The sequence below is a fragment of the Trachypithecus francoisi genome, unplaced genomic scaffold (assembly GCF_009764315.1).
Source record: "Trachypithecus francoisi isolate TF-2019V2 unplaced genomic scaffold, Tfra_2.0 Lachesis_group17, whole genome shotgun sequence".
Classification (NCBI taxonomy): Eukaryota; Metazoa; Chordata; class Mammalia; order Primates; family Cercopithecidae; genus Trachypithecus; species Trachypithecus francoisi.
Window position 1 is genome coordinate 48,576,591 of NW_022681462.1, and position 72,089 is coordinate 48,648,679.

Below are 72,089 nucleotides of genomic sequence, written 5' to 3' on the forward strand. Positions count from 1 at the left end.
AGTCAAGAAATTGAGTGTGTGATTTTGCAAGAAAAAGTGTGGTTTGCTCCAAATAACTAGAGCCGGTTAGCAGTGACAAGTTTATCATCCATTTGGCCCTGGCTAAAGGCACGACTTATGCAGTTACCACGTGACAACTTGCAGGCTTATTGCTACCACAGCACACTTCCCTCAACCCTCACTCATAGCAAGAACAAAGCATCAACACCTAAGGAAAATACACTTGCTATTGTTTTGGCATGGGAACCCCTTTTTTGTAACTCTTCTGCATGGTCAGCTTGTTTACGATGCCCCCAAAGAGCTGGCGAAGATCTGAGGATTGACTTTGGAGGGTCTTGGCAGTGCTACTATATCCTTATTATGAATAAAAATTTTAAACCCAAGCTGATAAACATATTTTTTTCACACTGAATTCATCAGGAATACATTAACATTTTCTAAAAGGTAAAGACAGAAAAAATGAAAGAATTGAAAGGAGAATATTAGGATGTATTTGGCCACTAGGATCTCTGTTTCCATCAGCTCCTGTGTATAAGCCAGAACTTCACCCCATATAACTAATGCACAGGGAATTAGCCTATGGAATAATGATCATTCCTGATGAACAGAATAAGAGCTTGTTCCCGTGTATGCGCAGAGCCATTCATCCTAAGAAAGAAATCTGGAGTGAAAGCGCACAGCATATTTTGCATAGGTTCTGTAAAAGGATCCAGGCAAAACAGGCTTTGCAACATTAGTTATGATCATATATGGAAAAAGCAGTTACTTTCTGGGGTGACATATGGCTGAATTGGTACAATGCCCAGGAATCTCAATGTCCCCCTTAGAAGGGTGAGCCCTGGCTTCATCCTTCACCCACATTGTCAGTGGGATAAACTGCACAGGCAGCTCGTGGACAGGTCACCGGTAAGGAAAATCACATCCACCTGTGCTGAGACCAGAGCTGCTGTTGGGCTCTGGCACTTGGCAAGCGCTAAGGTCCCCTTCTGTGATCAAAAGTTTTTCTAAAGCAAGAAAATTATGAATGGAGCCCAAGCCCATCTGCTTAAGATTCAAGCATGGTGACATTTCGTAGTAAACAACAACAGTGACAATGCTGACAAAAACACAACACGTTTATTGTAAGGGCGATTCCACCTTTAAATGTTGAAAATTTCACCTTGTTCTGATACTCTTCTGTAACCAGTAAACCTATTTCCAACATTCCTAACATGGCCAAGCCAATCAGTTGAGCCTTATTGTGGAAGAGATGGGGAAATATGATCACTTGAATGTGTGATATTCATTCATCCACTCATTCATTTTGCTGACCATTAATTAATTCAATTAACCCTCCTGAGTTCAGCTCTGTGCTAAGCATTAGGGACTCCAGATGATTCTTATCTTCAAGGCATCCAGCCTGGGGAGAAAAACAGACGTACAACTAAGCTGCAGAGGGACACATGCTTTAGTTATGGGGACACCTGGAAGGGAGTGAGAAACTCCTTACAGTTCACCTTGGGTAGCTGGGGAGGACTTGAAACTTCTAAGTGGCCCTGGGAGCCACTGGAGGTGGGAAGGGCCAGTGCCCGTAGGCCTGGGCCTGCCTGGCTGAGGATCCCAGCTGGGCTACTGCCTTGCTGTCTACAAATGATGGAGCCCTTCCAGCCTCAGCTTCCTCACAAGTAAAACGCAGACGGCAATGCCTCCTTCCAGTGATGTTGTGAGGATTCGATGGGAAGTTTCATGAAAGCACTTAGCAGGGTTTCTGGTGAGTGCTCGGAAGGTAGTAGTTTGGTGTTGCTGGGGGAAGGGAAGCCTGGGCTGAGAACAGGTGAGGTGGAAAGTCGCAAGTGGTCTTCAGTCGTCGGAAGGCACTGTTAGATTCACTGTTCACAAAGAACGTTTTGGGACATCTTGGTCTATGGATGAGAAGGAAGGACAGAAGCTGGTGAGTTGTGGGCCGCAGGAGCAGCAGGGAGGATACTGAGGCAGTCCACAGATGCAGCTGTGAGGGTGTCCTGGAGCTGCGGAGAGGGAGAGGAGTGGATTGGAGACGTGTTTGGAAAGTGTTAATAAGGTAGGCAGGACTTAGGGGAGAGAACAAGAGAGAGAGAAGGGGGCAGATTTTCATGAGAGGTGACAGCAACGGCAGTGACTGAGAGGAGCAGTAAAGCCAGGAGCAGGCTGAGGGAAGAGGGAGTGGCTTCTTTCAGAAGAGGCGCCGCCTCCCTAGCAGTGAGCAAATGTGTTTAGGAACATGTTCTTCCTCCCAGTCCAGAGACGGATTGTTGAGATGATTCCTGCTTTCCGGCTCCCCGACACCCGCTGTTCTTTAGATCCGCTCAGCGGCACTTTTTCCTGTGCCATGTGCCCAGATCTGAGCGAGGCTTGGGAAGATGCGAACGGGCTGTAAAATCTGTCCCCAGAACAGGAGAGTAAGAATGCGCGGTGTGGGGCTGAGCTGAGTCCAGGGAGTGCGAGAATTTAGCAGTTGTGTTGTGCCTGGGCGTTTCAGACTGTGCCACAGCCGGGCCTGCCTGTTCGGCAATGTGGCTGAGGAAGGGAGCCAGAGACGCTGCTGCAGGGCTGGCTGTGGGCAGTGGCAGGAAGCAGACAGAGGCTCTTTGGCCACTTCTCTCCCCTGGAGACCCTCCTCCCTCTACTGCCCACTGCTGTGGACAGTTGCATCCTGGGGCTCTCTGTGGCTCTTCCATTAGTACCCTGGGGCTGGCATAAGCGACACGTCCTCTACCTAGGGCATTCAGGTATTCATCGGTACTTGGTGAGCACCTCCTAGTGCCAAGCTCTGTCCTGGTCACAGGAGAGCACTCCTATCCATGTGTGGTCCCTGTCCTCACTGCGCTTTGGGCCGGAGAGGAGCTCACTGTCTGATCCTTTTCCTCAACTGTGGCTTAAGAGGTTTCATCTCTTGCTAGAGCCCTTCCAGGCAGGCAGCAGGTCCTGGTTTGTGAGCAAGGGGTTCCTCCTCCATTTTGGAGCCTCAGCTGCCCTGCCTCCCCAGTAATCTGGTATTCTGGTAGTGCCTCTCTGCGCCCTGGCTTTAAAGGCTAAGAGAAGTTGTATTCTGGAGACCAGCTCCAGGTTCTCCAGCAGAGAGCAAGCTCCAGGGACAGGCAAAGTGTGTGGCTTCAGAGAAGAGGGAGGATCTTGCCATCTCTTTTACAGGTTGGTGCGGCCTTTTTAGCAGCGTTAAACCCCTGACTGCTGTCATCAGTGGTGTGATTTTAGCAGATGCTCCCTCAGTACTTTACAATCAGCCTGCACTGAGCACTTTGTGTGGGGGCGGGGCCTGGTCTGGGGACCAAGTGCTTTACGTTATCTAAGCCTTACCCCTAGATCCTTGGAAGGCAGAGAGCATTTGGGAACATCTGTGCTATGAGCGTGGAAAACTGGGACTCAGGTAAAAAGGCTGGTTCCTGGTTGCACCGTTGTTCATGGGTGAGTGTGGTTTTCGAGCTCTAATATTTGGATTCTGAGTACAGAACATGTTATATTCTGGCCCATGCCCTCTTCCTGAGTTCTTGAGTTTTAATGATTTCATTTTCCACTCTTTTTAGGCACTTTGGTAAAGGAGTGTGAGTTTTGGGGAAGCTCAAGGAAGAGGTACCAGGTAGAGAGAGAGCCAGGGCTGAGTTCATGGGCTAAGTGGAAATGTCTAAATGGAAATGTCTCACAGTCAAGTAGGTTATGGCATGCATCAGGAGTATCTTTTCTCTATAACAGTGATAAGCAACATGCAGTCATTAAGCTTTAGGAATGGAAACATCGATCTAGTAAGCTCAGGAACAAAAACCTCAGTTCAGGTGGTGGAGCCCTCGTTCAAGTTTGAGCAGTCACTGTCTCTCCAGCTGCAGCTGACCCTGCCAGGCTGGGGCTGAGGAACCATCTACCAGCCCAGGACAGACAGAGGCTGACCCAGAGAGATGGCATCTGAGGCCATGTGCATGCAGCTGGTGTCCTGGATTGGGGTTGAGAGAGAGATATAGTCCTCTATCCTTTCCACACATATCCTCAGGAAAGGATCTAGCAGGATGTTCATTTTTCACTATTTTGTGAGTAGTTGGTGGAGGAGGCAATGCCACCGAGAAAGCATTTTGCTACCCTTCCTTCCTGTGTACTGAAGACATTCTGTATATGTGTATTTTACATATAACTCCTAAAAATATGTAGACCGTAAACATTTTTATTTGTCCTGAATTTTACTTTATGCAAAAAAGGCATCATACTTTAAATTCTTAGTGATGAGAGTGAGACACCTGAGATGGCTCTGGTGGAAGATGGTAGGTTGTACCGTACTTGGATTCCAGAAAGTGAGGCCTCCCTGTGTCTATGGGCTGGGAATTGGTGGGGGCTCATTCCACCGGCTGTTGGAGGTGTGTCCTGTGGCTCCTGTAAATTGGAGGTTTCTTGCCATCTCAGGGGCCTGAGCCTTATGTGGTGGAAAGACACCAGCAACAGGGAAGGGATGGTCAGTGGGGACAAGCTAGGTCAGCTTTGTCCTCAGTTCCATCCTCAAGATGGGCGGGGAACTTATTGCACCCAGTAAGTTCTCATCCAGATACTACCTTACCCCTGAGGTTCTATCCTTGGACATATTCTTTTTTTTTTATTTTTATTATTATTTTTTGAGACAGAGGTCTCACTCTGTTGCCCAGGCTGGAGGGCAGTGGCTGGATCTCAGCTCGCTGCAAGCTCCGCCTCCCAGGTTTATGCCATTCTCCTGCCTCAGCCTCCTGAGTAGCTGGGACTACAGGCGCCCGCCACCTCGCCCGGCTAGCTTTTTGTATTTTTTAGTGGAGACGGGGTTTCACTGTGTTAGCCAGGATGGTCTCGATCTGCTCTCGTGATCCACCCGTCTCGGCCTCCCAAAGTGCTGGGATTACAGGCTTGAGCCACCGCGCCCGGCCCTTTTATTTTAATTTAATTTTTATGAATGCATCTTAGTTGTATATATTTATGGGATACATGTGATATTTTGATACAAGCATACAATGTGTAATGATCAAATCATAGTAATTGGGATATCCATCACCTTAAACATTTATCATTTCCTTGTGTTAGGAACATTCAGTTCTACTCTTCTAGTTATTTCGAAATATGCAATAAATTATTGTTAACTATAGTCACCCTCCTGTGCTATGGAACACCCGATCTAATTTCTTCTATCTAATTGTGGTTTTGTACCCCTTAATCAACCCATTTTTAATCCCTCCTTCCTCTCTACCCTTCCCAGCCTCAGCCTCTGGTAGCTGTCATCTATCCTCTACCTCCATGAGGTCGCCTTTATAGCTCCCACACGTGAATGAGAACACGTGATAGCTTTCTTTCTTTTTTTTTATTTTTAATTTTTTTGAGATGGAGTCTTGCTCTGTCTCCCAGGCTGGAGTGAAGTGACGTCATCTCGGCTCACTGCAACCCCTGGGAATATTCTTGTCGTACAAACTCCTGCCACCTTCTGCCACAGCTGACACCTGTAGGATAATTATTCTAGCTTCAGAGGAAAGCGAAATGATGACCAGAGACACCCAGATATTGTTCTCATTGTGAGTGTGGCTTTCAGTCAGTTAACGACAGGGATGTTGAGGGGAAAGAGGAAGTGCATTCCAAAGGCGAGTCGGTGGTGGTGTTTGCTCATGAGGCCTGCACTGCTGCACTGGCCTTTTCTCCGGTCAGATTTTGAGGGGTTGCCACCTCACAGTTGGCCATGAGAGCCAGAACTTCCTGGAGCTGCATCCTTTCTGGCATGGAGACCCTGATGGGTCTGGCAGGCTTTCTCACAGCGGGAATGTCACCGAGGGGTCCTACTCATGGGGTCAGTTAGGGAAGTTCCTCTAGGTGGAACTCTGGGGTGTTTGATCCTCTATATGGACAGATACTGAGTCTAAGTTTAGCTGAAAGTCACTGCTCACATGGACACTGTAGCCTTCCTTAGGCCTGGGCTGTTGGGATTTGGCGTGAACTTGTCCATCACTTAAGATGAGATATGTGGTACTTCAGCCATTGAATTACTTATTTATACAACTTAACAGATTTCCCAGGTGTGGAGAAAAAATTTGCAACTTAGACCAAGGACTTGCAAACTTTATTAGTACCTCTGCAGGTTTTTTGTTTTTGTTTTGGAGATGGAGGCTCATTCTGTCACCCAGGCTGGAATGTAGTGGCACGATCTCAGCTTACGGCAACCTCTGCCTCAGCCTCCTGAATATCTGGGACCACAGGCTCCTGCCAACACATTTGGCTAATTTTTGTATTTTTAGTAGAGATGGTGTTTCACCATATTGGCCAGGCTGGTCTCGAACTCCTGACCTTGTGATCCGCCCGCCTTGGACCTCTGAAGGTTTTTAATCCCTTTGGGGGCAGGCATCATGATCTTCCATCTGTGAATTTCATGCAGCACCTACTAGTGACCAACACTTGCAGGAGGTTCCACCCTGATAGGCACTTTTCCACCCTCGTTAGCCTCACCACAAACCTAGGAGGGATGTACGGTTCTTACCATGTTTCTCCTGTAACTGAAAAATTGATTCTGAGCATGTGACTTGCTCAAGATCCCATGCTGGCAAGTGTCTTGGCTGGCCTCTGGCCTTGGTGCACTCAATCTACCCTTTAAACCACGTGGAAGTCCAGGCAGTCCTGGGGAGGGTTTATGGGATAAGATAACCTGGGAAATTTTCTCCTGGCTTTCATCTTAGACTCAATCTACACAAGTGGCACAGCTCTCCAGGGGAGGGTGGGCCAGTCCCTCTATGCAGCCTCTACAAATGTCCTTATAACCCTCATTGCCAAGAACTCTTTTTTTGATATTGAACTTAAATCCTCCTCACTCAAGGTTAAGCTACAAACTTCTCACTGCATACTAGATGGGGATGAAACTGGTTACAATGCTTTGTGTGTAAATCTACAGTTCTTTGAGTAGACACACACACACACACACACACACACACACTAAACAACCCAATTCCTCTACATGCTTTCCTTGCAATATAATAAAAAGCTCAGAGTTTTGACTTTAGGATTATTTTCTTTTGTTTGGAAAATATTCCCCCAATCAAATCTAACTTAACTTTCGATTTCTTAAAATTAATATTTTTCTAGCTGATACAATTTCTGTATGTATATTTTATGGCAGAAATAGTTAAATTACTGAGTTTTAGAAGTCCTGGCCTATAGACTCTTAAAATTATGAAGTAGATAAACTTCCTAAAGAAATACACACCACATGTAATAAATTCTTGGAAAGGAAGTGTCCATGAGCTTAAGAGTTAGGTGATACTGTCTCCCTGAATGGAAAGGCATTAAGAACTAGGATTTTAAATTTGGAACAATGTTTACATCATAGCAATTTGTACTACATAAGAGGAAAAGCTACAGCACTTGGCTCTATTCTATTTTTATTTCCATTATGGACTACTTTTGTGTGTTTCTATGAGATCCTATTCAGAAAGGAGCCAGAGCTGTGCAAGTCAAAAGATTTCCATTTGGCCAATATCTGAAGTAATGGGCATGGGTGCAGCAGGGTGAAGAGAGGGAGGTGGGTTGGGAGCAGAACCCCCTAGAACCATACAGAGCTGCCCTTGCCTCCTTTTAGCTGCCCTTGCTCCTGCCCCCGGCCCTGGCCTGCATGGTCACAACCTCCTGCAAAATGCAGAAATGTCAGGAAAATGAATGGAAATGCCCATGGTGGGTGGGGACTTCTAGGGGAGGCACTCATTTCTGATTTTGTTCTGCAAGAGAAGGTAAGAAAGCTAAAGCAAGGGAGAGGAGAAAGGGAGACGGGGAGAGAGAGGAATGGAGAGGAAGGAAAGGGGCAGGAGGCAGGGAGCAGCTGTCAGGAGGGAGAAGAAGCAGAAAACACCAGTTCTACCTCCAGGCTGCTAAAAACCTCCTCCGTAGACTCAGTCCCTGTAGGAGCTGGCAGTGTGGCCCCTACTCCTCCCAGTCCCCTTGCACCTGGTCTAGGCAGTGAGGTGGTACTGGGGAGCACAAATGGCCCCACTCCTCAGCTTCCTTTACATTCTCCACTCCCTCCCTCCATGCCCATCCTCAGGGCACCTAGTGAGGACCTCCTGAGCCTGCTCTCCAGTGGGAGCTGTGCCACGCTTGCCTCCCCCTCCAACCTCCGCAGGCCTCAGCAAGCCTTCTCACACAGCAGATGCCCTGGCTCACCTCTCCTCACTAGTTGCCTCTCCTGCCCCCGCTGCCTGGAACCCTGTGCTTTTGCAGCCCAGAAGTGTTGGCGGTTTCCCCAAAAAAACCAAGTAGTGCACATCTTGCTTCCTAAGTCTGGAATAACAAACACGACAATCACTACTCCACCTCACACCCGTGCCAGGCATGGGCTCAGCCCTTGACACGCACAGCCCTACCAGGTGGGCACCAGGATTGTCTCTGCTTTCCAGAGCTTACACTGAAGCTTGGAGAGACTAGCCGATTTAAGGGGAGGCTGGCTGGCCTGTGCAGGAAGGTGTAATAGACAAGGAAAGGGACACAGAAAAAGAATGAATATAAATCTAGCACCCACTAACTATCAGGCTATGCTACACGTGAGCGTTACTTCCGGATCTAAGATGCTGTGATTTGAATGCCAAGCAGTCATATTTTTTCTAGAACAGAGATTTTTGATCACTGTTTAGTCAGAAGAGAGACATTTCATCTTCCGCAGACTTTATTTTCTTGCTATTTAAGCCACGGCATTTTCTGGTTTGATAAAGTAAAGGGAGTCTCTCTCACCTGCCCCTTTTCCTGTTGTCAATCTTCTTTTTGGTTCCTTTGCTTGCAGCTGTTGTCTGCCTTTGAGTCACACAGAACCACTTGCAGGAAGAACTCTAGAGAATTTGGGAAGAAAGGGGGAGAGGACAGACAAAAGGTGCATTTTTTTTTTTCAAGAAGCAGGAAAATGTAAGGAAAATAGAAGGTGTTCTTAAGTGTGTCGGCTGCTGCCTGACACAGGTAACATTTCTTTAGATGGCTTCGCTTCCCCTCCCTCATGCCTAGCCAGTTCTTCATCATTTTTTAACATCTCTTTGGGGACAGAGACATGAAAGTGAACCGCAGGTCAAAGGCAAGAATTAGGGGTTCTGGGGCCCTTTGTCGGACGGCCTTGCTGCTCCTTTGTGCCCATGCCTTCCCGGGAGCTGGTACAGTGGCTCAGCGCTCCAGCCACATCAGCCTCTCCTGAATGACAGCATCACACCTTCCTCCATCCCATTTACATTTCAAACTGCCACCCGCCTGCTCTTGATTAATTATTTAGTAACCCTGGCCACTTGTGAGCCTTTCGGAGCTCACGTTTCACGTCAAAGGTCCAATCCTTTTTTATCCAAATCTTCTTTCCCTGAATCCATGTGTAGTTTTCTGCATGAAATGCTATAATATCCCTTTTGCAGCCTCAACACCCAAGGTATTGGCCTCCCTTCTTTGTGGTGGAAACTTCTGGACATTCAGCCACTGGGCATTCACAAGACTGGAGTCTACCTGCCTGGTTCCTTCCCTACCTACTTCTGACTTTGGTCAACTCTATTATTATTATTATTGTTATTATTATTACTATTATTTTTAAGACAGTCTCACTCTGTTGCCCAGGCTAGAGTGCAGTGATGTGATCATAGCTCACCACAGCCTTGAACTCCTAGGTTCACACGATCCTGCTGTCTCAGCCTCCTGAGTAGCTGGGACTACAGGTGCATACTACTGCACCCGGCTTAACTCTATTTTAAAATAAGTAGATAAAGGAGTCTGGAAGGCACAGCCACAGGCTCTCTTCTGTTTTTAATTATTGATGGAATCTGTGTGAAGAAGTGGGAGAGATGTGGGCTTTAGAATTCGGGAGCATTTCAGTGTGTCCCTGGCTCTGGCACTTCTTTGCTGTGTGAGATAATGGGTAAGTTACATACTCTGAACCTTACTTTCTTTACCTCTACAGCGGGTATGGGAATACAGAGGCAGCAGGGGTGTCAAGAGGGATTCATGAAGGAGTAGCAAGAACAATACATGCTGAGTTCTCACCGTGAGGATTTGATGACTCTCTCAAACAGTGCAAGTCAGATAATCCACACAGGATCAGTCCTCAAGAACAGTCAGGAAGGCCGGGCATGGTGGCTCACGCTTGTAATCCCAGCACTTTGGGAGTCTGAGGTGGGTGGCTCACTTGAGCCCAGGAGTTCGAGACCAGACTGGCCAACATGACAAAACCCCGTCTCTATGAAAAGTACAAAAATTAGCCGAGCATTGTGGTGGGCACCTGTATTCACAGCTACTCAGGAGACTGAGGCTGGAGAATCACTTGAACCCAGGAAACAGAGGTTGCAGTGAACTGAGATTGTGCCACTGCACTGCAGCCTGGGCGACAGAGTGAGGCCCTGTTGCAAACAAACAAACAAACAAACTAAAAAAACAGTTAGGTAGTTTATACCATGACACCTTTACCCTGTGTAAAATTCTTACAAATACTGATGTGAACTAGTATGAAAATTCCATGCTAAATAGTAACTTTTCAATTTGTATCTTCTCAGCTTTGGAATTCTATTTCTTACACTAATTAGTTGTGTGACTTTAGAAAACCGATTTCATTTTTATGGGCCTCTGTTTCATCATCTGTAAAATGGTCCCCACTAAATCTACCTCTGAAAAGTGTGAAAAAATGAAAGAGGTAAGGTAGGTTAATACCTGGCACATAATAAGCATTCAACAAATGGTCTTGCTTTTTTGACATCACGGTTATTTAATATCTGTTCATACATAAGCTTTTATCAATTCTGAAAAAAAACAAAAACAAAAACAAAGGAATGTTCATATTTTTCCATTTTGTTACCAAAAATATGATTAGATTTTAAAGAAAACAGACCACATCTTTCACCACATGAGAATAAGGAATCTACTCTTTTTTGGCAAGAAAAAAAAAAGCCATAAACACAACTGACGTTAATTCTCTGTGCATATTGCATCTTGCCTCCCTGCTTTACAGTTTTCGGAAACCAAGCGTCCATCTGTCTCTAAAGACCTATTCTAGGTTCTAGAAAAGAAAACACCGTCTAGATCTGTTGATGCTGTCGATTTGGCTGACTTAAGGCCCTTGGGTGACTTCCTCTGCTGGCGCGTGCGTGAGGCCGGGATGCTGATTTATGGCTGCCTCTGTTCCGCAGGTTAACCCAGTCACAGGTCACTCCGCTCTGTTAATTGCATCCTAAACCTTCCTCGGCTCTTCGGCAGCGAAATCGCAGCAGAGGAGATGGCGCAGCTTGGTGCGCATTGCTCATTTGTGCCCACATGAAAAGAACTGCCAGGATGCCCAGGACACCAGCTCCCTGGCTTCTGCGGTGCTTGGGCAGTCCTGAATCCGCCCAAGAGCTGTGGATCTGAGTCCACTGGCTGCATAGCCGGCTGCCGGCTCCATGGAGGGGCCTGTGCCGGAGAACACTCACATGTTGACTTCTTTCTTCAGTCTAGGCCCTTCTTGGCCCCCTCAGTTATTCATTCTACATAATACACCTCTTATTGCAGTTCAAATGTCTCATGGAAGAGGCATTGAAGAGAGAGTGGATGCCTGTGTTTGTTGGCTGTAGGTAGCATTTACCACTCCGGAGGTAGTAAAAGAACAAAAGGAGAATTTGCATCTATTTCTCCTATTCAAGGGAAAAGCAATTAAATCACCAAAGTCAGATTCTCGAGTAATTGCTGGGCCCTCGGAGGGGCAGGCAACGTGAAGTGTGAAGCCCCAGATCTCTGTCTTGGTGGGGCGGACATTGCCTGTTGGGGACTCCAAGCAAAGGCGGGGCCAGGGAAGGCAGCCTGCAGGGAGAAGCCCAGAGCCTCTTGCCAGCCTCCCATCCCAGCTGCTATCCATGCACTTGTGTAGCTTCCCGGCTGTCCTGGGGCCAGGCAAGAGGTAGCAGGGCTCCAGCTACAGAAGTTATAGGAGGCGACTCTCAGAGCCTTGATTTCCTCCATTTGAAATACTGAGAACAGTGTCTTCCATGCCTGCTTGCTTGCTTTCTTTCTTTCTTTCTTTCTTTTCTTTCTTTCTTTCCTTCCTTCCTTCTTCCTTCCTTCCTTCCTCCTTCCTTCCTTCCTTCCTTCCTTCCTTCTTTCTTTCTTTCTTTCTTCTTTCTTTCTTCTTTCTTTCTTTCTTTTTCTTTCTTTCTTTCTTTCTTTTTGAGATGGAGTCTCGCTCTGTCACCCAGCCTGGAGTGCAATGGCCGGATCTCAGCTCACTGCAAGCTCTGCCTCCAGCGTTTACGCCATTCTCCTGCCTCGGCCTCCCGAGTAGCTGGGACTACAGGCACCCGCCACCTCGCCCGGCTAGTTTTTCATATTTTTTAGTAGAGACGGGGTTTCACTGTGTTAGTCAGGATGATTTCGATCTCCTGACATCGTGATCCTCCCGTCTTGGCCTCCCAAAGTGCTGGGATTACAGGCTTGATCCAAAGCACCCGGCCCTATGCCTACTTTCTAAAAGCTGTTATGAAGATTACGTAGACTCATACCTGTGAAGGCTGGTGAAAGAATAAAGCAGCCGAAACACAAAAAGTGTTAAAAAAAAAAAAAAAAAAAAAAAACTTCCCTTCCAACTCATTAGTAGATGAGTTCGAATTCCAAGCATGCCGGACAACAGCAGTCATAGCAGAGGGGTGAGGGCCCCAGCCCTTACCAGGTGACTGACCTCCCATCAGTCAGGAGGACAATGGCATGTGGCAGTGCTGAGCACCACCTGGCTGGGATCAGTTCTCCTGCCTTCCTTTCTCCTTCTCCGGCCTGGGTCGGTAGCACGGGCCGGAGAGCCAGCAGGCTGTCTTTCCCAGTGTGCAGACGCAGAGGAGCTGTCTGAACATGCAGAGCGGCTGCTGCCAACGCGGCTCGGGATCAGGAGCTGCCCTGCACCCAGTGATCTCTGCAAATCAGTGCTCACCCAGAAGGAAAACCAATTTACATTGGGTGAGTAACAGAGAATGCCAACTTCGTGTTAGGAGATGAAGTTCTTCTGGATGAAGGGAGGCAAGAGTCCTTTTAAAATAAGATTTTCTTTGTATGTGTTCCCACTGCTGAATAAGGTGTTCCTTAGGCCAGCTCTAGGCAAAATTGTGAAGCTCCGTTTCAGCTCCCCAAATCCCCCCTTGTTTTAAAATAGGTCTGTGACTACAGGCGCCCACCACCTCGCCTGGCTAGTTTTTTTTTGGTATTTTTTTAGTAGAGACGGGGTTTCACCGTGTTAGCCAGGATGGTCTCGATATCGTGACCTCGTGCACTCCAGCCGGGCGACAGAGCGAGACTTCATCTCAAAAAAAAAAAAAAAAAAAAATTGGTCTGTGAAAACTGTTACAATATCCAGGCAAGATGGACAATAGTAGAACTGACATTTAATCTTCATTTTGAAGAGCAGTTAAATGGGAGTGAGATTATAACACTGTTAAAATAAGATTAATGTTATAATAAATGCTAGCATCCCAGAACAATTGAATAGAAATATAATGAACAGCCAAGGCTGGTAAGTGGAAATGTCATCAACGGCCACATAGGTAGAGTAAGTTACTACCTTTGAGGATTGAGTTGGACTGAGCATAAAATGAGATCCAGAATAACTGTGGCTTTAACAAGATAGAGGTCTATTTCTTTCTTACATAAAAATCTGGACACCACCCTCCCTCTTTTCTCTGTCTCCTCTGGTGCAAGGGCGACTTTGCTTATCTAACACCCTGGACGCTGGGGTGTCTGGCTTCCATTGCTCATTGCTTCTTCTTTCTTGTGGTTCCACATGGGCTTCCATTCCCCAGGACACCTCTAGGTCCAAGAAGACTGCTGTAGCGCTGCCCATCAAGCCTGCATTCCCACCAGCAAGAAAGAGGAATGAGGAAGATGTGGCAAAAGGCAGACACCTGCTATCTCTTAAAGAAGGTTCCCAGAAGCTGCAGCACACACTTTCAGTTACATCCCATGGGCTGGGCCTTGGTCTAGGGCCATACCTAGCTGTCGCTATTCTGTCAGCCAGTACCTGCAAAAAACAAGTCCTATGAAAGAAGTGGGAAGCACGCTGGCTACCGCTGATAATCTCTGGCATTTGTGTAATTTCCAGATTTCTGGGAAGTGCCTCTGCCTTCCCCTAACCTTCCCACATCTCCGAGTCCACTTAGCTGATCCCTGCATCTCTCCACAGTTGTTAAGTCTCTCACTAAGACAAAGAGGACTTTCTCATGCCGAGACCTTCTTGCTCCAGGTCACTTGGAGGGCTCCCGGTGCTGATTTGTTTTTTTTCCCAGTATTTCCTCAGTTGAGCTGAGCTGATTTCCGGGCGATTCACCTCCAAGATACTTTTTTTCTGCTGTTCACACTCTCAGAGGGCGTTACCTGTTCGAGCAGACAGCACTCACTGAGGCTCACTATATGCCAGCTCTTACACTCAGTTTTATATTCTTTTTCTCACATAGTCTCTAGCACAGCCCTGAGATGATTGCTCTTCTTAGAAATTAGGGTCAAAACTGTGGTACACACCAGTGTGATCCTATGCCCTAGCCCTGCTGCCAATCATTATGCCACACTACCTGTCCTATATCCTGTGTGATCTCTGTCGCCACCCCCACCTTATAGGTTAGGGAAGAAGGTGAGTAAGTTTCCATGGTAGGCCAGACACGGTGCTGAGTCGTGGGGACAAGGCACATTTCTCTAGGTCCTAGTTCTCAAGACGTGTGTGTAGAGCAGAGGGGAGGGGAGCTGGAGGAAGCTACCCACGATTCCCATATGATATACGGCCAACTGGGATGTTTTCTAAGAGCTGAAAGTAGGTTACTTTCACTGCAGGTGTTCAGGAGATGTAAGGTTGATACACTGAAAGGCTGGCATGAAACGAGTCAACTACTCTGCCCCAGCTACCCCTCCTTTCCTGTGGCATGGCTGGAGGGCTTCACCAGTCCACACCCAGTCGAGTTAAGGTCCTTACTATGTGAGCCAGGTGTCAGCTGGGCTCCTGCCCGGAGGATCTGGTCAAATTTGACTGGAATCCTCATTCCGTGGCCTTGGAAGAACTCAGAGTCCTTCCTGCAATTTCTTTTCCTTAGTACTTCCTTCCTTCAGCCTCCCTTCTCCTCATTGCCCGAATGTCACCTCCCTAGTCCACACCATTTTTTTCATGGAAGGTCATTCTGAAGCCTGTTTCTCAGTTTAGCAGCTTTATTGGAGAATCATTCTCTGAGATAGGACCCCCTTCTAGGAATCCCCCCAGTCTTTTACCAGAAAATGCCACCCTTTTTGCCTTTTCTCTCCCTCCTCTGTGATAACTTCCGTTTTATGTCCAACACATGATTCTTCAACACTTGTGAATTTTATACGCAACCAATTTATGAAAGTATTTTTCTCACCAAGACCTGATTTCTTACACTGTAAGAGATCCTGGAGAGTTAAGTTTCCTTCTCTTGTTACTCTTGATGTTTTGGTGACTGTATTGGTACAGCAGAAGTTAATCTAAATCTCCAGGTCAAATAGCAATGCCATGATGCTGTTGAAAGTGGTGATGAGAAACCCTGGTCCCTCATGTAGGCCTGGGAGGCAGGGCCTTGAGATTATGGTGAGGTCACTGGCTCTGAAGCAATGGGACTGGCTACTTGTCAGATGTGGCAGTTGCTAACAATTGTGAAGATGGTTGTAATGAAAACACCAGCTTCACAGTGTATGAGATGGGCCATTGATGGAAGCCCTAGAGATATCTAGTGCTTACCACATCTGGGTATTCATTCCTGAGCACATGGGAAGACTCAGGTTGCCCTGAAAGTAGTTCAAGATCAATTAACCGACACTGCCCAGTGGACTTTGAGTAAAAAGGCATATCATTTTTGTTCTAAGGCAGTTAAGAGTCTCCCAGGCTCGCTGTATCCCTGGGAGCCAAGTGTTGAAATGGTAGCAGCACAGAATGGAAAGACCTTAGATCCCTGAGACACCAGACGGAGGAGAGCCCTGCTGACCTGCATCAGACTTTGCATGAGCAAGCTATAAGCTTCTATTAGGTTGAACCCCTGCTACTTTATTTGTTACTATAGCATAGCAGAGTGTGTTCCAACAACACAAATAATATGGAAATATATATAGCTTTTACTCAGCTCTGCCACTGGGATATTTCTGGATATTTAGTAGCTTCCAAAGGTTTGCTGGTTAAGGGGAGTTTTGGAAGAAGAAAGGGATGATTTTCTGTATTCTTTACTTATTTCTGTTGCTTTTTTCTTAAGTGGTCATTATTTCAGGTAATAAGGTGACAGGTCTGAAGTAGAAATGCCAACAGACAAAATTGGAGAGAAGCATTTGGTAGGATGGTTTGCAAAAAAACCCTCAAGCCTCTGCTTGCCTAATTGATATGCTGTTCTGGAACAATTCAGCCTGACACAGGTGCTCCCGCAGGTTAGTTAAAAGGAGAGTGCGGTGCGGAATCCATATGCTAGCATTCCACCTTTCAAAGCAGCAGAGAATCTGAGGCTCTGTCTCCGTTAGTAATCACCAGACGTAACAGTTAAACTATATCACACCAGGCTCAAAAATCCCTGGAAGATACTTTGTGTCCATTCTGTTCTACTCTGAATCTGTTCTTAATATTGGTAAAATGGGACAAGAGGTTGGAGAAGAAGAAGGAAAGGAAACCCCCGAAAAGTTTTGGAAAGCAGAGAGTTCACATATTCTACTCTTGGAAGCTTAAAGACTGCCCAACAGAGTGCCTAATAAAGCGAAAAGTGAATATTTATTGAACCAATGGTGACAATAAGCTAAGGTATTGAACATACCAGTTATCAGTGGAGATTCTGGCTCTAAAGAGAGGTGGTTAGTACCATCCAGTGCAGCTCACCACCTGACACACACATGGCAAGGTCTGGGGCAGCTAAGTCTGCATATGATGTGTGTAGTTTAGTCTTCTGTTCCATATTCTCTGATCCAATTCCTGTGGGCACGGTCACTCCAGTCACAGAACAGCAGCTCTACATTTGGAGGCTCCTGAAGAAACCAGACTAACTGTGAAAATGCAAGTGAAAGTCCTGCTCTGGTGTATTACAGGTGCTGCTTCTAGAAAACCCCTTTATTAGAAAGCAGCATGAAACCAGCGTTGGGATATAAGAGGATGTGCTTTGTTAAAAGAAAACCTCTTTCTAATACTCCCAACCAAAGGGCCCGAGGTCCTGTCTAACTAAATGCCACCTTTCTCTGATTCTTGGAGCTTCATCTTCAAAGACTGAGAGGATCCTCCTTCATCTGAAACCTCTCGGAAAGGGAAAGGTTGGTCGTGACTTGTTCCCTCAACAAGGAACTTCAGGTACTACCAACTGTGTTCAGTAACCCATCTCTGACAGGTGAATATGTGAGGTGTCCTGGAATTATTATGCCAATTCTCCGTGTTGGTGGGTTGCCAACGTTTACTTGTCTTATTGAGAAAAGAAAGAATGAGCAAAGAAATCTTCCCTTTTCTTTCCAGGATGCTCTCCAGGAAAATTCCTGCTAGCTTAACTCAGAAGAAGAGCAGCCTGTGTATGAGCCTGTTCCCCTCGAGAATTTCCTCTTCCTTCATTAGTGTCTTGTGATGGCCACATTTTCCATTTCTGTGACTTTCTATCAGCTTTTCAAATGCTTAACTGCAAACTAAAGTTATTCTCGCATTAGCAATGTGATCTCAGGATTCCCACAACTAGCTTTCCTCAGGATGAATATTGGGACGAGTTTGGCAGCAGACTGTATGATAAGGAGCACTGGAATGGGAGTCAGAAAGCACTGTGAACGTTACAGGGCAAGTGACTTCACCTCTCTCAACCTCATTGTCATCAACTGTAAGTGAGAGAGTGAATGAAGGATGCTTCCAGCTGTCAAACCCTGTAAGTCAAGAGAACCTGTGCTCCAGAAGAGAACATGTACATTGGCAAAAAAAGTATTTGTACATCCTTCACCATATTTTTGTAGATGAGTCGGAAGGAATTTTGAATTCACCTAGCAATTGCACTGTCTTGATTTCACATGGAAAACACAATTTCAAGAAGGTAACCGCAAGGCTTGCACACTGGCTGGCTTCCAGCCTTCTCCTCACAGAGTAGATTAACTAATCCAGACAATTACTGTCAAACAAAGGAGCAGGTTGGAAATTCTTGGAGGAATTTTTTTTTTTGTACAGCTTATTTTTTTTGTACAATTTATATATTAAAATGAGAGCCCTCAAGTGAAATTGTTTTCATGAATAATGTAAGTAACTATTCTATTTATCTAGTGCTGGTTGTGTAAAAAAATTACAAAAATTACGAAAGTTGGGTCAACTGACCAATTTGAAGGACAAACATGATTCCAGCTTTCTTTATTTTGTTTTCCCTAGGACCACAGCAATTAGAAGAATTTTATCATGAGTTTGAGCAAATAAGTCATCCAATCCCAAACAGAAAGTATTTGAAAAGTAAACCATCACAACACCCCACCTCAAACAGGTTTAATGGGAAGCAGTGTGTGTATATAGCACATCTTATAAAATGAAATAGGCAGGATATAAAATTTCTGAAAACAAAAATCTCTCAATTAGGACCTTCCCCATGTGTGTACCATTACCTTGATAAAACTGAGACTTGACCAGTGGCTCAATAAATTTGGAGAAAACAGAAACAATGAGGCTCTCACTTCAGATTCACACTTTTTAAATTTTCTTTTATGTTTTCAAATTTATGGTCATAATGCAGGCTAGGTATTGCATTTTGACAATAGAATCTGAAACAGCTACAACTCTAGATTTTGTAAATTCTTCTTGACCATGGCAGTGGCTTAGTTTTAACTGTGATTACTGTCTCATTGGTCAAACTGACAATTTATTGACAGGTTAGTCCCCAAAAGACATGTTTTGGATATCTTTTTCAAATGTTCAAATTATGGATGGCTTAGTTTATACCCTTTGCCCCAAAATGAAAATTCTGGCATTCTCATTAGCCTTCTCATAAAGCAAGTCTTTAAAGCTTCCCCAACACATGTGAAAACCGAATTTTATGAGGATTCAAGACCAGCCAGGAAACTTTAGTAAAGACTAGATTTCAGAACAGCAGATCTTTAGTTGTGCAAAGGACATTGCTAAACTTCTGGGTTGGAAGGTATCCTGATATACCTAATTCTATTTATGAAACTGCATATGTGCTTTGAAACTCCGTTTAGATCCAGCTCTTTCAGCTAGAGATGGAAACCATATGTGTGTCTAAGGCCCTTATGTTTTGCCTTGGAGAGTCTTAGATTTTGTTTTGATTTCCAACTTGGCATCATTTTCAGATTTGGAGGCATCCTGGGTATGTCCTTGACCCTCTGTGTCACGCAGAAACATTTTTGTTATCCATTATTACTCTTCTTAGATGAGTCCCATGGCCATATGCTTAGAAAGGTGTTGTGCCTTTCATTCTCAAAAAAGTGGTTCTAAGTAAAACAGAGATCGAAAGAAAATATGTGGAACATTCAGGCTCACAATCTTGTACATAGGTAAAATAGTTTTTTGTTTATTGTGTATTTGAATTAATCAGGTCTTTTCCCCTTTATTCCTTATTTCTTTTGTGGGAAGTGGACTAAAGCTTCTGCTGCACCATGAACCCAAGAATTGTAGACATATCCCGGTGGCCAGATGGCTGGCTACCCAGCAAATCTATCTTCTCATTCTCTCAAGGTAATGATCTAGCTGTAGCCCAGTATGTGACCTCTCAGTTGGCAACTATGTTTCAAGAGCCACTTGAAGGTGTGTGTCTGAGTTCCTTCCAATGGAATGTGAGCAGAAGGGACAGGAGACATTTCTAGGCCTCCGGTCTGACACACAGCCTTCCCTGTGGCTGGTGCCTAACTACAGAGCAGCCGAAGACCAACTGGCTTTGAGCATGCAGGTGCTGTATGAGAGATGAAAAACCTTCTTTGTCCTTAAAATGAACTTTTTCCCTAAAATCGCATGTAGACCTTGGGGCTTATACATAAGAATTAAAGAGGAAGAAGAAAAGAAATCTCTTTTAGTTTCCTTGCATAGAACCGAGACATGGAGGAGTTTGGTGTCTTAGTAAGTAGTTGGATTTGGCTGAAATGAGTGTATGAGGGTGTGTAAGAATGTGTGCGTGTGTGTGTGTGTGTGTGTATTACAGGAGGCATCTTTTTTAAATTTAAATTTAAAATTTTTTTTGAGGCAGGGTCTCACTCTGTCACCCAGGTTGAAGTGCAGTGTTTGATCATAGCTCATTGCATCCTCAACCTCCCTGGCTCAAGCCGTCCTCCTACCTCAATCTCCTAAGTAGCTGGGACTGCAAGTGTGCATCACCATGCCTAGCTATTTTTTTTTTTTTTTTATAGAGACAGAATCTCTCTATTTTGCCCAGGCTGGTCTTGAACTCCTGGCCTCAAGCAATCCTCCTGCCTCGGCCTCCCAAAGTGCTAGGATTACAAGTGTGAGTCACTTCACCCAGCTGAAAGACTTCTTAGTGAGCACAACAAGGACAAGCACTGGGGTCAGATTCCCAAGGTGGACCCACATTTGAGGGATGGTCATGGTCAGAGATAGTGTAAGGGAAGGAAAGAGTCCAGGAAAATAATGAAGTAGCAAATGCTGGAGAAAGTGGTATCAGGAAGCCAAGGAAGAAGTTTCTAATTGATACAGATATTTGGCACTACATTTTTTGCTGTCTTTTTTTGAAATGAGAATCATTCTTATTTTTCTTCTGTAAGATTTTTCTTATGAAATAAGAAGTTTTCAAAGGGAATTCAATGAAAAAAAATTAACTAATTTATTCTTTGGTCCTAGGGCTTGGTTTAGATCAATAAATACCCATATCATATACCCAGTGCTACCTGTGATGGTCTAGTTGCTCCAAATACTTACTCTGCCTCTTTGAATAGTACTTTTTCCAACCTGCTTTAAAGTTCTAATTTTTTAGCAATAATTTTAATGACTTTGTCATTGTTGAGGAGAATGTGGTAAAGTATCAGAGAGATAAGAGAAACCAGATCTATAGAGTCAAAGAGAAGAGAAGCAAAGGAATAATTATTTGGATGATTTAAGACAAGTTCCACTTTTTAAAAATTAGCTGAAAAATTTTAGACTGGGATGACTGAGAAAGTTGTTTCAAGACTTCAGAATTTATGAGTTAGGATATGCAGGAATGAGATCTATGTTTCTCCAACTTGTCCTGTCTTATTTGACTAACTAAGCATAATGGTGAAAGGTATAGATTTGAAAATCAGGTGGCCTGGAGTCACAGCTCTGCTCAGCCACTCATTAGCTGTGTGACTTCAGTCAAGTTAGTCAGCTTCTCTGTGCCACAGCTTCTTCATCGGCAAAATGGGGATAACGACAGAATCTGTCATAGCCCAGGTTCTCCCCAAGGTGGAGTGTGAACAAAGGGATCTATTTCTCTGAGTTGCTTATCTTAGAAAGGGATCCCAGATAGCAGGAGAGAGGGACAGGGGAGGTGGGACAGGGTCAGAAGGAAGGCCAACTGAAGGATGTGTGTTAGGATGGCCACTGCTGTGGGTGACAGATTGTTCCAATGTTGAGGACTTGGTCTGCCTTGTGAAGACACTGCATATGGCACCAGGCTGTTCACTTTAATCAATCTTTCATAATGTTCTCACTGTGTCTTTTTCACATGTTCTGCCATGTCTTCTTGTCTCTTTCTTTTCTTTTCTTTTTTTCTTTTCTTTCTTTCTTTCTTTCTTTTTTCTTTCTTTCTTTCTATTTCTTTCTTTTTTCTTTTTCTCTTTCTTTCTCCTTCCTTTCTTTCTTTCTCTCTTTCTTTTTTCTTTTTCCCTCTCTTTCTTTCTTTCTCCTTCCTTCCTTCCTTCCTTCCTTCCTTTCTTTCTTTCTTTCTTTCTTTCTTTCTTTCTTTCTTTCTCCTTCCTTCCTTTCTTTCTCTTCTTTCTTTCTTTCTTTCTTTTTTCTTTTTCCCTCTTTCTTTCTTTCTTCTTCTTTCTTTCTTTCTTTCTTTCTTTCTTTCTTTCTTTCTTCTTTCTTCTTTCCTTCCTTCCTTCCTTCCTTCTCTTTCTTTTTCTTTCTTTCTTTTTCTTTTTCCTTTCTTTCTTCTCAGGGTCTTTCTCTGTCACTCAGGCTAGAGTGCAGTGGCACAATCATAGCTTACTGCAGCCTTGAACTGCTGGGCCCAAGCCATCCTCCCAGCACAGCCTCCTGAGTAGCTGCAACAGTACCTGGGACTACAGGTGTGCACCACCCCTGCCCAGCTCATTTATTTTATGTAGAGTTGGAGTCTCCTTATGTTGCCCAGGTTAGTCTCAAATTCCTGGCCTCAAGTGACCCTTCCTTCTCAACCTCCCAAAGTGCTGGGATTACAGACATGAATGAACCACGGTGCTAGGTCATTTTCCCTTTTTTTGCTGAATGTCACTACCTACCTTGTCCTAACTTCAAGGAATCATCAAAAGCAGATATGGGAACTCACAAGAGATTGGCCACATCAACAATTCCTCCCCAACCAGCCCTACAACCCAATTGCCCTGTGCCTCTACGTTCTGGTTTCTGCTGGTACATATCCACCAAGTCCTGCCATCCTTTCAGTGTGTGAGTCATTTCCATCCACATCAAGGACTTTATTTGCTGAGGCAAAGGGGATGGGGTGGAAACAGATCCTGAGGAGGACAGGCATTGTCATCTGAGAAGCACGCTCTAGGTGAGATGTCTGCAGGGATCCAGGTGGGGAAGGCTGCTCTCTTCCAACACAGAGCAGGGCATTGCTTGTACCAGTGCAGAGTTCAGGGGATCTGATGTTCAAGATTCTCAGGCTCAGCTCATCCACCAGTCTCCCTGGCCTCTACAAGGTCTCAGGGACCTGTGCTTTCCTATGAGTGCCCTGACTTCTGCACAGCAGACCCGTCCTGGCTGTGAACACAGTCTGCTGTGCACCTCTGCCTCTCTTCACAAGGCCTTGACTATGATTTTGAGCCTACATTGAGGTGAGAGTTGACTCATCTGAGCCTGTCATTTTCTTCTTTATTAACTTCCTCATATTCAAAGGTATTTTATCTTTTAAGTTAATAGACTTTTTTAAGGGTAATTTTACATTCACAGGAAAAATGAGAGGAAAGTACAGAGAGTTCCCATGTACCCCTCCCTTTACCCCCATGCACAGTTCTTTTATTAATAATGTTTTACATTAGAGGGGTACATTCATTACAACTGAATGAGCCAATATTGATACATCGTTAGGAACTGAAGTCCATACTTTACATCAGGGTTCAAGGTTGATGCTGCTCATTCTATGGGTGTGATAAATGCAGAATGAATGACATGTGTGGTTTCCTTTTTAATGATTGTCACTAACCTGATGCTTCACCATCACCTATCCCCCATCCCAATCAATCACAGACAAGAGTCACAGAGACTGACTTTACAAACCCACTCACCCCAGCAGTGACATCTTTATGGCCATCTGATTAATTGGTCAGTGACCCAGCTCTAGTATTTTATTCTGAGCATACTATTTCCAGGGCTATCCTTTTACCAATTGCCTTAGTCTCCTAGGACTGCCATTCAAAATATCACGGACTGGGTGGCTTAAACAGCAGACCGTTCTGGAGGCTGGAGATCCAAGACCAAGGTGCTACCAGGGTTGATGGGTTTCTTGGTTTCCTGTGACAGCTGCCTTCTCACTGTGTCCTCATATGAACTCTTCTTTGGTGCATGTGTGTGGGAGGGGGGAGAGAGAGAGAGAGAGATGCAGAGAGAGAGAGAGAGAGAGAGAGAGGAGTTCACCCTTTGAGTTCTCTTTTTATAAGAACACTAATCCTATCAGATTGGGGCCCCACCCCATGCTCTCGTTTCACCTTCATTACCTCTGTAAAGGCCCTGTCTCCAAACACAGTCCCATTGGAGGTTAAGACTTCAATACCTGAATTTTGGGGTAACATAAACATTCATTCCATAATGCCAGTTATCCTAACTTAGATCCCCTGAAAGTAGAGGACAAGACAAAGGTTAACATGTGAGTAGTTTATGGGAATGAGATCTTAGTGCACAGGAGTAAAGAGCTGGGAAAGAGAAGCCTGGAGGGAGGGAGGGACTAACTGAGGTGACCATAGTGTATGGCTGGGCTGCTTGGTGCCCAGGACATTACAACACATGCCTCAGAACTGTGCACCTTTCATCTTCAGTGGGCAATACCCTTGCATTTCCCAGCTCCACGTGGGAGTACTGAGCAGGATTCCGTGGGTTCCCATGTGACACCAGGGCATCCCTGGGGCAGGACGTAAGAAGCACAAGGAGCAGTCATGAAGCAGAGCCTGTCATGAAGGGCTGTACCCATGCAAAAATGCTTGCAGCCCGTACAGAGCTGATCATGCAGCAGTGGTTGGAACGAGACAGGAGATTGGGGGGATTAGAGGTAGAAATTCACAGGGTTGGTGTGCAAATCATTTTGCATTTTACACAAAATGAATGTGTGTAAAGTGCTCAGAACACTGCTGATATATGTGACCGCTAAAGATCTGTCAACTGTGATGGTGATGATGATGATATTATTAATATTATTATTATTATATGGAGCAAAAAGAACCAACCAGCCCTCTACATACTCATCTACAAGATTGAGTATGCTTGTCGCTCTCTTAGGAAGCTGTCATGTATTATAGATGGACCCCTGATGTCCCCTGATATCAGCTGGTTTTTGGCAACCCCTAGTTTGAATCTGGTCCCTGCACACTTCAGACTTTTAAAATACATGGCTTTGCTTGAGTCAGGTGAACGTGTGAATTCTGGTATACTCCTCCCCAGCACACTTGCTTCAACCAAGTCAACACCAAGCATACAAAGCCATGTTGTCATCAATAAGGAGCAAATTTTTCATTGAGTCTTTTTATCTTGGCTTAACAATATGTAAAAGACAACTTATTCATTAAATATTTTAAAGAATATTTCCCAACATCAAAATATTTCAAACGTTTAAAAAATTCCTGTTATTAACCTATACTAATTGATAGCTTTTTTGTTAAATTCACTGAGAAATAAAAAAACATGGTTAACCATCAAATACATTATGACTAGATTTAATATAAATTACAGGCACTGTGCCTTTGGTTATTACTCCTTCTACGATCTCTAGCCTTGCCAGCTACTTCTTGGGTTCACTCTGGAAGGTGACATCTACTAGGCAGCCCTGATATTTGGCGTGGAGAAGTTGCTGGTGGCATAGAAGAGTTAGAAAGTTCCATTGTCTAGGGTAGCCAGCATTTTATGTTAACAACTATGGCCAGGTTGAATTGGGAAGGGTCAAGCCAATCCTCTTCCCTCAACTTGTATCTAGACCACAGTATTGTGGAAGTGAACCTGTGAGGAGGGACTAGCAAGGCTGTGGTGGGCATCCAGGGACACGGGTTACCTATGTGAGAGGTCATCTCTGCACTGTGCTCTAGAGGGCGCCATTCGTGCTGGACTCCGGGTGAATGGGGTTCCTGTAGGCACGCGTGGTGGCCCTGGTCTGGTGCCTGGGGCTCTGCCCCTTGGCCAGGTCACAGTGGAGGTTTGAGCTCTCCCAGCACTTGCAGCCTTGCTCTCAGAACTTGGCAGCACCACCTCTCGTCTGTTGACATTCTTTCCAAGCTATTCACACTGATAGCCCAACACCTTCTTCTTGATCTGGTTTATTACCAGAGTTTATAAAACCAGACCTAGGGAAAGAATTAGGTCTGGGGACACATGCGTGGCCTTAATATAGCCAATCTTTAGAACCTGTCCTATTACAAAATCAGAACAGCAAGATATTCTCAGGAGCAGCTTCCTCCGACCCCCCGGTGTGATCCTTTTGAGCGTGCGAATTCTGGCATACCGCTCCCCAGCACACTTGCTTCAACCAAGTAAACACCAAGCATGCAAAGCCATGTTGTCACCAATAAGGAAAAAAGTTTTCATTGAGTCTTTTTATCTCGGCTTAACAACATGTGAAAGACAACTTATTCATTACATATTTTTAAGAATATTTTCCAATATCAAAATATTTCAAACATTTAAAAATATTCCTGTTATTAACCTATATTAGTTGATAGCTTTTTTGTCAAGTTCACTGAGAATTAAAAACACATGGTTAACCATCAAATAAATTATGACTAGATTGAATATAAATTACAGAGGTTTAAAGACTGCAGACTGCATACAAATTACAAAGACTTCACATGTATGTGTTCACGATATGTTCTTAAATGTAAGACAATTTGATTCTTGATCATATCAGTTATCCATCACCTCCACAGAAGTCCTTTTTGCAATAAGCGAGTATTTAAAGTTTCCAGAATAATAAGTGTCTTCTGCCTATTTCACCAAAATACAGTTTTGTCTGTTAAAGAAAACAAAGAAATACATTTGTCAGCCATAATGAGTTTTAAAGACATTCTATAAATGCGGGTGTGCCTCGAATTAAGAAAATCAGACATTTAAATAGTTGACCTTACAGGGCACATAAATTAGAGGGTAATTACTTAAATGTTCTTCAGTTTGTGAAAGGATTTACAACAGGGTTCCTCTAAATAGCTAACTCTCTAGTGAATTTAAATTACTAGTGTGTGTGTCTTAAAATTAGTTCTTTTTTTTTTAAAGAAACATACCTGTTGCATAACATAAGATGTGTTAGAATTAAGAAATGCTGGTGGGTTTTCCCCTTTGTTAAGCAAGTCTTTAGGTTACATTAGAACTCATATTTACCAAGCCTTTTTATGGGAGGAAGAATTAGTCAGCAAAAAATGCTGAGCTCATGTTTGCACTGGCTCCATTTCCTGTCTGGAATAAGAGGCTGGGCCTCCAGGGAAGTCCTGGTGGTATGAGCTTCCTTGGGTTTCCACTGGGGAGTGGGGCCAAGGGGATGTCGTAGGTACTGTGGAGCCCATGGCCGTCCTGGGCTGAGCCTTTCTGTCTTGGAGTGAGAGTAATGAAGGTGGGAGTGGGGTGGGGTGGGGATGGGAATTATTCCAGTGGTGAAGACTATCAAAGAACATTGAGGGGGAGAAACCATTGACCTCATTGGAATCCAGCTCTGTGACCCTGGGTAAGGATTGAAACCCATTCTAGCCTTAATTGTACCATCAGGCATGGAAATTCAGCCAATGACAAGAAACTGTCATTCTCAATATCTCCACCTGTTATTAACCCCGGTTCCCTCTAAAGACTAATGTCACGAACGTTATTCCTAAGGGGGTTCACTTTTTGAAGTCATAGAAAGTTTCTGCTTCTTGTTACCTCATGCGTGGCTTTCCTTTCTGCCTCTGCTGCAGCTTGTTCCTCTAAATAGAGGCTGTGTGCCATGGTTTTGCCCTTCATGTTTACATTCAACTGGACCAGTTCTGCCATTTTGAACAAAAAGCGTGTCTTCAGGATTGGGTGCCAAGATCTTTATGTCCAAGCCTTAGTCTGCTATTAATTACCAATCCAAGTGAAGTGTTCATCATTCATTTATTCTACAAATATTTACATGTCTCCTAGTTTATGTCAGTTACTGTTATTGTCACTGGGGATATCAATGAGACAGATAAAATGTCAGTTCCAGTTGGGGGAGATAAGCAATGGTAAATAAAACAAATAGATACATAATTATTCTTGGTGAAATTTTAAAAATAAGGAAAATGTATTATATTTTTTGTATAATCATAGGAGTTTTAAAGTAAAAAATTGCCATTATGCCAACATTATATATTTCTTAGTATTTTAGAATCAAAATTTTATTTATATTTATTTATAATTGTTATATCAGATGATGATTAAAAATTTAGCACAATTAAAAGGTGGTGTGATAGCTGGGCTCCAAGATTGTCTGCAGTGATCCCTATGTGGTGGTATTTGCCCAAGGACGTAGGACTGGTACAACGGCTGGTCTGTGTGAACAACAGAATATAGCAGAAGTGATGGTAGTCAATTCTGAGACTGGTTTTTGAAAGGCATTATTTCCTATTGAGGTCACCCTCTCTTGGATTACTGGATCTGGGAGAAATCAGCTGCCATTTTGTGTGCAGTCCTATAATGAAGTTCACACAGTGAAGAACAGCTAGGGAAGAAACAAGGCCCATTGCCAACAGCTGTGTAGGTGGGTGTGGGAAACAATCTTTCCAGCCCCAGTCAAACCTTCAGATGACACAGCCTCAGCCAACATCTCAGCTGCAACTTTATGAGACACCCTGAGCCAGATCCATCCAGCTGGGCCTGAATTCCTGACTTGTGCAATAATAGATGTTTATATTTTAAGCCACTAAAGTTTAGGGCAGTTTGTTATGCAGCAATAGATTGCTGATAGAGTTGGCATCCCTACTGCTGTATTACCTGCAAATAATGAAAACCCAGAAGTGTAGCAACCACCATCCCATGTGAAAATAGATTCTCTTTGCAAAGGAATCTGGACAAAATTATACTTGTTTGTGCTATCAATTATTCTGTGTGTTCTGTTCCTTGCACTTGTCAATGTTACTACTGTTTAGACCTATCACACACTTATGCATGAACTATAACTTTAGTGTGGTTGCTTCTCTTGGCTGAACTATCCTATGTCCATTTCCTTTATCCAAATCCTATCCTTCTTTTAAGTCACATTATAATGCATTAATAGCAGTTATCAGGTAGCCAACTAATACTTTTTTTTTTTTTTTTTTTGAGACAGAGTCTTGCTCTGTCCCCCAGGCTGGTGTGCAGTCGTGCGATCTTGGCTCACTGCAAGTTGTGCCTCTTGGGTTCATGCCATTCTCCTGCCTCGGCCTCCCGAGTAGCTGGGACTACAGCTGACAGCCACCACGTCTGGCTAATTTTTTGTATTTTTAGTAGAGATGGGGTTTCACCATGTTAGCCAGGATGGTTTTGATCTCCTGACCTTGTGATCCACCCTCCTCAGCCTCCCAAAGTGCTGGGATTACAAGCGTGAGTACATTTTTTAAAGATAATTTTCCTAGAGAATCTGAGAAGTAGAAGGAAGACGATTTTACACCTGTTGTTTTATTAATGCTACCCTCTTTCACTCTTAGAAGTGTCTGGCTTTGGAAAAGTCTTATGGCCATCCTAGCTAAAAGTAAAAATCCTACCAATTTGTTTTAGGTTCTCTCATTTTGCAGATTTTTAGGGTGGGGACTAGAGTCCTTTTTTGAAAGTGAGTGATAAGGTAACTAAACTTGTCTACATCTCCTCTATGTGATAATATTTTCCTTCCTGATGTCTGTGCGGAGAGACATAAGGCTCCCTTGGCCCATGGAGTTCCTAAGCAAACATCAGCATTAGAGCCCAGAGGGGTAGCTGGGTGCCTAGCACTTCCACAACTGTATCAACCATAGCCATGAACATTAATGAGTTCCTTTGCTCCCTGAAGTGCCGAGGGAGATGTAGTGAAAGTGGTTCTTCTCTTGTAGCTTAGAGACTGAAGCAGGTGTCTCTGAAGGCATCTCCAACTTCCACACTGAGCTCTGAGAGACAAGCTTAGCCCTAGAAACCATTATCAGCAGGTGTGTTTCCTGCAAGTTCTGCCCTTGGACAACCTTGGCAGTGGGCAGACTCTCATCATGTGGGCAGACCCACACCTTTCTGTGAAAGTGGGATGGTTCTGATTTCAGCCATGACAGTCAAGAAAGATTCCTCTCACACTTGAGTTTTGTGGCATGGAAAGTTAGGGTGCCACTGGAGAGGCAGTGAAGAGAGGGGAAAATGGACCAGGATTTGAAGTGGGACCCATTTGAATTTCAGTTCTTCTGGCTAAACTGCTTCGTGTCTCTGAGCCTCAGTTTCTTTCTTTTGTACTAATACCAACTTCAAAGTGTTATTATGAGGATTAATTAGGACAAGGGTAAAGCACAGAACACAGGGACTGGCATAATTACAGCATACTGGCTATTTCTGAATAATGGACTTTGAGACAGAGTCTCAAGCTTAGAGACTTAGGGAAGTCATGAAGACTCTCTTCAATGTGTTTCCTTGCTCCCTGCATCACGTTCAGTTCAGGGTCTTTGAGGCTGCTGCCTCCCTCTGCCTTGGACATCTTTCCTCTCTTTGCCTATCTATACCTTGTCTATCCCTCAAGCCCATTTATCTCTATTCCCTATTGATTTCTTGATCTCTCTCCCCATCTCTCCATCTCTGTCTCTGTGATTCATCTAGACTGAGTCTTCTTATCCTGGAATTTAATGATTGTGTGCAATGTTAGAATCTGTGTCTCAGTCCTCTTCAAGCTGCTAGAATGTCTTCAAGCATAGGAATAATGTCTTGGATGGGGCAGGGTTCAGGCTATGTGAAAAATAAATACTAATTGGTTGTCTTTTAAAAAAATAGAGCTATGAATGTAGAGGAAATACTTTTACTTCTGGAACCACCCAAATTCTTATGAGGAGAATGTGGATGGTTGCACCAGCCTCTTCTTTGATACATCCTGTATTAGTCTGTTCTCATGCTGCTAATAAAGACATATTAGAGACTGCGTAATTTATAAAGGAAAAAGGTTTAATAGACTCACAGTTCCACATGGCTGGGGAGGCCTCACAATCATAGTGGAAAGTGAAGGAGGAGCAAAGGCACATCTTACATGGCAGCAGGCAAGAGAGTGTGTGCCGGGGAACACCTCTTTATAAAACCATCAGATCTCAGGAGACTTATTCACTATCTTGAGAAAAGCATGGGAAAAACCCACCCCCATGATTCAATTACCTCCCACCATGTCCCTCCCATGACACCTGGGGATTAGAGGAGCTATATAAATCAAGATGAGATTGGGGCAAGGAGACAGTCAAACCATATCACATTCCAACTGTTTAGTGTTAATTTTTAAAAAATCAAATACAGAGTGATGACATAGTTCTTTTCTTCATCTCATGAAATTTTGGTTGTGAATCAGTGACTGAGGAAATCTGACCCAGGAAGATTTTAGTACCTAAAAATAGTTAGAAAAATCCTTGTTTATAGTAGTCCTCTACACCTTCAAATGCACAGGTAGATTTCAATGTCTCTCAGCTCAGCTTCAGGCATGCCTGGAAGTTGAGGATGTATTCCATGGAATACAGCATTGGAGGCTTCAGTCAGCTGAAACTAACCCGCTTGGACCAAGGGCTCACAACTGGGAACATGGCCCAAATTGCACTAGTATTTACTCTGTGCCAAGGCAGTTAGCTTCCAGAGTGAGACAAGATGGGGATTTGGGGCTATAAACATGTGAATAAAGTCCTGAGCTATAAAAATAATGAATAAATAAAGACCAGGAAAATATTTCAAGGTCTTATGTGGCAACACTACTAGATCTAAAATGTAGCAGGAGGAAAATAATTGAAGATGTTTGTCATATGCTACTGTTGAACTGTGACCACATCTGATATCACCTGCAGCTTCCTTATAATGTGCCCACTGGGCAGAAGGGGTGAGAGCCAGGAGAGCACCAGTGTATTTAGGACCAACTTCTCTCCAGAAAACAGGCCCATGTCTTTTTCATCTTGGTCTTCCCAGCACTCAATAAGTGGTTGTGAAATAGATAATGACCAAAATGTGTGCTATAATTTTAGTTCCTAATTTAAATGGCAAAAAATGCATATTTCACTTTCTAATTGGGAATCTGGCAAGCTGTATTCAAAGCATTTTAGAGTCTTGCCTGCTATTCACTATTTCTTCTCCTCTTCTCCAAATATAAGACAAAAGAATAACCATTTATGGAAAGTTAAATGCTAAGCTACATGTCTTCAGGGATTGCATCTTCTCTGAGAAACACATATTCACTCTACATTCCATGAGATTTTTCTTCTTTATTGAAAGGTAAAATATTATGACATTTCTGGGATGATTTTGATCAAACTGATTACCCTCGTTTATTTATCAATTACCATTTGTTAGTGACTCAGCTTTTTTTGGAATTAGAAAAAGATACATTTGTGCATGTGAATTTTGTGTGCTTGTCCATTTATTTTCTTTGGATAAATTTCTAGAAGAGAATTCTGCAATAAAAAGCATACATATTTTAAGGGTTTTTTGATACATATTAGAACATGTACTTCCACCATTTGGTTATTGATCAGTTGCAAATAACCAAAACCAACATGGCCAGTTTACACGGAAAGGAATTTATTACTAATTCTTTGGTGTTTACAATTGTTGGAGGGCTGGAGGACCTGTCTTTAGGCTAAGCTTCTTTGGAAACAACTAGTCCCTGGAATTTAATTACCTGTGCCATGATTAAGAAAGCAGCCAGTTTTGCCATATCAGGAGGCTGCTGGTAGTAAACCCTAACTTCTTCCGCTAAAATCGGCACCACCAAACAGATACCTTGTCACGGTCACCAAGGATGGTGCATAGAGGGCCCTGGAGTTGTGGCAAGGTAGCAGTCTCAACTTCCACAGCATTATGCCATAGCTAAATTACCCTCTGGAAGCATTCATTCCTGGATATTAAAGGATTTGGAAAAGTAAAGCCCAAAGCTGCAGGCACAGGAAGCAGATTTTTGGGGGGCATTTTTCAGTGGAAAAGTGAGAATGTCAGCTCCACCTTCTGCCCTTGGATTCTGGACCAATGTTTTCTAGTAAGAAAGAAAGAATGCCCTATATTAGTTGGTGGTTCAGAGCACACAATGCAACTGTAGGAGAGCACCTTAACTATACAAGGTTGTTGTTTATCAGTGAGTGCTACAACTGAGGTTTCAATAGGACATTCTGGTATTCTTTAAGTGGCATTCCATTGTCTCACTTGCTCTACTATAAAATCAGTTCCTTAATCAGAAGCATTGTGTTGGACACTGTTTGTGACTGTTGCATTCAATAAGTCATGGAGAGTTGTTGGCAGAAGCAAAGTAGGCAGCAAAGTAAACATTCAGATCCATATGTCTCCATGCCAGGGAAGACATTGTTGCCTCTGCCATTTTGGAAGGGATCCAGTTCTAACTGATCTGCTACCTAGTGATTGGTTGGACCCTTCCTTTGAGCTATGAGGCCAGCTAGACCAGCCTTGGGAAAGGCAATCTATGTGTTATCTTCATTCATGCTACTATGGCTACTTAATTCATGAGTCCATGGCAAAGCATTAGGGTAGTTGGGGAAAGGCATGATGGACACCCACAGGATACTCATCTTATTCTCCTGATTGTTGAGAACATCCTTCTCAAGAAGACCTTTTGAAAGGGATTCACTTCTCACAGAGTCTGTTGTAATGTATGCACTCCTATACCTGCTCTCCAAACTCCCTTGTTACTAATCCATCACCCTTGGTTTTTCCAAACTTTTGACCACATCGCAGAACCATTAACCATCTCCCATGAATCAGTATAGATCTGTACCTTTGGTTATTTCTCTTTCTAGACAAGGTATAAAGCAAAACCAAACCAAACCAAATGAGAAGTGCTACTTGAAGTTCTGCCTAATGGGGGGCTTCCTTTTCCATCATTTTTTGGGGGGTGCTGTTGTGATCAGAAAAGCTGACTCAAGATTGTTGCTCACATTATCATGTAGAATGGACTGTAAACCAAGTTACTTTTTTATTATTTTCTTTTTAACCAACTGTCCATATTGAACTCCCCATGAGGCTTGAGCCTGACATACTTGAAGGCTGGGCACATGGAACTTCATGGTGTGATGACTCAGACAACACTTGGTTCTGGATGGTCAACTCAGGGCACATGGTTACTTGTTGCCCCATAATCAGGTTTTTTGTCTACCAGGATCCAGAAGGAAGCCAAGATCTGTTTCTCAAAAGAACAGTAATTATGTTCTTGGGAATGTAACTTGGCTTCAAAGTCCTATGAGCCTTGACTGTTTATTTCCCTACCAGGGAAATTGCCATGGACTCTGTCCAATATTCCACTCTGCCCTAGATACTTCAAACACAATGGGATCTGCTGTATCTGAAGGTCCAAATGTTTGCAGTTGCTGGGCCATCTCAAGAGCCTTCTGTCATCCTGAGCCTCCCCAAGAGGTGGTGCCCTTATGAGTTACATGGTGAATGGATCGAAGCAGCACAAATAAATATGGTATCTATTGCCTCTAAAGTTCAAAGAAGCCACATTCTTTGGGGTAGTGGGTTCATGATGCAGCACATTTTCTTGCACTTGTTAGAGGCTTCCCTGATACGTCCCAGAAAACTAGAGCTGATGAGCTTTGGATATGGGGGCAAGTCTTTGGATTTTTATCTCCCATTCTCTGGTACTCCTGTGTCTTACCAAGGGATCTAGGGTAAGTACTATCAACTACTGTCAACATTCCATCTTACGCTGTGGTGAAATGATCAAGGTCTCTGTGGGATAAATTATGAAAAAGTCAGAGAACAGACGTAACCCTGAGATCAGATGGTGATGGTGTACTTCTTCCAGGTGAAAGCAAATTGCTTCTGGTTAGTCATAGTTATTGAGAAAGAAAAAGTTTGTCAGATTGACAGATGTATACTAGGTACCAGGATCTGTTGCTTTGCTTCAGTAACAAGACTACTTCAGGAACAGAAAGAGCATTTGACATTACCATCTGATTAAGTTTGCAATAATCCAACATCATTTTTCAAGGCCTATCTTCCTTTTTTATAGAATAAATAGGTGAATTCAATAAGGATGAGGTGAGAATAAACCCTCTTGAGCCTTTTGGGTTTGTAACGGTGGGTCCTATCTCCATCATTCCACTTGTCATGTATGGTAGCATTACTTTCGGTTTGTTATTTTCCATGAAGACATGGCTTGAGAATACAGTTCCAAAGGTTCCCACCTGGCCCTTCTTTATGCTGTGGTTCAATTTCCCAGCGTATCTGTTCCAGCTATACACTTGGGAATGGAGATCCTAACCACATGACGGACTTAAAGACCTACTCTCACCTCATCTTCACTACACTTCAGTTGATTGGTGGACCACAATGGCATTCTGGATCTCCAGGAATTGATCTTAGCTCAGATCCAGTATCTCATAATCCTTGAAAGATGTATTTTTCTTTTCTTTTCCTTTCTTTCCTTTTGTTTTGTTTTGTTTTGTTTTGTTTTCTCTTCTTTCTTTTCTTTAGACAGAGTCTCACCTTGTCACCCAGGCTAGAATGTAGTGGTGCAATCTTAGCTTACTGCAACCTCTGCCAGTCAGATTCAAGAGATTCCTCTGTCTCAGCCTTCCGAGTAGTTGGGATTACAGGCATGCACCACCACATCCAGCTAAGTTTTGTATTTTCACTGGAAACGAGGTTTCACCACGTTGGCCAGGCTGGTCTCAAACTCTTGACCTCAGGTGATCTGCCTGCTTCTGCCTCCCAAAGTGCTGGGATTACAGGCATGAGCCACCATGCTCAGCCTGAGGATATTTCTTTCCTCAATGCACAGCCAACTAAATCAGAAGTTATAGGCTCTTCAAAGGGATGCAAGAAGAATGTATACAGCGTATGTTTGTGTATTATGATAGGCTCTTTCCACATCCGGATTCCCTGCATATAAAAGTTCTGCATACAGAGTATCCAGATTCTCTGCATACAAGGGTTCTTGCTTTGTGAATAAATTTAGTCTGAAAGTGGAAAAAGCTGTTGCTGCTCCAGTTGGACATCTGTTAACCAAATTTAGAGGGTTTTCTTGGAGCTTGAGGTGGAGTGACATACAGTTTAAGTAGGATCATAGTGGGCTCCCAATTCATTTCAGTCCGAGGGGCCCCCTCTTTATGAGCTCCTGCCAAAGAACCCATCATGTCACAGTAACTTGATTGTTATCTTGGCTGTATTTGGTTATCATGGTGGCCACATCTCTTACTTAGCAGGTGAAGGGCTGTTGCTTGGCCTCTATAAATCTGAGATCTCATGATGCCTGGTGAAACCAGCTAGCCCATTTTATTGGCAGCATCCCTCACTTTTCTTTCTCGCATGCAGATACAGTCACTACCATATAGCATTTTCTAAGGCGTTGGAAACGTCCCTTGGCAATACATGTCTGAATGCCTATGTGAATGGGAACTCTGCTGGGTTTCTCTGGAAATGTAGTGAAAGGGGAGCTGGGTGAGTCTCATGCAATAAATCCACTCCATGATTACCATATTTTTATGTCTTTCTATTTCTTTCCACAGTGTACCAAAAATCTTTTTTTGTTTTTGTTTTTGTTTGTGTTTTTGCCTAGTATACCACTGAACCAACCAGCCCAGTTTCTTGAGACAGCATAATGAATCTTCGGCAAGTGCACTTATATTAGTAAATCTGGCCCAAGATCAAGTGATATCTCTCCCTCCATGGTCTGGCCCTCTCACAGTTCATTTCCACACTTTTCCCCAAGTTTCTGATGGTCTCAGTTAGAAAACCTTACAACTCTTTAACTCTTTTCCATTTGTTTGGCATGTAAGCCTCCATCTCCTTGGTGGGATGATGCTCCCCGTCTCATCTCCACTCTTCCCCATTATCTACTTACAGCCTTGGAAGGAATACAGATAGTAGGCAGGGAAACGAGGAGAACTGGCATCTTCTTACAATATAACAACCCCAGGAGAGGTCATTACAGCGTCCTCAATCAAGGCAGGAACCGCCTCCCTCCACAGTGGAGGAGGACCTACATCTCTTGGCAAGGGTTCTCGGGACTGAGGTAACTTGGAGTCATTCAAGTCCACCCAAAATTCCCTATGCCGATTCTTGGGATTCCTCCATTTGCAGTCAATTCTCTAACACTTATATAAGAGACATTGTGAGGCTGTCAATTACTATAATTTAACAACCATCAGGCTCAGATTCTGCTCCAATTTTGGGTTATTCTAGGCCTGCTACAAGAAAAGAGATTATTTTAGGGTCCTCTGACCATGCCCGGAATACGGCATGTCTTTCTTTAAGCTCTCTAGCTGATTAGAAGGCTCTAGTCCATCACCCCACAGCCCCTGCATTCCTATTTCTGATGGCACTGGCTTGTGTAAATAGGCACTCAGTTGTCCAGAGCTTTGCCTTCCCAGGTGACCACAGATGACAATTTATGTGAATGTTTTGTCATTGCTTACTGTGAACTACAGTGTCTTGTCCTTTTATATTAACAGGATCTAATCCCAGATTCCCACTCTCTCAGTGTTATTCAGTACTTGGTTGGGACCAGTTACTCAACAGATTGGCATTTAGTTACAGACAAAAGAAGCCATCTCAGGTAGATTAATCAGAAGGGTATTGTATTTATCACTGTGTTAAGTGTCTTTCAAAATCATAATGGTGGTGGATGATGTTCTAGCTAAGCTCCCAGGAATAATTTGTAAGGTCTAGGATCACCATTTTTCCATTGTGATTGAGAAAGTAATTTTTTTTACCACTGCAGCAAATGTCTATTTCAACAGCCAGGTCAGTGCCACACAGGTTAATGTCTTTACCTGATGAGTGTATATGATTAGTGGATCCTAAATCACATTCATATCTTAGCTACAAGGAATATGGGTGACACAACTTTGAGCTTTGCAGCCTCTGCAGTAGAGGAAGGAACACTAGGAGGGAGTTGACACAGATACTGAAAGAGACAAACAACAGTCTTTACCTTGGGTTTGGAGGTTAGGGTTTCCTCAAACTTTCACCTTATTAGCTATTAGCATCCTTTAAATTTTGGTCAGTTTAGTTAATGAAGCTGTTTTATTGTTATTTTAACTTACACTTTATTAGTTGAATGCTTTATCCAATTCTGGTGTTTCTTCTTCTTATTATTTTTTTAAATCTCTGTTCATTTTCTCTATTTAGGTGTGTCTATTTCTACCATATTGATTTATAAAAGCTTTTAAAATATTTTATCTTTTTGAAAGATGGTCGTGGCAAAGCTTTAAATTTTTTTACATACTCAAACATTTTACTTTTTTCTGTCATGGCTACTGCTTTTGGAGTTTAATTTTAAAGGTTCTTCTCTACTTTATGATTATGGAAATATTCAATAATTTTTTGGGTACAGATTTTGGCTTTATTTTTACATTAAGGACTTAATTCATTTGTAATGTGTTTTGGAATATAATACGGATTCAGAGTCCAACTTTGTGTTTTCCAAATAGTAATCCAATCATCCTCACACTATTTGGATCATCTGTTCCTTATCACTGACTGAAGGTGTTACTTTATCATATGCTGAATTGCTATATGCACCTGAGTCTGAATCGCCTATTCTCTTTCATTGATCTTTCGGTTTCTGGATCTGTATCACACTTTAGCATTCTTGTTTCTAAAATGTGCTGTGGTTATACTAATAGGTTAACTCCTGTCAATACAATTTAGGCGTTTTTTGTCAAGAATTTTAAAATTCCATCAGTATTTTGATTTGGAAATTAACAAAAACTGTGCATCAACCCATACATATTTGACGTTTTCTTTCCTAGGAATATGGGAGGTGGTAATGCTTGATGATTAAGGGTATGACCTGTGTGAGAAACTCATCCATTTGGGTTCCCGCTCTGCCAGGATTTATACTGTGAGGTCTCCAGCAAGTACTGCATCTTTTAAATTGTTAGTTTTTTCATCTGTAACATGGGAAGAAATATTGCAGCTACTAAAAAGTTGTGGTGAGGATTAATGAACGGGTACTTGTAAAACTCTCAGAAGAGTACCTGGAGCAAAGTTTAGGCTGAAAATGTAGTACCAGCATGTCCTGCCAACATTCTTGATGAATATGATGATACTACTTTTTAAGGCAGTATTAGTCTGTTCTCATGCTGCTAATAAAGACATACTCCAGTTCCCAAAAAGTCCCTCATCTCCATCTGAAACCACCTCAGCCTTGACTTCATTGTCCATATCACTATCAGCATGTTGGTCAAAGCCGTTCAACAAGTCTCTAGAAAGTTCCAAACTTTCCCACATTTTCCTGCCTTCTTCTGAGCCCTCCAAACTGTTCCATCCTCTGCCTGTTACCCAGTTCCAAAGTCGCTTTCACATTTTCAGGTGTCTTGACAGTAGCACTCCATTCTACCGGTACCAATTTACTGTATTAGTCTGCTCTCACACTGCTAATAAATTACCTGAGACTGGGTAATTTGTAAAAGAAAGAGGCTTAATTAACTCACAGTTCCACACAGTTGGGGAGGTCTCACAATCATGACTAAAGGTGAATGACGAGCCAAGTCATGTCTTACATGGTGGCACAACAAGAGAGGGATGTGTAGGGGAACTACCATTTATAAAACCATCAGAACTCATGAGACTTATTTGCTATCATGAAACAGCATGAGAAAAACCTGCCCCCATAATTCCATCTCCTCCCACCAGGTCCCTCCCACAACAGGTAAGGATTATTGCACTTCAAGGTGAGATTTGGGTGGGGATGCAGAGCCAAACCATATCAAAGGCGTACAGTAGAATGTTGTATCTTCATTCATTCAGGTGATGAACAATTCTTCATTACATTTATTTCTTGATATTTTGTTATTGCTGTTGTGTGCCAAATAGCAGAGAAAACACCATGCTTTGGAAGATGTATAAGATTAAAAGTTTGATAAATTATATTATGCCTCTGTTTTTGGTTTAGAAAATCTTAGTTTTAATCTATCTTACATTATGAAGCCTGAAAGTAATAGAAGATAATACTATTCAGAACTCCATATTCTGGTCAATGCTTAATTGTCTCTTTAAAGCCTTACTTCTTCACTGGCTGCAAGTTCCCTGGGCTGGTGTGACCTCTTCCACTGCCATGTGTCCCCTATGGGCCTGGGTCTAGTATGTGCTCAATACATATTTGCATGAACAAATAAATGGTTTCACCTGGATATCTCTTCAAAAGCATCTAATTTGCCTCTTTTTTCCCACCTTTACAGACTTCCAGCTATATCAAGCTTCTTGTTCTTTCCTGAATACTCCAAGATACTTATTCCTCTGTGCCTTTTCACATGCTATTTCTTCTTGGTGTCAGGTCTTTGTACCTCTCTGTCAACTGGAAGACTGTCATCCAAAGACTTTCCACAAGAAAACTTTCCAGAGGGGTCACTGGCCATGTGAGTCACTCCCTCACTTAGGCTGATAACATTTTGCAGTTGACCTCTTGGTGATTTTGAACCTTAGTTATGTGTGCCCACATCTGCCTTCCCATGTAGATTCTGCCCAGCACAGTTCCTGGCATACAGGTATAGAATAAATGCTTGAAGCTCAATTCTGCCCTTTGACTGAGAACTAAGAATGGTGATACATTTGTCTGGCTCAGAGGGGAACAAACATTTTCAATACTACTCTTTCGTGGTCTCCTCAGAACACTTTCTTACAGTGAAAATTCTACAATAGGCAATCCTACAAGGTGGCAATGGAAAGGAAGAATGCCTCCTGTATTCCAGTGATCGTATTATTTTGTTAAAAAGCCCAAGTTGCTAGTGGTTGGAGCAAGATGGCAGAATAGAAGGCTCCACTGATCATCTCCCTGGCAATTACACCAGTTTAACAACTATCTACAAAATAAAGCACCTTCATAAGAACGAAAAATCAGGTGAACAGTCACAGTATCTGGTTTTAACTCTGTATTACTGAAAGAGGCACTGAAGAGGTAGAGGTAGAAAAGAGTCTTGCATCACTGGTGCTACCCTTCCCCCATCCCTCGACAGTAGTAGCATGGTGCAGAGTGCTCCTGTGTGCTGGGAAGAGGGAGAGCACAGCAACTGTGAGGCGTTAAACTCAGTGCTGCCTTATTATAACAGAAGACAAAATTGGGCCAAACTCAACTGAGGCCCATCCATGGAGGAAGCATTGAAACCAGCCCTACACAAAGCGGAATCACCAATTCCAGTGGTCTGAAATTGAGTTCCCACAAGCCTTGCTACTGTGGGCTAAAGGGCTCTGTGGCTGTAAATAAACTTGAAAGACAGTCTAGACCACAGGGACTGCAACACCTAGGAGTGCCCTCGTGCTGAACTGGGTCAATGGACAGTGGACTAGGGGGCACATGACCTACTGATACACCAGCTGGGGCAGCTAAGGGATGCTGGCATCACTGTTTCCCTAGCCTCAAGCTGCACAGCTCATAGCTCTAAAAGATACCACTTCCCTTTGCTTGAGGAGAGGAGAGGGAAGATTGAGGAAGGCTTCATCTTGCATCTTGGGTACCAGCTCAGCCACAGCAGGATAAGGCACTGGTCAGAGTCATGAGGCCCCTTTCCAGGCCCTAGCTCCTGGATGACATTTCTAGACACATAGACACATCCTAGGCCAGAAGAGAACCTACTGCCTTGAAGGGAAGGACCCAGTCTTGGCAGCATTCATCACCTATTAACTGAAGAACCTTGGGCCTTGAATAACCAGCAGTGACACTCAGGTACCATGTCAAGGGCCTTGGGTGAGCCTCAGAGACTTGCTGGCTTCAGGTGAGACTCAGTACATTCCCAGCTGTGGTGGCTATGGGGCGAGACTCCTTCCACTTGAGAAAAGCAGAAGGAAAAGTAAAGGGGACCTTGTCTTGCACCTGAGGTACCAACTTGGTCACAGCGGGGTAGAGCACCAAGCAGGCTCTTTGATTCCAGGTCTTGACTCTTGGACAGCATTTCTGGACCTGCCCTGGGCCAGAGGGGAGCCCATTGCCCTGAAGGGTGAGTTCCAGACCAGGCAGCCTTCACCACAAGCTGACTGAAGGGCTTTTGGGTCGTAAGGGAACATCGGTGGTAGTCTGGCAGTATCCCTGTGGGCCTGTGGTGACAGTGGCCATGGGTAGAGACTCCTTTGCTTTTGGAAGGAAGAGGGAAGAATGAGAAAGACTGCATCTTTTGGTTTCAGTGCCAGTTCCACCACAGTACAATAGAACACCAGATAGATTTCTAAAGGTTTTGATTCTAGCCCCTGCCTCCCGGGTGGCACCTCTGGACCCACCTGGGGTCTAGGAGATCTCACCAGCCTGAAGGGAAAGACACAAGCCCGGATGGCTTTACCACCTGCTGATTGTAGAGCCCCAGGGCCTTGAGCCTGGGAATGGTTATAGCAGGCCCTGGACAAGACTCAGTGCTGTGTTGGCTTCAAATGTGACCCAGCATAGTCCTAGTGGTGGTGGCCACAGGGTGCTGGTCTCACTCCACCCCCAGCTTCAGGTGGCTGAGTACAGACAGTGAGAGAGAGAGAGACTCCATTTGTGTGGGAGAAAGTAAGGGAAGAAAAGAGTCTGCCCCGTAAAATAGAGAATTCTTTCAGATCTTGTCCAAGACAATCAAGGTTGTACTTCTACGAGTCTGCAAGAACCACAGCATTACTGGGCTTAGGATGTCCCTAAATCAGATACAGCTTAGATCACAACACCCACATCTTTTGGAATATCTGGAAAGTCTTCCCAAGAAGGACAGGTTCAAACAAGCCTAGACTGTGAAGACTCCAATAAATACCAAACTCATCAAATCCCCAGGTGAACATCTACATGTATCAAGGCCTTCCAGGAAAACATGACCTCACCAAATGAACTAAACAAGGCACCAGAGACCAATCTTGGACAAGATCTGAAAGAATTCTCTGGATTCCCAGGCAGAAACTCTTGGTTTTTTTCCCTTCCTTTCTCTGAAACAAATGGAATCTCTCTCTCTCACTGTCTGTACTCAGCCACCTGAAGCTGGGGGTGGAGGGACACAAGCACCCTGTGGCCACCACCACTAGAACTATGCTGGGTCACATTTGAAGCCAGCACAGCACTGAGTCTTGCCCAGAGCCTGCTGTAACCACTCCCAGGCCATGGCTTATGTTCTCGCAAGGCCCTGAGGCTCTGAAATAAGTAACCTTTCAGACAGATAATTCAAAATAGCTGTTTTGAGAAAACTCAATTAAATTCAAGGTATCACAGGGAAGGAATTCAGATTTCTATCAGGTAAATTTAACAAAGAGATTGAAATAATTAAAAAAGAATCAAGCAGAAATTTTGGAGCTGAAAAATGCACTATGCATACTGAAGAATGCATCAGAGTTTTTTAGTAGCAGACTTGATCAAGCAGAAGAAATAATTAGTGAGTTTGAAGATAGGCTATTTGAAAATACACAGTCAGAAAAGACAAAAAAAATGTTTAAAAAATGAAGCATGTCTACAGGATCTAGAAAGCCTCAAAAGGGCAAATCTAAGACTTATTGGCTTTAAAGAGGAGGTAGAGAAAAAGATAGGTGTTCTTCAAAGGGATAATAACAGAAATCTTCCCAAACTTAGAGAAGGATATCAGTGTCCCAGTACAAGATGGTTATAGAACACCAAGCAGATTTAACCCAAAGGCATTTAATAATCAAACTCCCAAAGGTCAAGTATGCAGAAAGGATCCTAAAAGCGATAAGAAAAAATAAATAAATAACCTATAGAGGCACTCCAATACATCTGGCAGCAGACATTTCGGTGGAACTGTTTTAGGCCAGGAGAAAGTGGCATGACATATCTAAAGTGCTGAAGAGAAACAGTTTTTACCCTAGAATAGTATATCGGGTGAAAATATCCTTCAAACATGAAGAAGAAATGAAGACTTTCCCACACAAATAGAAGCTGAAGAATTTCATCAACACCAGACCTGTCCTATAAGAAATGCTAAAGGGAGTATTTCAGTCAGAAAGAAAAAGACGTTTATGAATTTTTTAGTAGAGACAGGGTTTCATCAGGTTGGCGATGCTAGTCTCGAACTCCTGACCTCAGGTGATCTGGCCACAATAAGAAATCATCTGAAGGTGCAAAACTCACTGATAATAGTAAGCACACAGAAAAACACTGAATATTATAACACTGTAACTGTGGTGTGTAAAGTACTCTTACCTTTTTTTTTTTTTGAGACGGAGTCTCGCTCTGTTGCCCAGGCTGGAGTGCAGTGGCACGATCTCGGCTCACTGCAAGCTCCGCCTCCCGGGTTCACGCCATTCTCCTGCCTCAGCCTCCGGAGTGGCTGGGACTACAGGCACATGCCACCATGCCTGGCTAATTTTTTTATATTTTTAGTAGAGACGGGATTTCACTGTGTTAGCCTGGCTGGTCTTGATCTCCTGACCTCATGATCCGCCCCCCTCGGCCTCCCAAAGTGCTGGGATTACAGGCATGAGCCACTGTGCCCAGCCTAAGTACTCTTATCTTAAGTAGAAAGACAAAAGAAGAACCAATCAAAAATCGTAACTACAACAACGTTTCAAGACATAGTACAGTAAGATATAAATAGAAACAACAAAAAGTTAAAAAGCAGAGGTATGAACCTAAGGCATAGAATCTTCATTAATACTTTTCTTTTTGCTCCTGTGTTTGTTTGTGCAAACAGTGTTTAGTTGTTATCAGCTTAAAATAATGAATTATAAGATATTATTGGCAAACCTCATGGTAACTAACACCAAAAAACATATAACAGGTACACAAAAAATGAAAAGCAAGAAACAAAATCATATAACCTGAGAAAATCACCTTCACTGAAAGAAAAAAAGGAAAGAAAGAAAGAAGGATGAATAGATCACAAAACAACCAGAAAACACGTAACAAAATGGCAGGAGTAAGTCATTACTTATCAATAATAACATTGAATGTGAATGGACTAAACTCTCCAATCAAAAGACAGAATGGTCCGGGCACGGTGGCTCATGCCTGTAATCCCAGCACTTTGGGAGGCAGAGGTGGCCGGATCACCTGAGGTCAGGAGTTCAAGACTAGCATGGCCAACATGGTGAAACCCCGTCTCTACTAAAAAATACAAAAATTAGCTGGGCATGGTGGTGGATGCCTGTAATCCCAGCTACTCTGGCAGCTGAGGCAGGAGAATTGCTTGAACCCAGGTGGCAAAAGTTTCAGTGAGCTGAGATAGTGCCATTGCACTCCAGCCTGGGCGACAAGAGTGAAACTCCACCTCAACAACAACAACAAAAAGACAGAGTGGCTGAATGGATAAATGACAACGACAAGAAGAACCAATTATCAGTTGCTTGTAGGAAATACACTTCACTTGCAAAGATACATACAGCTTGAAAATAAAGGGATGGAAAAATACGTTCTATGCCAATGGAAACCAATAAAAAGCAGGAGTAGCTATACTTATATCAGACAAAATAGATTTTGAGATAAAAACTGTAAGAAGAGAGCAAGAAGGTCACTATATAATGATAAAGGAATCAATTCAGCAAGACGACATAACAATTACTATTTGAGCTAAAGAGAGAGATAGGCCCCAATACAGTAATAGCTGGAGGCTTCAACACCCTACTTGCAGCACTGGACAGATCTTCTAGATAGAAAATCAACAAAGAAACACTGGACTTGTTCTGTGCTATAGACCAAATGGACCTCATAGATATTTACAGAACATTTCATCCAACAGCTACAGACTACACATTCATTTCCTCAGCACATAGATCATTCTCAAGGATAGAGCATATGTTTGGTCATAAAACAAGTCTTAAAACATTAAAGAAAAACCTGAAATAGTATCAACCATCTTCTCTGACCACAATGGAATAAAACTAGCGATCAATAACAAGAAAAATGTTGGAAACTATACAAATACGTGGAAATCAAACAATATGCTCCCAAATGACCAGTGGGTCAATGAAGAAATTAAGAAGGAAATTGAAAAATTTTTTGAAACAAATGGTAATGGAAATACAACATACCAAAACTTATGGGCTACAGCAAAAGCAATACTAAGAAGTTTATAGCTATAAGTGCCTACATCCAAAAAAAAAAAAAAGAAAAACTTTAAATAAACAATCCAACGATGCATCTTAAAGAACTAGAAAAGCAAGAGCAAACCAAATCCATAATTAGTAGAGGATACGAAATAATAAAGATCAGAGCAGAAATACATGAAATCGCAATAAAGAAAACAATACAAATGATCAATGAAACCAAAAGTTGGTTTTCTTGAAAAGTTCAACAAAATTGACAAACCTTTAGCCAGACTAAGAAAAAGCAAGGAGATCCAAATAAATAAAATCAGATATGAAAAAGGAGACATCACAACTGATACTGCAGAAATTCAAAGGATCATCAGAGGCTATTATGAGCAACTATATGTCAATAAACTGAAAAGTCCAGAAGAAATGGACAAATTCCTAGAGACATACAACCTACCAAGACTGAGCCATGAAAACATACAAAATCTGAACAGACCAATAACAAGTAACAAGAATGGGGAAAAACTGAAATCCTGTCCTCTAAGATTTGGAACATAACAAGGATGTCGACTGTTATTCAACATAGTCCTGGAAGTCCTAGCTGGAGTAATCAGACAAGAGAAATAAAGGGCATCCAAATTAGAAAGAAAGAAGTCAAACTATCCCTTTTGTAGATGATATGATCTTATATTTGAAAAAACCTAAAGTCACCATAAAAAATCTATTAGGACTGATAAACACATTCAGTGAACTTGCAGGATACAAAATCAACATACAAAAATCAATAGCATTTCTATATGCCAACAGTGAACAATCTGAAAAAGAAATAAAAGTAATCCCGGCCGGGCGCAGTGGCTCACGCCTGTAATCCCAGCACTTTGGTAGGCCCAGGCCGGCGGATCGCGAGGTCAGGAGTTTGAGACCAACTTGACCAACATAGTGAAACCCCATCTCTACTAAAAATACAAAAAATTAGCTGGGTGTGGCCGTGGGTGCCTGTAATCCCAGCTGCTTGGGAGCCTAAGGCAGGAGAATCACTTGAACTTGGGAGGTGGAGGCTGCAGTGAGCCAAGATTGCGCCACTGCACTCCAGCCTGGGCGACAGTGCAAGACTCCGTCTCAAAAAGCAAAAACAAAAACAAAAAAAGTAATCCCATTAATAATAGCCACAAATAAAATTAGTAACTAATCAAAGAAGTGAACAATCTCTATAATAACAACTATAAAACACTAATGAAAGAAATTGAAGAAGACATCAAAAACGTAAAGATATTTTATGTTCATGGTTTGAAAGAATCCATGTCATTAAAATGTCCATATTACCCAAAACAATCTACAGATTCAGTGCAATCCCTATCAAAATACCAATGATATTCTTTCAGAAATAGAAAAAAAATCCTAAAATTTATGTGGAACCACAAAAGACACAGAATAGCGAGAGCTATCCTAAGCAAAAAGAACAAAACTGAAGGAATCACATTAGCTGACTTCAAGTTATATTACACAGCTATAGTAACCAAAGCAGCATGGTGCTGGTGTAAAACCAGACACAAAAACCAATGGAACAGAATAGAGAACTCAGATACAAATCCACGCACCTACAGGAAACTCATTTTTGACAAAGGTGCCAAGAACATACACTGGGAAACAATGTCTTCAATAAATGGTGGTAGGAAAATTGAACATCTGTATGTAGTAGAATGAAACTAGATAGACTCCTATCTCTCACCATCTACAAAAATCAAACCAAAATGAATTAAAGCCTTAGATCTAAGAGCTCAAACTATGAAACTTCTGCAAGAAAACATTGAGGAAACTCTCCAGGACATTGGTCTGGCAAAAGTTTCTTGAGTAATACCCCACAAGCACAGGCAACCAAAGCAAAAATGGACAAATGGGGTCACATCAAGTTAAAAAGCTTCTGCAGAGCAAATGAAACAATTAGCAAAATGAAGAGAGAACCCACAGAATTGGAGAAAATATTTGCAAACTACCCACCTCACAAGGGATTAATAACCAGAATATATAAGGAGCTCAAACAATCCTATCAGAAAATAATCTGATAAATTTATTTAAAAATTGGCAAAAGATTTAAATAGACATTTCTCAAAATAAGGTATACAAATAGCAAACAGGTATATGAAAAGGTGCTCAACATCATTGATCATCAGAGAAATGCAAATCGAAACCACAATGTGATATAATCTCTTTCCAGTTAAAATGGCTTATACCCAAAAGGCAGGCAATCACAAATGCTGGAGAGGATGTGGAGAAAAGGGAACCCCCTGCCACTACACCGTTTGTGGGAATGTAAATTAGTACAACCACTATGGAGAACAGTTAGGAGGTTCCTCAAAAAACTAAAAATAGAGCTACCATATGATCCAGCAATCCCACTGCTGGATATATACCCAAAAGAAAGGAAATCAGTATTGGAAGAGATATTTCCCATGTGTGTTGCAGCACTGTTCACAATAGGTAAGATTTGGAAGCAGCCTGAGTGTCCATCAAAAGACGAATGAATAAAGAAATATAGCGGTTATACACAATGGAGTATAATTCAGCCATTAAAAAGAATGAGATCCTGTCATTTGCAACAACATGGATGGAACTGGAGATCACTATGCTATAGTGAAATAAGCCAGGCACAGAAAGCAAACATCACATATTCTCAATTATTTGTGGGATCTAAAAATCAAAACAAACTCATGGACATAGAGTAGAAGGTTGATTACCAGAGGCTGGGAAAAGAGTGGGGGATTGTGGGGGAATTGAGGATGGTTAATGGGTACAAAAAAATAGAAAGAATGAATAGGGCCTAGTATTTGATGGCGCAATAGCGTGTCAATAATAATTTCATTGTACATTTTAAAATAACTGGAAGAGTATAACTGGATTGTTTGTAAACCAAAAGATAAATGCTTGAGGGAATGGATACCCCACTTTACATAATGTGATTATTACTCCTTGCATGCCTGTATCAAAACATCTAATGTACCCCATAAATATACTCACCTACTATGTCCCCACAAAATTAAAATTAAAAAATTTTAAAAATTCCAAAAAAGTGTAAGTTGCAAACTGAATGTTTTTAGGCATGATTTAAATGTGAAGAAAGCAATTTCTTTTTTTTTTGACATGGAGTCTCGCTCTGTGGCTGGAGTACAATGGCACGATCTCAGTTCACTGCAACCTCTGCCTCCCAGATTCAAGTCATTCTCCTGCCTCAGCCTCCTAAGTAGCTGGGATTACAGGAGCCTGCCACCACGCATGGCTAATTTTTGTATTTTTAGTAGACACGGGGTTTCACCATGTTGGGCTGGTCTTGAACTCCTGACCTTGTGATTCACCCACCTTGGCCTCCCAAAGTGCTGGGATTACAGGCGTGAGCCACCACACATGGCAGAAGAAAGCAGTTTCTATATTGGAAGAATATGGACTAACTATACAAAGGATGAAATTCCTTAAGAGAAAAGGGTGAGTGGAGGAACAAAAAATCATGCACAGCACTGAAGAGCGTATTTGGTCATCTGCTTTGTCACCAGCAGATAATGGAATCAGAGGATAAGCATCGTGGTGCATCATACAGAGTCTCCTTTCACATACAGTTATGAAAATGGGGATGGCGTTTCATTTCCTGAAATGCATCAATGCGGGTTAGATAACTCATGAAATGTAACTTCAGTTTTCAGGACAAGGTTTTAGTGAACAAGACAACCTAACATATTATTTTGTTAATTTTAAAAGCTTTTCCCCCAATAGAGGTGAATACATTGTTTAAGCAAGTCAATAGAAAAAAAAAAAAAACCCAACTGTCAATAATAGGTTATTTTAGAGACAAAGCAGAAAGAGTACAGCAGCGTTCTTCCAACTGGAAGCTGAGGACATTGGGGTAAATTAGAACAGAGGAAATATTTGGGGTAGGTATTTGGAAGGGACAGTGGTGGATGGCAGTTTTAGAACAGAAGATCGCTTAAAGGGACCTAGGAGAGTCTTAGGTTGGCAGAATAGTCAATGTGACCCATGCGTCGGGCTGGAAGGCTCCAAGAGAGGCAGATGAAGCACATGGACAAGTGAGGGTTCTCATCTTCTACTGGCAAGACAGGGCCCACAAAGCCACAGCACCCATGGTGGGGTTGACACATCTATAGTCTTCCACAATGAAGACAGAGAAATAAGCACATACATTTTTATTAATATTATTTTACTATTATCATTGTCATTTGGCTGTGAGACTCCATGGTGTATTGCATAGCTGTGGAATCTACTGCCAGGTTTCAAATTCTGGCCCCACCTCTTCCTGCGACAAATTACTAAATCTTTCAGTCTGTTTTCTCACGGGTGCAATGGGACTGTAAAACCAGGGCTGTAACAAGGATGAAAGGAACTAACATTTGTAAAGCACAGAGCCCATGTAACTGCTATTATTTTGTTTATTCTTATTACGTATAAACTTATTATGTATAAATTATACGTTTGGCATAGTACATATTTTATGTATTATACATACATAAACAGTTGATGTATCATACTTACCATTAATTTTGTACTCTGTTCCAGTGTAGGGTTATGATTACATAAGGACTTTTTACATATTCAGAAGCGCTGACACTGGGCTCTTACTTTTAACTTTTTGTGAAATTTGGTATGATAGGGTCTAAGTTTTGCTAGTGTTTAAATGTTGAAATATACATTTCATAAGGAAGGAAGTAACATATGCTTTTGTTAATTTAATTTTATTTGAATTTTGAAAAAATATCTTAGATTTTCTTTTTTAATATTCCTTCAGCTGTCATTCAACAAGTGTCTATTGAGTGCTTCCTGTGTTCCAGGCACTGTTCTAGATGCTTGGGAGACAGAGATTCCTGCCCTCCTAAAACAATTCTGAAAACCTAAAGAACAACTTGGTAGCTTGCTTTATTTTATTTTATTTTTAAATGCGGTCTTCTTTTATTTTTGCACAATTAGAATGTCACATCATCTCCTCAAAACCATTAAAATCCTAGAAGAAAACCTAGGTAGTTTATTTTTTATAAGCAATTTCCCAGATATTGAGCCTCAAAAAATTCTGGGGGGCTGGGTGCAGTGGCTCATGTCTGTAATCCCAGCACTTTGGGAGGCCAAGGTGGGCAGATCGCTTGAGGTCAGGAGTTCTAGACCAGCCTGGCCAACATGGCAAAACCCCCTCTCTACTAAAAATACAAAAATTAGCTGGGCTTGGTGGTTGCCTGTAATCCCAGCTACTTGGGAGGCTAAGGCAGGAGAATTGCTTGAACCTGGGAGGTGGAGGTTGCAGTAAGCTGAGATTGCGTCACTGCACTCTAGCCTGGGGAACACAGGGAGACTCCGTCTCAAAAAAAAAAAAAAAGTTCTGGAAGAGAACATATTTCACAAGATATGATGCATAGTTCCCTTCTCCCAAATGATGTGTAGATGTGGGATGAATGAAACCAAATCTTTATGTTGCATTTTGTGTCATAAAAGTTACCCAGATACATAGGTCATTATCAGATGCTGAAATTCAGGGTCTACCCTTGTGGAAATAAACATACAGAAAATGAAGGGTGTGAAAATAAGACAAAAAATAATCCTGGAAGATTGCCCAGGCAATAATTAACCAAAATAATTGAAAAATATAAAAGACTTAAACTTTGTTACAAATAAGAATAAACCATTTTAATGAAGTCCAGGGTCCCCGATTTCTCAGTATAAAAATCAGGGATTACAGTTCATTGAAAATCAGAAGAGAAGAAAAAACCTAACGGGTATATAGTGTTTATAATCTATGCATTGCCCATATTCAATCTTATTTAATCTTCACTCTCAACTTTGAGGAGGATTTTATCTTCTTCACTTAATGGAAGGGAACAGACAATTGGAGAAGGTGGTAACTTCCTCCAGTTGTATTCCAACTGGGCTTACCCAGTTGGAATATGCTGGAGAGAAGGCGTGAACTTACCCTATTTGGTTGCAGATCCTAAACATATCTTTAACAAATAACATGCAATCCCATGGGCTCCAAAAATCATATTTGGCTCTGAAAATGACTCTTCCTCAATATATCATAGTTCTATATATATATATATATTTTTTTTTTTTTTTTTTTTTGAGTCGGAGTCTCACTCTGTCTCCCAGGCTGGAGTGCAGTGGCCGGAATCTCAGCTCACTGCAAGCTCCGCCTCCCGGGTTTACACCATTCTCCTGCCTCAGCCTCCCGAGTGGCTGGGACTACAGGCACCGCCACCTCGCCCGGCTAGTTTTTTGTATTTTTCAATAGAGACAGGGTTTCACCGTGTTAGCCAGGATGGTCTCGACCTCCTGAACTCGTGATCCGCCCGCCTCGGCCTCCCAAAGTGCTGGGATTACAGGCTTGAGCCACCGCGCCCGGCCCATAGTTCTATATTCTTAATGCAACCATCTACCCTCAAGAAAACTTTCCCATTCTGCTTCAGGTAGGGACTGAACTAGCTATTGGGCCAGCACATTCTTCATGCGCTCAGGGATTCATTCCCCAGTCTCACTCAGCACCTTTATGTTAGGCACTCTGTTAGGTGTTGGTGATATAAAAATAAATAAGACAGAATCCCTACTCTCAAAGGGCTTACAGTATAATTGGGCAGAAGACAGTTACTTTAGTAAATAATTTTATGAGATGGTAAGATAGGCCCATGTGATTATTATGAAACTCTTTTAATTTCGTCTTTTTCAGTTAAATGCAGAAAATACTTATTAAGTGCCGACAGACCGTGTGCAAGGGAACTGGAGTTGCAGAAATAACCGAGCTCTGAAAAAGCAGTATACTACATAGGAAACAGTGCAATGAGGAGAAACATATTGATGCTTGCAGACTTGGCATTTTCACAAAGACAAAACTGGCTTTGCCTGACAGGATGTTTTAGGAAAACTTACCTAAAGATTTGTCCATGTAGTTTTCAGCAAGAACAAAATTTTCACTTGAGCTCACCAAGGGCTTAAGTGTCTTCCCCCAGGGTGTGCTCAGGTTGAGAGATCAACGGAGCTGTTTTCAATTAGGACAGAAGCCACAATTTGTTTGGCCCAACCAAAATTGTCAGAGTGTTATAATAAGGTGAACTCAAAGTAACTATTATCTGGACACCAATTTAGCATATTGCTGTGCCTTTTTGTTTGTTTGTTTTTTAAGCATATGCTGCTCTAACAAAAAAGCTTGTCTAAAGGCATAAAAGGATATGAAACAGTATTTGGTTATGAATTGATATATCTCCAATCAGGAGACCAAGTAATATCCAGAACTATAAAATTAGATAAAAACATGCATGAGGTTAAGTGCAGCTACTATTAGATTATTGCTTTAAGATTACAGTTTTTTTTTTTTCTGGATAATTAGTCCTTTGTATCTAAAGTTTTGTTTTTCATTTTAATTTAGTTTTAACTTGTGTTAACCTGTATATTAGGCATTTAAGATCATCCATAGAATTTGAAGTCACATGTCTCCATATGTTAACCAAAATAAAAACGCTAAGATGAATCTATGGAAAATGGATTTGAAAATGTCTAAGTGTTCTAGGTAAAGCTATAAACTCTGAGTACTTTTTATAGGGTTGAAAGAGTTAATCAAAAGAAGTTTTTGAGTCAGAGAAAACTCAGTTCCATCTTCATTTCTACTAAATGAGACCTTAAATTCTATTGAAATAGAATTTGACACAATTCAGGTCAGATTTCCTATCAACACCACCTTGCGCTCTGGGACACGTCTGTCTAATTAAAGGACTTCCTTAGTCATCCTGTGTCCGGCAAGCTAAATCCTAATCTGTAGAGGAAAAGCAATGAGATGTTTTAAACAATGATAAGAATATCACAAATAATCAATTTCTATGGCATTACCAGCTACCTGGTCAAGGAAAAGTCTGTAAGTGCAAGAATGTATTGCAGAACTCCAGCTCGCCTACTGGGCATTGATTCTTTGCAGTGTGCATAGATTGCTGGGTTTAAAGAGAGATTCCTAATGATGCTCACCTTTAATTTTTCCCCTCAAATAAAAAGAAAGCGAGTTGCCCATAAAGGCCTCAGTATAAGCAAATGAGTGTCTTTATGGTTGTAAAGATGTATTGTGAGACTTTTCACAAAAATAGGAAACCAGCAAACTGCTTGGGAGTAATTAGACGTAATCTGATGCATGCAACCTCATAAAGGAGGAAGAGCTAATTACAATTACAATGCACCGTACTTAGAAACATATTTATTGTGCTTATTTTTAAGATGTTTACTTCACCTGAAAGAAAAGGCCTACAAAAGCATTTCCGTGTAATCAAAACACAGATCTTCTTTTACCAACCACATTTATTTCAATTTCTAAAGTTCATGGCAGACAGCATTTTAATCTACATTAACCTTTGGAATCCTTACATGTTCCAAAACTAGTGTCGCTTAAGAAAAGCACACATATTCATCCCCAGCCCTACCCATCACCTCTCTGTGCTACCCCCACACTGGAGACAGAATGAAATACAACGATTTGACACAATAATTTAACCATAGGGTCCTCAAGAAAGGGCATCGACAGACTTATATATTCATTAAAGAATTAAACTTGCATTTAATCTTCAAAACTGAAACAAAACACAAAGACTCCTAGAACTTTCCCAGCACACTTTCATACACACTGCCTTCACATGGAATATTCATTACTCTCCTTAAAGTAATACCAACTGGAACCAAAATCTACATTGTGCTTTTAAAGTAGAAAAATGGAGATGGATTAATAATATTCTGATTATTAAGACTTCACTTTCAGTTACTAAGAAGCAAAATAAGGCAAAAAACGTCCATCCTAAACCCCAAGTTAATTTCCTTTTAATTCTATCCAGAACGTGACTTCTGTGTTATATAGAAGATACCTGAAATTAAAGTTTAAGTTGAAGGAAAAGGAAATTAGAAGAGTTAAGCAGATGATTGTAACTTTATAAGAATTCTGGGGCGATGCGTTTGTTTCTTGTAGGGCATGGCTCGTTGAGGCAGGAAACAGTAACCGTGGTTAGGATTCTGCGCATCTCTAGCCAGTGCCGGGAAGAGGGGGGCGCACGCGCAGGTGGGCGCTTCTGAGACAGTCTGTCAGCTCCACCTGGAACGATGACAGCAGCTCCTGGCTGTCCCTGGCATTCTGACCACACAGCTTGCGGAGTTCTATGTACAGTCAGAAGGAGAGGCCGTACCTGTGACCTCCCACGGCCTCCTCTGTGATGCAGCCTCCATCCTCTCAGTGGCCTGAATGCAAACCTGTTCCCTGGAGAGGGCAAATCATTGAACATATGTTTAGTCTAAAAATATAGCTTGCAAAAAATGCACTTTTGGAATGTGCTAAGACATTTCCCTACAGTAGAACCTTCTCTTTGCCCCAAAGATTTGTCAAGTGGAATTGAATGCACACATACCAACCTGCACGTTGTTGCCAGACTAGGGCCATTTCTGTGTGTTATTGTGTATTTTGCAGAAAACATCAGCCATGTTGAAACAAGATGCCTTACAAAAGTTGTGAGCACATTACTACTCCAGGTTTCTTCCCATAGAAGATTTAAATTTAGAACTCACTGAATTAACATTTTATTTTAAGGCACGGGAAAGATACGCAATGTGCCTTATCAATAGTTGAAATGGGATTGGAGAATATCTCTCAAGTTTATCAATTACTAAACAAAAAGATGTATATAACTTCTCCAAGATTAAATTCTTAAAGATTTAAGATGACAGACATATTTTTGTAACAAAGATCTACAATGAAGCATTGGTGGTGTTTAAAACAATGTCAAGATATGTAATAAAGACACTTTTAGAAATACCATGAGCCGAAAATTAAAACAGCAACCATTTTTTTTTTTTTAACGTGACTCTTTGGTTTTCTTCAACATTTATATTCTCAAAGTGTGAAAACTGTAGGAACCACTCAAAAGCATCACTGAGCAGTAAGAAAAACGGGGTTTTCCATAAAGCTTTGGTACCACCTAAATCAGCTTTAGGCCAAAACCGATGACTCTGAAACGAATCAGAATTCAAACAGCCAGGCCACGCTGCTAAAGGTACATGCTTACTGTGAAGGGCACACTCCCTACCTGACATATTCCATGTCTGCAGAGAACCTATCAGACAGAGACTCAGACATGATCACTGACACCAGAATCGAGTTTTCTCACCGAATGCCACATAAATGGGAGGGACTGTAATGACACACACACACACACACACACGCATGCACATGCTCTCTGCCTCCCTCCCTCTCTGCATGTTCTCGCGGTGAAAATAACACACGTATAATACGACAACCTTGAGAGAGCACAAACTGCTGGGAAACATTACCTTCTGTGCTGCGGAGAATTCATGAGTTTTCACCAGCTGCCTGGATCTGTCCGGACATGTTCCAGTGCTCATCCTGTTAAGACTGGCAATTAAACAGAGTATTACAGCTAGGAGACCCCAAATCTGATTCCATCCTCTTCTCCTCTTTACAGAACCCAATTTGATCTTTTCCCCACTAAAAAAATGCATGCGTAACTGTAGCTGTATACGTGTGCCTGAGTGTATGCATTTCTGATGCACCTAAGCAAAAATGACAACTCTACAATAAAACAATATGAATTCCTACCACGAAAGAAAATGAGTTTTACAAAAGTACAAGTTCGTCATAGCTGTTTTAAACAGCTGTGTGTTTAGCAATACACCTGCTTTCATATTGTCTTTTAACTGTCTCCTCTTGCTACTTAGGCTCGCAAAAGACGGTCTCGATGGTTAATCGCCGAATGTATAGAGAAATGAAACATGGACTTTTAAAAGAGTAGTAAGCTGGAAAGAAGATAAATAACAAATTAGTAAATAGGAAAGTCTTGCAAATCTATGACATGTTACAAAGAGAAAACACAAGCAGAATCTGTAAAATGTTATCAAAATACGAAAAGAACCTAGAAAAGGAGCACATTGTATGTTTATTTGAAACAATTCTTTGCTGAGATGAAACACATTTTAACAACGGACTGTGGGATAGGCAGATTGTCAGGGGAGCTGAAAATGCAGCAAGAATGACCAAAGTTAAGAGATCTAATGGCTCATGACACCTTCCCTTAAAAATAAATCCGAACAGGGGAAAGGAATAATAAATTTTAAAATCGCTAACCGATTGGCAACCCAGATTTTGCTTTACTAGGGAGGGCAAGTAAATTTTATGTGATAGTTTGTTGTATTTAAAGACAGTGTAAAACTCTCATTGCAAACAGTTGTTTACAGTGCGTTTTTCAGCGCCGAGCTGTTTTAAAGCTCAATTGTGCATTTTGCAGATAAAGTGGGAAAACTAACTGAAGGCTGTATTGTAAGCAGTGGTTGCCGTGGAAACCCCAGTTTCAAGAGCTGGTTCTCCATTACCACTTAATTTAGGCTTCCTAATTGCATTCCACTAAATCGGTAGCGACAATATCTGCAGAGCAAAACTGCATGCCCAGTCTAGCGCAAACCTCTTTGAAACAGGCTTTTTGAAAGCCAGGAGCTATAAAAACTCAGCATGACGTGGAGCATATGAGAAACCTGTAGTTCAAATGTACTACTGCCTGCTTTCTCATCCTTGGTAACTTCAGTGCACTCCACACCAATCTATTAGTTCAGTCTACCTTAAAGATCATAAAGCTCTGCCATGTGGAAACTCATCTGTCCAGCAACACATTGGTGCAAAATAGATTTAATTGTACTCCCAACCCTGTATCATGTCCACCTTATTTTACTGCACACCAGCAGGTAGCCAGTGCACAGTCTCACTTCCCTTGAACTGCCCTTGCTCCACAATACGAGGAGAACAATACTTTCTCAGTTTAAATTATTTGCCACTGTTGGGCTGAGCGGAGAGCTAGACCGCCCATATGTGACCTGAAGAAGAGGCTTGTCAGAACCACTAGACATAAAAGCATTCCAATTATCGACCACACTGCTTTAATAGAGGAGGCAACTAATATGATCGTGTAAGTGACTGCACCAGTGAGGAGCTCTTCGTCACTGTCAGACTAACACTTGAGTTAAACTCTTGTAAATCAGTCACATTATGCTGCTGGTGGAGCAATAAACACAGATCTATTAGGCTTACGATTCCAGAGAGCTCTTTCTGCAAAAGGAGTTACACTGGATGCCTTATTAATATGAAATTTGCCATGTTTATTATTTTGCAATTACTAATACGGGTAACGTTGGCACATTTAAGTTGCCTGTGATCAGATTCTGAAAGGGAAGCAAGTGCCTTTGGTGACCAGAGAGCAGGCCAGCCTGTCTCCGTGGCAGGGCACCGCAGGGCACGGTGGGCATTCTGCATGAACGGCCAGTGGGAGAGGAAGTTGGCTGACTCTTGATTGACAAAAAATCCCACAATTCTCATTTCTCTCTTTAAACAACGAATGCTTTCAAGCAAAACGCCGTGCTATCTTGACTTGAAGCACAGGACTTCATGCCAATCCCCGGCGAAGCTCATCATTTCCTCACTCAGGACCTGAGGATTTGGCATCTATATTGTAGGCGAAGAGACTCTTTTGCTCCAGAGAGGCAAGTAAACAACTGCAGCGTTTTATCCTCTCCCTGGCGTGGGTGCATGTTGCTAAAGCAGCCCAGGCACTGCTGCCAAGCATTCCACTATTGTCTTCTGTCTCCCAAGGTTTCGAACGCCCCTGCCCTCCCAACGGCGGGTCTTCTGCAGGGATGAATGAGGCATTTTCCAGGACAAGACTTTATGAATGAGACAGACTGTGTATTACAAGGCAAGAGGCTCCTGTACATTTCCTGAAGAAGAAAGCCAATGTGAAGACTGCATCCCAGTTTCAGCAGCAACGTGGAGGAGAAATCAACATCGCTGACAAGATTTTGCCAGAAAGCCTCTCCCTAGTCACGATACAAAGAGTTGATGATCGATTCAAAGGCCAGGCATATAAAAGCTCTGGACAAGGTAGATTCTAAAGGACAAATAGGTGCTCTTCCGAGGTAGTGGGGAGGGGCGCCCACTGTTGGACCATTTTAATCGACAGAAAATCAGGTGCACTGCTGTGGGTGTGGCAGCTGCAAAACACGGCAGGATTGCAGGGCATCTTTGGATGAAATATAATGACTCATGGTTCTGTGACTGAGAACGTGTGATCTCGGAGACAAAGTTTGAGCAAAATTACCAGTGAAAGTTCTGGGATGTTAGTTATCCTGAGTCAGGGAGACCTAATCGAAGTACTCCTTTCTGATGCCCTAGAGTTTCCTTAAGAAGGCCTTGGCATCAGCTTCAGGGTGTGAATACATTTCTCTATTTCTGATGCACCTGCAACCTGGGTGCTGCAACCGTTCTTTTCTGCATGTTTCTTCTTCACTATGGATGGAGAAAAGTAAACAAGTGTGTTTTGTGCGTCACCTTCATGTTGCCACTCTTCAGTTAAGCAAGTAAAAGCTAGCCGTTCCTCCCCAATCTTACTCTGTGCCTCTGTTCCCACAGCAAGGTTTCAACCCTCTTGAAACTCTGTTTCAGCCCAAGTCCAGGGCCCTCAGAGATTTTTTTTTTTCTCCCTGAGGGGATAAGCAGGGCTTTAAAAAGATTCTACTCCCTTTCCAAGCCCACGAAGTGCTCAGAAGCAGCCCCGAAAGGAGCCAACAGGGAACAGTAGACTCAACCTCGTCCAAGCATCAGGTTCCTGCTAATTTCCTCTCCTGCAACCCTGATGAAATCACCTCTGATTTTATCTGTGTTCTCCCACTTTGCCACTGCTTATCTCTGATCCACGCATGGAACTAATAAAATAAAGGACTAATGTTTCCTTCTCATCCTTAACAATTAATTCTAATTCTAAAACTTCTTTGATCTCCTCTCCATTATTCTAAAACGAAACCCCAAATCTTTGGGCTTAAAATCAAGCCTTGTTTCAGTACATAGCCTAAGTACCCCATGGAAAGAAAATTGCAGCAGCCACAGAAAATGATTACTGCTGAATTACAAATCACAGAGAGTTGCATAAATAGTTATGAGGGAAAATCACAGGATAATGTTGCTGATACAATCAATAGCATCTTTGATAGTGATAGGCCCAGGGGTTCTATATATTATCTATCCACCAAAATGCCAATATAATAAAACCTACAGAGGAATTTATATCAAGATCCATTCTCTGTTAATTCCCAAGTGAATAATAAATCAAATTGGATACCTGAAAGATCGTCTCCTCTAATTGACTTGTTTAAGAAACTGGTTATACTGGTCATTATGCTATTCCAACTAATGTGTGTTAGGAAGCATTTCTCTCTCTTTTAAAATTAATACAACAGTTTCACATATGACCCATGATGCAAAGAAAAATATATATTCTGTAAGTAATTGGAACTCATTATAACTACATTTACTAAAATGTTTTGTGTTTCCATCATTTCTCCCGGAACTGCAGTGGTCAGTAAGGGGCCCAGAGTATAAGAGGTTTCCTATTAAATGCTTTTTGAAAAAGCAAATATACATTGATCAGGCTTTCTTTATCTTTCGCTATCACTGCTCATTTTCTCTTCTTTCCTTCCATTGAACATCTTTTAAATTAATTAATCTATGAATTTCCAAATGTTAGATAGCAATCTGTATACATTTCTGTAGAAAAATGAAAGACACATTTGAAATGGAAGCCTTTTGTGATCCCAGAATGACATTACAAACGGGATTTCCATAGGTCTTATGGTTAAGGCAGGTGTCTTGCAAAGTGGCAAGAATTCTCCCAGCTCACTAGGAGATTGACGATTAAATCTTACTAACACAAACATGACTTTCTTATATACTTCTTCATAAGAAATAGGTTTTAGAGCTCCACATCATGGCCTACATATTGGAACAATATTTGGTATAATAAAATTCCAGTAAAATAAACATTTCTCTTCTCTCTGTCTTTTTTAAAACAAATCCTTCTACTTCATTGATTTGTTTTGCAGGGGAATTTGGCCTGATTAGAATAATAAAGCAGCTATTTCCTATATGTCTTAGGCACCAAAAAATGTTATCTGAAGTGGTCTTATGGTCCTAGGCTAGGAGCTAACACATGAAGCCACCAGAACTTCATCTCGTGGGTGTTAAGGTCTTCAATCACGTGGCCCCTGTCTTTACACAAATCTAAGTATCAGTTCCACTTGAAACAAAGACTATTCAATAAATTGTATTTCAAAAAGTTTAGATTTGCTACTTTAATTCTTAGGAGAAAAATCACATGTAGTCTGGGCAGGACTGGCGACACAATTTGAGGAGCTCTGTGCAAAATGAACAGTTCCCCCTGTACAAACATGGTAGAAGTGAACCTCATGACTGCAACAGCAGAGCGTTAAACCAAGCATGGGCCCTCCTGGGCACAGGGTCCTGTGTGACTGCAGGCACAGCACACGCCCACAGCCAGCCTTGGTTTGGATTCCAGCTGAAGCTCCTCCTTTCTTAGCTGTGTGATCCTGGCAACTTAACCTCACATAGCTTGGGTTTTCTGTGACTTTCAAGCACACTCTACCACACACTGGTATGGTGGTTGTGAGCATAAAATGCAACAGTGCTTTGTAAATTCTGGAGCATGATGTAAAATCTCACGTTCGGATATCATTATTTCATTATTACTTTTACATTGTTAGGTCATGATTAGGATTGGGAACAGACAAGATCATGACGTCATCAGTCCAATGTTGTCTTCACTTTTCTTTCTCTTGCCTGAGAGTGAAGTGACTGGATACTCCTCTCAGCCTCGTTGGGCATCAGGTCACACGAATAGATCATCTTGTTCTTCTCTGTAACAAAAACCACCACCGTATTCTATCCCGCGTCGTGGGTCCCTGCTTTCTCCAGTCCTGGGACCCACGAGCGAGTCAGTCACTGAGAAGGTGTCATACTGAATTGATGGGATGCCTGGACATATAAAATGGTGATGTTCCCACGAACCACTTTTCTGAGCCCTCATAGCGTCAATATAAGCTACTACAGTTGAGCATTATGTCAGAAGGACATGAGTCTCCCCCCAGACTCAGGCAGGGACAGTGCTCGAAAACCACAGCCACAGGTCCCATCTAAGCTGAGTAGCTGTAGGAATGAGGGCACCTCCTGAAGGTCTCTGAAGCCGCCGCTCTCTCTAAGGGTTCCCTGACACTTTTGTTGCTTCTAAGCAAAGGGACAAGCCTCAGCCTTCCTTTGTGGTAAGACACTTCTGATCAGATTGACTTGTGAAGTGGGATCCAGGAGGCTTAGAGTTAAGTCTGATTATAAATTTCAGTAGCTTAACTGAGTCTGAGAAGCAACTTCTCAGATGTTTCCACAAAACCTCGGTGTGCAGTCTTGTCCTGGGAGGCCCTGTCACCATGGAATTGCTTCAAGATGTCAGGTGCTGTCTCAAAAGCCATGTGGGCAAAAAACACCAGAAACAGATTCCAAAGGCAAACCTTGGCAGACTTGTAGGATAAAGGCTAATGCCATTCATCATAAAGAGCTCCTAAGATTTATGAAGAAAAAGATGAAGAATCTGGTGGAAAAATGTGCGAAGGACATCAGCAGGCAGTTCCCAGGAGAAAAGAAATGGCCCTCGAATACAGGAAAAGATGCTAGAGCGAAAGAAATGCAAATTAAGAGTACGCTTAGCCACCAGATTGGCAAAAACTCATGCTTGTCAGCATCATTTGTGGATGAGCCTGTGAGGAAACAGGCCCTATTCTATATTGCTGGGAAAGGTGTGAAAGGGTATGACCCCTTATGGAGGGAAATTAGGCAACATCCAGAAAACTTACATAGGATTTGACCCTTTGAAACAGAGCTCTCACTTCTAGGAATCCATCCTGTAGACACACAGCCAAAAATACTATAAGGCATATGCACAAAATTATTCACTGCAGCATATTCGTATTAGCAGAGGATTGGAATCAACCAAGGTGCCTCCATTAATAGGGGACTGTGGGAATAAACAATGGAGCATCTACACAAAGAAAGTCGATGCAAAAAAAAAAAAAAAGTGAGAAATGTAGAACACAAATCTTTTGTGTAAGAAAGAGAGATGATATAAATATATTTACTGATTTGCTTACATTTTCAAAAAGCAACCCTGAAGAGATAAACAAAAAATAAATATAAATCATTATCTGTAGAAGAGGGCACAGGGGACAGAAGGAAAGGAGACACCTTTGAATCATGTCAATGTTTTGTAGATTCAAAAAACATACATTTTAAATGTATGTAGAGCCAACTCTACGTCAATTTGGTGACATAATCACACAGAGAAAATAATGATATCAAGTGACTTTAGAAGACATTATTTAACCTGTGCATGCATGATGAAATATTTTATAGGAACAAATAATGCTGCCACACAGTGTTCAACTCCATTCTGCAGTCTTATTTTAGTAACCACATTAGTAATAATACTTTGTGATAATTCTACATAGTTTGTATGATACAACAAATGAATAATTTGAAGCCAATATTTTTAACATAAGAGAAAAAAAAAGGACAAGTGTAAAGCCAAAGGGGATAAGAAAAATTCCTGCAATGTAATTGAAACTATCAGGATTAACTCATGATTTAATTTTTTTTTTTTTAACTGGCCCAACCTGAAAGCAAAGGCAACATTGCAGCACTAACTACTCCTAGTGCCTAAAGGGTGGTCTGTAAATACTATTTCCCAATGGAAGAAATCAGTTCTGGGACAGAAAGTATGTAAATGAAGTGGGACATTTTGGTGTGTCAGAAACAAACGGAAGCTATAGAGGACTAGTGGGCATATGTCAAAATAACACGCTAGACAATATGCAAGGGAACCACTGGCCAAAGACAGAGCAAGTTGAGCATCAAAAATGATGCTTAATTACCAAAATACACTAAATGTGTAAAAACATGAACTCTCCATGCTACTGACAGGGGGAGTTTAGAAACAACAACAAAACAAAACAAAGTGCACACACTAAACAAAAAATAATTCACTGGTGACCATTGTAGGTAATTAGGACTTCAAATCCTTTGAACGTTGGCGATGGAAGGAAAGGAACAAACCATTTATCGTGCCTTGCAAGGACTAATGTGATCGCCCTAGTTAATGAAAGAAAATTATTTACAAGAAAAGGTGGAAAAATAAACCAAATTAGAAGGTCACCCTTTACGACCTGTAATGGATGATCTGACTTTGCAAAGCACACAAGTGGAGGACACAGTGAGATGGAAGTGTGATGGGAACTTTATGGTGGAGGGATTAGACTGTCACCACCTCTTGTGTACCCACATAATGGCGATTGTGCTCCCAAAGATGGCCACCATGGTACTTCCCATCCTCTTTTGCACTGTGACCTTGTGACCTCCCCAGCAAGAGGTAGAGTCTATTTCAAATCCTTTTGATCTACAATGGTCCCATGACTTGTTCTGGCCAATTGAATGAGATGGATGTGACGCTGTGTAACTCTTAAGGCTGGACCTTAATAGACCCATAGCTTCTGCCTTTGTCACTAGAATACCCTCTTCAAAGCCAGTCACAAGAGCAACCCAGAGACCATCACGCTATAAGGAAGCCCAAGCTAACCATTTGGAAAGAGAGGATGACCACTGAGGAGCCAGGCCCATGAGCAAGACCTTGTTGGACTTACCAGCCCAGGCACCAGCTGGATGCAGTAGAATGAAGGAATCCAGCTAATGCCACATGGCTGTATCAGAAAAAACTGCTCAGCAAAGCTCTACCCAAACTGTGACCTACGGCATTGTGCACAAATAATTGTTTTAGGCCGTCAAGTTTTGGGATAGTTTGTTATGCAGAGCTACTGCATAATTTAAAAGTCACTGTTTTGGAACTATCATGAAGTACCTGCTTCAGTGGGGCACAAATGATCAACAAGGAAACCAATAAATGCAAGTTTGGTAGCGATTTTAATATAGGAAAAAAGTGGCTGTCACCATCTGAACCTTACTAAGAGAGGGACAGCCTGACAGTAGGGGTCTTTCGATAGAATGTAATAAGGAGTGCCCAGTTTCACTTATGAAACATTATTATAGCACTTTGGGAGGCCAAGGTGGGCGAGTCACCTGAGGTCAGGAGTTCAAGACTAGCCTGGCTAACATTGTGAAACCTGTCTTTTCAAAAAATATGAAAATTAGCTGGTCATGGTAGCACATGCTTGTAATCCCAGCTACTCAGGAGGCTGAGGCAGGAGAATCGCTTGAACCCAGGAGGCGGAGGTTGCAGTGAGCCGAGATCGCAGCACTGCACTCTAGCCTGGGTGACAAGCGCAATTCCATCTCAAAAAAAAAAAAAAGAAATATTCTTGTAGAAAAAGCAAAACACAGAAGATTTAGAGTTGAATTGGAGGAATCCAATGGATTCTTTAGCACTAACCTTCAATTTACAGAACATACAGAGACAGAAATATCAGTTAAATGACATCGAGAAGAAGCGAACAGAAGCACCCAGGGAGAGAGACTTCTATGGGACAACTGACCTGGTTGACCTTTCACAAACCAGTGACACAAAAACAGGGTGGAACCAGCTATGGATTAAAAGAGTCTTAAGAGGCTATCCGCCACAAAATCTATGAATCTTGTTGAGATCCTGATTCACACAGACCAAATGGCAATAGACAAATGTATACACTCAGCGAAGTCTGAATATGGAAGGAGTGTAATATTTCACCAAGAAATTAGTTTTTAACTTTTAAGATGTGGTAATGGCATGTTAGTTATGTAACCAAATATCTGTCTTTTTTTAAAAGACACATATGCTATGTACATAGGTGTGAAATGACATGAAGGTTGGAATTTATTTTAAATGACTTTACCAATTAAAAAGAAAAGAAGAAAGGGAGAAGGAAGGCAGAAAGAGAAATATGAATAAATGATACAAAAATCTCACTAATTGTTAAGTTTGGAGAGGCAATACAGGGACTCGCTATATTGAAATTTCTATACTTTTGCTTACAGTTGAAACTTTTTATGATAAAATTTGCAAAATAAAAATTTACTCTCCAGGCCTGGTGGCTCATGCCTGTACTCCCAACACTTTGGGAGGCAGAGGTGGGAGGATAGCTTGAGCCCAGGAGTTTGAAACCAGCCTGGGCAACATGGTGAAACCCCATCTCTCCGAAAATTACAAAAAATTAGGCAGGAGTGGTGGGCGGTGGTGTGTGACTGCAGTCCCAGCTACTCAGGAGGCTGAGGTGGGAGGATCACTTGATTCCAGGAGTTTGAGGCTGCAATGAGACATAATCATGCCACTGTTCTCCAGCCTGGGCAACAGGGCAAGATCTTGTCTCAAAAAAAAAAAAAAAAAATTACAAAATATGAAAATTTATGTAAACTTCTTTTTTAAGTCATGTCAGTATCTCTTCTAATATAAAAGTATGACTTTACCTTACCAATTAAATAAACTAGTATCTTTCCTCAAATATTGGAGTAAAATTGATGTTCCAGAAAGATCTGCCACACTCACATTAGGCTAAGCACCCAGGGCTTCTTATATCCTTCCCCCAACGTTCTCCTATTACTTGCTTCTAGCTCATTCTTTTTGTAGTGGTGTTCATGTTACATGTTATCTATTTAGCTATTTTAGTAAGTTTGTAAGTACTTTTTGGGCATTGAAGGGCTATGAAGAAAGAAATTTAACATATATATGATAGTTCTTGACCCTCTTACTCTGCTTGCTTTTAATAAATGGATCAAGGCACAAATGTACTTGGTATGGGATTTGCGGTCCACCGCTCTGGGTTCAAATCCTGATTCCACTACCACCAGTTGTGTGACTTTTAACAGTGACTTCCTTCTCCGTGTCCATGTCCTCCTTTACAAGATGAAGATCATACTAACAACTCCTATTTGTACACCATATTCATGGCAGCGTTATTCACAATAGCCAAAAGATGGGAGTAACACAAGTGTCCATTTATGAATGGACGGAGAGTAGCAGGATAGAAGATGGTAGGTCTGAGGAGTGGGGCTAGAGATGGGCGTAGGTTGGGATCTCTCTGAGGGGAAGTGTACTTTCTTAAAGGTTTTCAAGGAATACTGTGGAATTTGTTGCCTACTTGGCTGCTCTCTGAAGCCAGTCCAGGCTTTGTCTTTAGCAAACAGTGTTTGTAGAATGCACGGGCCATGGAAATGGAAAGAATTTATAAGGAGTCCTTGCACAGATTTTGCATCACTGTATTAGGAGTTCCTTTAGAACTGCTCAGTGGCTGCAGAGAGTGAAGGCAGCTTTGCAATGTCATTCTTTCTTCCTCTTCCATGACTTTTCACCATATGCCCGTGTTTTTTTTTTTGACATTCAATATGCTTGCATATATTTCAGGATGATTTTTGGTCATGAGAGCAAATATTTACTGGGTTATTAGCCAAATGAAAGGAAAACAAAACATGACCTTCCAGGGCTGAGCCCATTGTCTACGATATGAGTTTAAGAAACATAAAACCCTTCCGCAAGGATTGGTTGGGTACGGGCCTGAATGTCTAAATCCTGCAGGGATTTCCCATCTTTCCCTACCTCGCTAATATTCAAGAAAAACAATGATGCGTGTGGAACCCAATGAGATTAGACTAAAACCCAGAATAAATAAGGATTTTGATATCATCCTGTCCTGACTCATGTCTTGCATGTTTTAAATTCTCTTGGCCCCATAAACACATTACAACTAATTATGGCTGAAGCTCAAAAGGCTTGGGAGTTGAGTACATAGTGGATTCCAAGCATGAAAGCCTAGCTCAATTTCTCTACATTGGCAAGGGCACACTCCTACTCAAGGGCCAAAAACGCTGGGGAGGTGGTTTAAGTAGTTTGCAGCCAAATACAGGGGAGGAGGAAAGAGAAATAGAACTCAATCATCAATCATCGCGTTGTTAAAACCGCTTGGGGTTTTGGTTTTCCTTTATTTTGCCCATTTATTGTAACAGCTGGAAGGGTGAGCTCAGCTGACTTAATGATATTTTGTAGCACTAACGTATTTGGTGACAACGCAATGCTTGGAAGCTTAACAAAAGCAGAGGATTACAACTGTAACCAGAGATTTGAGAATTCTCTGACATCATAGAGAAGAAATACAAGTTTTCCTTCTTTGCTCTTCTGTTATGACATGGTTGTGATTAGTCATCATTTTTGAAAACTAAAACACAACAGCAAAAAACAACAGGGAGAGAAGGCAGAGCATGTGGCTCGGGGAGGGCCTGGAAGTTTGAAGCCAGCTCTGGCCAACATATTAGGCTTAGGGGCGCAGCGCCTAAGGTCTGCAATACTTTTAGTAGAGCACAAAAATGTTTTCATTTCTTATAAATTCAGAAAAAAAGATAAAGTTTAAGGTTAGAAAAAAATTAATATAAAATATTAATATATTTGTTTTATATCAACACAGTTGGAAAATATTATTTTTAATCTTATTTTTATGGATGAAGGAACTTATGCAGGCAAAAGTGTCTGGGGTCCATGAAAGCCATCTGAAGTTCTGTTTGAAGTTATTGGCATATGGTTATAAGTCATCCGTCTCCAGCACTGCTACTGACATCTGGGTCTTGGAAGCAGCCCTGGGGAATTGGGCAATCTCCCTTGGCCATATATCTCTTTGAATTCACTGTTTCCATCTAGGAGATGTGCATGGAGCAAGAAGGATTTGGATTGTGGTCATTTCCCTTTGCTACTCAGTTATCATGAAATCATTTGAGTTTCTTCCCCTTTTGAGGCTAGTATCCCACTTTCCAGCCAGCCTTTTGGGCTAGAGTGGAGAGAAGCAGATCCCAGTTCTGGAGAGAAGAGTAAGAGATCCCTAGTCCCCAGGGAATTAACCCCAGTTAATTCCCTCAGGGATCTGGAGCAGCTGACTGCAGAACCGTGACTATCTCTGGCCAGTATCTGGTTATAAAGGTGGGCAGTGAGGTCAAACGTGCACGAAACTGGAAACCCAATGACCTGGGCTCTAAATCTACCATGTATCAACGGTGCAACATTAGTCCCTCTGAATTCTACGAAATGGGAGTAGTCATAACCATCTAGGTCACCTGCTGTAGTTGTTGTGGAAGCCAAATAAAATAATACACGTGAATGTATTTCGTAAATTTGGAAAGTGTTCCACAATATAAAGACCTGGGCAGGGCACAGTGGCTCACAACTGTTATCTCAGCACTTTGGGAGGCCAAGGCGGGCAGATTACCTGAGGTCAGGAGTTTGAGACCAGCCTGACCAAAATGGTGAAACCCTCATCTCTACTAAAAACGCAAAAAAAAAAAAAAAAGCCAGGCATAGTGGCACATGCCTGTAGTCCCATGTACTTGGGAGGCTGAGACAAGAGAATTGCTTGAACCCGGGAGACAGAGATTGCAGTGAGCCAAGATCGTGCCATTGCACTCCATCCTGGACGACAAGAGCAAAACTCCGTCTCAATCAATCAATCAATCAATCAATCAATAAATCTGTGATCCGTTCCACACATTATATATTCCTCAGTTTCTTTACATTAAAATGGGGAGAAAATGATCCTGGCCTGCAGTTCACCTCAGAGGAGCACACCTTTTTGTCAAATGCACACCTTTTTCTAGGAGACATAGGCTAAACCTGAATAATGATTACATTAGGCTACGGGACCTGACACCTCCTCCTCACCTGCCTTCCTGGGTCCTTTTTTCTACTAACAACTTTGCTGAGTTCCATCATGAACCAGGCCCTGGGCCTGGGGGTAGGGCTTCTCACAGAGTTCACATTCTTATCAGAGAGAGAGGCAAAAATGCAAATAACACAGATAAAGAGACAAAACAACTAAACATTGTGAAAAGTGGTGCAGAGGAAGCCGTCCATTCCACTAGACCCTCTGGTTCTCCTGCTCTCCCCTTGCCAGGACTGGCATCTCTCCACCAACTTCCACATGCCTCCTCCACCTTCACACTCAGACAGGGCAATTACTTAGATGTGATGCATTAAATGGAAGGGGGCAGCCTCGCCCTTCCTCATCCTGCCATCACCAAACCTCTGCCTTTTTCCTTCCTGCGTTGCTAGGCGAAGGCCACCTGGATCACCGCTAGCTCTTGTTGCTTCGAAAGGGCTTCCCACCTGTAGCTCTCCTCCCATCCCCCTCTCGCTGCCTCAGTCTTTCTCTCCTATGCGTTTATCCCTAAAACCATACAGACATACGCAGCACTGCCCACTCTAAAAAATGAGAAATTTTGTTTGATTTTACGTGTCCTACCAGTTTCTGTCCACCTCTCTGTTCCTTTTCAAAGTTGAACCTCGTGAAGTTACTACCTTCACTAGCTACATAACTCGCCGGACCCCATGCACAACAAGAATGTAGGGCCCACTCAGGCGGGAAGTTAATGGTCCCTTCCCAGGTGGCTGTGCAACCCCTGTGGCAGACACCTCACCAGAGATTGCAGCCTCCGCACTAGAGGCGCTCTGGACCTGGATCGTGGGTAAGCAAGAAAATACCACAGAGCTGCCCCCAAATGCACTGAGGGACAGAGATGGCCATGGGCCCCTGCCCGAGATAGCATGAGGCCCATGACTGAGCTGGACCTTCACACATCCTGGCCCAGGTCTCACTGGGGATTAGGGGGTGGGGTGGAGGATGACTACAGAACGGTGGTCTGTCTTAGTCAACATGTGGTGGGGGGTGGCAGTGGTGGTGGTGGTGAGCAGGAGGGAGAGGAGGAGGCCGGGCAGAGCCTGGGGTTCGGGGTTGGGGGTTGGGGGTTGGGGGTTGGGGAGGCCCCTTCCCCTGGAGGCCAAAGGAAGAGGTGGGACTATGCAGACATGAGGTCCCAGGGCCCCAGTGCATGCTTTTCTGCCCATCATCCCATCAGACTTCACTTACAAAGCAAATTCAAAGACCAAAGTCATAAGAATGTCTAGGCTGGCATGGGGCACTGACTTCCAAGCACAGGGTGTCAGAGCAGGCAGCCCTGCTGGTGGCGCTGACCACACCAGACCAGCTTCTTCCCTGCGGGCTCCTCCTGGACCCATGTGGGCCAGGCTTCCGCCCCTTGCTGCTCTCCCTGTGTTCTTGTCAAGGCTGCCACAGGCTGGGCTGCTTTGTCACCCCCTTACTCAGCCTTCAGCACGTTCAGCAACTCTGGAAGCTCAGGAAGCTCCCTCCTTCTGGAACTCTTGGCCTTTGACGCAGCATCCTCTTCTGCTGGCCTCACTCAGGCTGGCTGCTCCTGAGTGAGCAGGAGGCTCCCTCAGGTCTCTGGGGTCCATCCTGGGTCCCTGGGGTCTATCCTGGGCTTCTCTCTTCTCACTGGCCTGCACTCCCTAGATGACCCTTCAGCTTATGGGTCTGACACCATTTCATGATCACAGCCCCTACATTCGCCTATCTGGGCCTGCAATGTCTCGTGAGGTCGCCTCCACATCCAGCATTTCGTTAGCCGATTCTAGCAAGGTTGGGCCTGCATCTGTGGTTCTCAAGCTTGTAAAGCAGCGACATCTATTCTTTGTATCTGGAACAAAATCATACCTTTTCAGGGCATTTGCAACTTGCAGTTACAGACACCAAAAATACACTGGAAGTTATGTTTTTTGGTGACCCAAATGATCATGATCATGACTCACGGGTTCTGTTTTTGTAAACTGGTTCCCAATAGGAATTCTAAAAAATTACATTAGTCGTGGCTGTAGTTAGGAGTTTCATGATCACATGGCTTAGACTGACAGGTACCTGAGTACTCAGGATCCCAGAGTTTCACTGAGAGGCCCAGAAGCTGTGACTGAGGTGTGGGGAGGGAGGCTGCCTGGGTGGCAGCCAGCAGTTCCTCTTGTATTTGTTTTCTACATTTTAATTTTATGTACAATGTGATCAGAAGGAAGGACACTGCATTCTAAGGAACATAAGTGACTTGTTAAGGTCACACACTGGGGGCTGGAGGAGTGGGGACAAGAGCTTTGATTTCCATCACAGGTTGCCTCCTTGGGGCTTCCAAATGGTCCCGATGTATATAGAAGTCTGTAACGCTGAAATTCATTTTGAGCTTTAAAAACTTGGTCTCCGTTTCTCTTGCCAACATATCTAATTTTGAGGAACGTGTATATTTAGAGCTGTTTTGGTTTTAAAGTTTAGTAATAACCTTTGAGCAAACACCGAAAGACTTGGAGAGACTGGATCAGTGTCTCAGCTCCCTTTCACTGGCATGGCATCTGAGGCCGCTCAGCTTGCACTCAGGATGAGTCATTCCATCATTCTGCCAGCCGTGGGAGCGAGGGGTGAAATGAGTGATTGTGCTACCTGAAGATAGGCGGGTATAGTTTAGACCGAATCCTGACTCTGGTGCATCTCAGCTATGCAAAATAATGCACAAAGAAGCATTATTTTGCTTCTTTGTGACATGGAGAATGTAATTCCCTTTGTATGCCTATGCTAATAATTAATTAATTTTATTTTATATAACAATAAAAATTTTGAGACGATCTCACTCTGTCACCCAGGCTTCAGTGCAGTGCAGCCTCGACCTCCCAGGCTCAAGCAATTCTCCCACCTCAACTTCCCGAGCAGCTAGGATTACAGAAACACCACCATGCCAGGTTAATTTTTTTTTCCCACTTTTTGTAGAGATTGGGTCTCACCATGTTTCGCAAGATGGTCCCAAACTCCTGAGCACAAGCAATCCTTCTGCTATGACCTCCCAAAATGCCTGGATTACAGCCACGAGCCACCGTGCCCAGCTGGAATTGATTTATTGAAAAACATGTGATGTGGAACATTAAACATAGTAGATATATAATCAATAGGAAATATATAACTGTCAGTGATCAAAGGA

The 72,089-nt window shown here is 42.5% G+C and overlaps 2 long non-coding RNA genes and 1 other non-coding gene across 3 annotated transcripts; 1 reads left to right on the forward strand and 2 right to left on the reverse strand.

Annotated features, from left to right (window-relative positions):
* The first annotated feature begins 282 nt into the window (after positions 1-282).
* LOC117062970 lies at positions 283-11,662 on the forward strand. Its single transcript, XR_004428647.1, has 4 exons — positions 283-1,930; positions 3,561-3,683; positions 8,783-8,952; positions 11,145-11,662. It is a non-coding gene; the product is annotated as an uncharacterized LOC117062970 (long non-coding RNA).
* A 13,926-nt stretch (positions 11,663-25,588) lies between these two features.
* LOC117063135 lies at positions 25,589-25,717 on the reverse strand. The gene has a single exon (XR_004428752.1). It is a non-coding gene; the product is annotated as a small nucleolar RNA SNORA72 (small nucleolar RNA).
* A 27,851-nt stretch (positions 25,718-53,568) lies between these two features.
* On the reverse strand, positions 53,569-55,749 carry LOC117062971. The gene is made up of 2 exons (XR_004428648.1): positions 55,700-55,749; positions 53,569-54,632 (listed from the first exon to the last, which is right to left on the reverse strand). It is a non-coding gene; the product is annotated as an uncharacterized LOC117062971 (long non-coding RNA).
* Positions 55,750-72,089: the final 16,340 nt, after the last annotated feature.